General features: G+C 42.4%; 4 protein-coding genes and 1 non-coding gene across 5 annotated transcripts; all 5 read right to left on the minus strand.

The window, feature by feature from the left end:
• Positions 1 to 329: 329 nt before the first annotated feature.
• On the minus strand, positions 330 to 7717 carry mief2 (mitochondrial elongation factor 2). Its single transcript, XM_076729443.1, has 8 exons — positions 7530 to 7717; positions 5608 to 5767; positions 4775 to 4940; positions 4541 to 4638; positions 3015 to 3191; positions 2697 to 2860; positions 2227 to 2379; positions 330 to 1738 (listed from the first exon to the last, which is right to left on the minus strand). Exons 2-8 carry the CDS (start codon positions 5743 to 5745, stop codon positions 1228 to 1230), a joined length of 1407 nt encoding a protein of 468 aa, XP_076585558.1. The 5' UTR covers positions 5746 to 5767; positions 7530 to 7717; the 3' UTR covers positions 330 to 1227.
• A 494-nt stretch (positions 7718 to 8211) lies between these two features.
• alkbh5 (alkB homolog 5, RNA demethylase) lies at positions 8212 to 13057 on the minus strand. The gene is made up of 4 exons (XM_076728999.1): positions 11657 to 13057; positions 11476 to 11556; positions 11256 to 11378; positions 8212 to 9978 (listed from the first exon to the last, which is right to left on the minus strand). Exons 1-4 carry the CDS (start codon positions 12373 to 12375, stop codon positions 9819 to 9821), a joined length of 1083 nt encoding a protein of 360 aa, XP_076585114.1. The 5' UTR covers positions 12376 to 13057; the 3' UTR covers positions 8212 to 9818.
• Positions 13058 to 13797: 740 nt separating this feature from the next.
• On the minus strand, positions 13798 to 53857 carry LOC143319419 (unconventional myosin-XV-like). The gene is made up of 73 exons (XM_076728391.1): positions 52865 to 53857; positions 52623 to 52742; positions 52172 to 52489; positions 51654 to 51851; positions 51208 to 51449; positions 49739 to 50132; positions 49320 to 49402; positions 48647 to 48710; positions 48420 to 48529; positions 47728 to 47802; positions 47364 to 47454; positions 47243 to 47248; positions 47044 to 47147; positions 46044 to 46107; positions 45523 to 45636; positions 44012 to 44173; positions 43724 to 43837; positions 43545 to 43603; positions 43085 to 43208; positions 42876 to 42971; positions 42095 to 42226; positions 41435 to 41560; positions 40627 to 40704; positions 40247 to 40398; positions 39402 to 39447; positions 39144 to 39268; positions 38459 to 38576; positions 38175 to 38350; positions 37258 to 37342; positions 37097 to 37129; positions 36881 to 36962; positions 36469 to 36599; positions 35897 to 35992; positions 35674 to 35802; positions 35459 to 35565; positions 35106 to 35284; positions 34279 to 34351; positions 33955 to 34146; positions 33487 to 33560; positions 33332 to 33405; positions 31490 to 31598; positions 30992 to 31060; positions 30823 to 30887; positions 30345 to 30743; positions 29287 to 29368; positions 29070 to 29165; positions 28801 to 28861; positions 28439 to 28532; positions 28193 to 28310; positions 26582 to 26697; positions 26437 to 26496; positions 25569 to 25644; positions 25346 to 25461; positions 25127 to 25245; positions 23854 to 23995; positions 23460 to 23571; positions 23288 to 23362; positions 21161 to 21366; positions 20860 to 20978; positions 20522 to 20591; positions 20324 to 20396; positions 19959 to 20032; positions 19760 to 19842; positions 19495 to 19625; positions 19238 to 19332; positions 18637 to 18714; positions 18430 to 18526; positions 17225 to 17385; positions 17003 to 17136; positions 15878 to 16011; positions 14730 to 14863; positions 14469 to 14609; positions 13798 to 14377 (listed from the first exon to the last, which is right to left on the minus strand). Exons 1-73 carry the CDS (start codon positions 53843 to 53845, stop codon positions 14276 to 14278), a joined length of 9468 nt encoding a protein of 3155 aa, XP_076584506.1. The 5' UTR covers positions 53846 to 53857; the 3' UTR covers positions 13798 to 14275.
• On the minus strand, positions 17825 to 17897 carry trnaa-agc (transfer RNA alanine (anticodon AGC)). Its single transcript has one exon. It is a non-coding gene; the product is annotated as a tRNA-Ala (tRNA).
• Positions 53858 to 53891: 34 nt separating the features above from the next.
• On the minus strand, positions 53892 to 57422 carry LOC143319047 (uncharacterized). Its single transcript, XM_076727615.1, has 3 exons — positions 55518 to 57422; positions 53973 to 55111; positions 53892 to 53919 (listed from the first exon to the last, which is right to left on the minus strand). Exons 1-3 carry the CDS (start codon positions 57420 to 57422, stop codon positions 53892 to 53894), a joined length of 3072 nt encoding a protein of 1023 aa, XP_076583730.1.
• Between the last annotated feature and the right edge of the window lie 13760 nt (positions 57423 to 71182).

Consider the following 71182-nt stretch of genomic DNA (forward strand, 5'->3'; position numbering starts at 1 on the left):
TATTAAGACCTCAAACAACTCCATGCAGAAGTCCATATCACATGTTGTCCATCCATTTCTGCTGTTCAGGCTATCAGCAGATGGTAACTATTATCAGCTGGCTCTACCATTACACAATTTCAGCATTTTGACTCACATTTGCATGAAACCAGTGTTTAAATACGTTTACCATTGGTTCAGTAAGTTTAGTTTCTGATATGATAAGGTTGCACTGTAGCTGTTCATCAGCTGCATGAAAAAGTTTCCCATCTATCACCAGCCTGAGACTGATCTTTGTGACAAGTCATTTTACTTAAAGGTAGGGGAGAAAAAACAAGGGACAACTAAGCGAGAATCTAAACAAACCCTTAAATTCTTTATTTGCAGTTTCAACATTCAATCACAGACAATCAATTTTCTTTCACTCAGCAAGAAACAAATGAAGAAATGTCCACAACATTCATACTGTATGTAAAAGCAAGTGCATTAAAATTATTAGGAAACTTTAGCCGTAATTGAAAAGGGTTAGTTTACCCAAATAAGATTGGCAACAGACTGTTCACTACACATGACGAACAAAATACTGCACACTTTCATCCCCAGTATAATAAAATATACATGTTGAGTTAAATAAATCCAACTCAGACAGACCGAATAGTTTCATAAGTGCACAAAACCTGGTGGATATCAGCAGGTCATTATTTTTCTGCATAGTTGAAATACAGTAACGGATTTTCAGGAAAATGATGCAGAGCGCACGCCATCAATCCAAAGACAGAAAGAATGTGTGCACTGAAGCGATAAACCGCACTCCTCTGCTGCTGTTAATGGATGTAGCGAAGCGTACGTGGCCGTGCAGACCATCACTGACACCCTGTGAAAACTAATGATCACACAAACTTAAATGACTTGGCTGTGTGTGTGGGCAGTTCTGATCAGGCACATACTGAAGCCTCATTTCAGACATCCTGATAAACTCTTCCTCAGCTCCTTTCCTTGGTACGTCTCCTTTCCTTGCACTGATTTATCGGGCTTGATTATCACTTTTTCCTCTGAAGTCTCCCTGTAGCTTCTCCTCCTGCAGCGTAGATGTTCAACCATGGTGCCTGCCAGTTTGTGGAGGAGCTAAACAACGACAGTAGGCAGTGGGAAGAATACATCTTTGCTTGGAACCAAACATCTTGGATGATAACAGATTGCTCCTTAGATCTCGGTGTGTGTCAACGCTTGAGTTGTATGTGCAGACAGTTACATGAGCAGTATTTCAGGCTCTGACACGGCGCAGTAGAGCATGAATCCCATCTGATCCACCTGGTCCTCTGACAAGCCGCTGAGCAGATTGACAGCTGGCTTGAAGTAACTGTGCAACGCCCCTTGTTCTAGGTAGCCAATCAGCTCTACAATACACTGCTGGAATCTCACATCCAGGCTGATCTGGGACCAGTCGCTCTCACTGTCGCTGAGGTGCAGGATGAGATTGGCCAGCGGGGCGGCTTCGAGCGGTCGCAGGGCGGGGTTCAGTCTGCACGCCGCCTTGAGGATTTTAAGTGTCTGTCTGCGGCATCCATCGTCAGCGGTGTCGAGCTGAGCCAGGCGCTGAGTCTCCCACGGGTAGAGAGAGAGGTGCCAGGCATTGACCCAGGGACTGGTGAGCTCGGGCTGGGCGGTCAGAACCACGTCCCCCTCCCTCAGCAGAGGCAGCATGGAGATGAACAGGGGCTGATCACTGATCTGTGGCCCTTCTTGTTCGTTTCCAGGCCTGAGGGATTATATTAGGAGAGACGTCCATTAGAGAGAGCACAAGTTTCAAACACACAAACATCACATAGCTTGTAATAAATCTATGTATTGGGCCACTTGGGTTGCTTATTTACACATCTGGCAGAAAAGGAGTTACATGAACAATCAGCTAGACTTTTACATGCAAGACAGTAGGAAGGCTGTTTCACATCAGGGACTAAATTTAGCAATAGATGAAAGGATAACAGGTAGATCAACGTTATTGTCCTTTCCAAATGAATAGCAGCTTACGACTGACATTTAACCAGGTTTATAACTTTTGGGCGAATCAAATCGACACTTCACATAATTGATGCATCACCAACTGTTAAACAATGGTGTCATCACTTCTTCCTAAACTACAAACTGTAACATTTAACGGTGCAACAGCTGTGGTGTTAACTTATGAAAACCAAGCACTTCATTTATAATTGAATCTCAACATTGAAAACAAGAATAGACACGTACCGAATCTCCAGTCTCAGGTCTGGTCCTCCCAGTACAGGTCTCACGAGACAGTCCATAGTGCTGCTGATGGATGGCCAGTTTATAGTTTCCATGATCGCCTTACTAAACATGTTCACAACAGCTTCTGACGACAGGTAACCACCCACCAGGTACCTGCAGGACACAGGGACAGACTGGTGTCAGTGAATGGCTCAAGTAAGTCTATTAGTGCTGCTGATGAGGTAGTAGCATCACCCTTAACATTCACATCATATTAAAAATACTGATTTGATTCAGTGTTGATCTAAAACTGGTTAAGGTTTTTTTAAAGATTCTCCCTGTGAATGTTTCTACAAAAATGATCTGTGGATCGCTCAAGAATAAAAAGAATCGTTATTTGCAGCCTGACACTTAGTTGTTATTTACTGATTTACACACAAAGATTGTGATGAATACATTTTTATGTTTTATTTCTATCTGGGTGTGTTCACCTGTCCCAGTAGCTGCGTCCTCGAGGAAAATATTCCAGATTGACTCGTCGGACCATCCAGTGCAGCGGGTGTGTGAGCAGTGTTTCCTCTCCTGGGACGAGACGCCACAGAGAGGCCTCCAGCTGCAGAGGCACCAGCAGACATGCATGGTCTGCACTGACCACCTAAACACACACACACACACACACACACACATACAGAAATAAACCCAGGTGGCATTCATCAACATCTGACTGTGTGACATTACTGAGGGGTAGAAAAATTTTGTAGAAGTGTTTTATCAGCAACAAAAACAATACATATTGCGTGTGTGTGTACCTGCAGGTCATCCAGTAGAGAACCTCCGAGGCTCATTTCTCCCAGGGGCATGTCAGGATGACGGCTGTGCAGAAAGGCCTGGATCTCCATGCAGATGTCCAGAGCTAAAGACTGAGCTCTCTGGACCTCGTGTTCAGCCAGTGCCACCCGCGTGTGATAGTACTGCTGCAGGCGCTCCTAAACATATTGCAGACATTTTTCCAATGATGCACAGCATGTGTGGTTTCTGCATTAACTCTTTTATATGAGCAGCAAGAGTATTAAAGCCCAGCCCATGGCAAAGCATGACCCAGGAAGCATCTGAAACTAGACTTCCATGAAGACCATTAGTCCACTGTTCTATGACATGCAAATCCGCAAGAGCAGCCACAAGATATGTCTGGATAAATTTCACATTTTGATGCGAGTAAGATTATAAGCTGCACGATATATCTGCATATCTACATTTCCATAGCCACACCTGAGAAAGCATTGTTTACGAGTGTGGCAATGTTAGAATTGTAGCAGCTCTCCCATGAAACCACAGTCCATGAGTGCTCCATAACGATGCTTTCTGTATGAAGTTTGAGCAGCTACAGTCAGCTGCCCGAGAGTATTACTGGTACCCATGATGGTGGATTGTGATATGGAGTTCTGGTATTTCCACAACTGGCTGTGTTTTCACACTACAGAACTTTACTACCATCTGCTGGAGGTTAAGGTGTATGACATTTATTCTACCAAGGCCAAATATATCTCACAATGTTAAAGACAGTGAAAAATAACTCAAGCATCTGCCCCATGACTCAAATCAGCTCCAATATTTGATGGGTTCTTTCGTAGAAGTTTCAAAATCAGGTCGAATCCTACTGAAAAACAGACGAACAAACAAATCGAAGCAAAAACAGAACCTCCTTGATGCAGGTAACAATGGACACTGGTTCTACTGTCAAGATTGGGCTAATCCTATAAAATGATCCATTCTTACAGAAACAAAGTAATTTAAATGACAAGAAATACACAAGAAAAATACACGACCCAGTATTCATTGAGACAGAAACATTCCAGAGGTGCAGAATAAAAATGTACAATGTGCAGCAATTCAGAAAAGATCAAATTTGCATAAGCTTTCTTTAAATGCAAATTTTGTCGTTTCAAATCCTCTCTTATGTCCAGTCATGCGTTTGCTCCACTAACATTTACTGAACAAATGATTTCATGTAGCAAATACACAACATATTCGCAAACACTACCGCTTATGTGGATGTTCTGCACATTAACTCAAAGCTGTTTCATGCTTGTTTGACTTCTTTTACACAGTCAGTGCACGAGCACACGCAGTGTTTTGATTATGAGGGACTCTTGGGGCTCTGTGCAGCCTAACCAGTGCATAACAATGTGTATCCCCTAAGCACTGTGCTTTACAAAACACGTTACACATGCATAAATGAATGAGCCAACACTGAGCAGAGCTCTTACAGCAGCTGCTTGGACTGAAAACATAATCTAAGCTTTCAACAACTCAGAGGTGAAATGTCAGAGCGTACCTGCAAACTGAGGACGCACAGCTGGAGCCTCTTGGACTTTGGCTCAGGTTTAGTCTGCACCTCCAGAGAGGACAGCTGAGGTTGTTGGCACAGGTCAGCTGATTGAGAAAGAGATTAAAACAGCTGTCAAGTAATAAGGGCTACAATGATGATTTGAATATGATTTATCTTCTGCATATTTGTGATATTATTGTGAGTGTGAGCATTTTTTGGTTGCTGGGATGTAGTCAATACCTTTCTGCTGTTTGGCTGCCTTGGCAACATGTTTCATCACCACTCCCTCTATGCCCTTCTTGATCAGTGTGGGGGAAGCAGAGACCAAACTCAACTCCTCCCAGCTCTCAGCCATCTTCTGCTCCACCTTTTCATCATCGGCTGCACGGCCTGCACGCTCTATGAGCTAAACACAAACACCCAATGTCACAAATGCGGAGCCATGTATGCACTGCATGAATGCTAATGCACTGTCCAAATACAGAGGGCATACACTGCCACAACCTGCAGGTAACAGTGCTGGTAGTAATTGTTTGGAACGGCACAGTAGCTCAGTTACAGTGCAGAAAAAAGGAGAGGAAAAACAAGCAAACAGGCACCATAAACCATTACAATAACACACACACACACACACACACACACACACACACACACACACACAAAATGGAAAAATGCATGAATGTGAGAAGAAGTAGAGAGAATATGTATGACTGCAAAGTTCAGCTCCCCAGCATATCAGGTCTAAAGTACAATGACTGATGTGCCAGTGCAAACAAGTCCAGTCTGAGTTCAGTCCCCTGCATACAGACCATTCAGGTCAGTATACAGGATCTTGTGGCTACAAGAGTTCTGACTGCTGTAGGAAAGAAGCTATTTTTCAATTAACTGTAATTGATTACTTTGGACCTGTAGCACTTTCCACTGTGGTGGGCTGAGCGGGAGGGGTCGCTGGTTATTTTATAGCTGCCTGGTTGAAGGTGCACTTTTCATGCAGTGAGTTTACGCTTCAGATTCACAGAGAACCCACATATACGAAGCACTGGTGTATAACTAACAATCTCAAACACACTCACCCGTTTCACCGCCAACGTAGCAATTCCTAGCACGGCAGCCCCACCAACTCCAAGAACCAGCCGGGCATTAGACAGCAGGAAGTCAATCACCATCGCGATGCCATCCTCTCCTCGCCTCCGACTGCTGTGGAAGTTCATTGCTTCCTTTCTAGTGGTTAGCCTTGGGACGACAGAAGGCAAGAATTCAAGTGGGCAGAAAAGACATAAGACAAGACATGACTATCAGGTGGAGGGAAATGAACCGCACTGAACTGCAGCAGCGTTTTTCATAGCTTTGTTTTTGCTGTGGGAGCGTCATGCCCATCATGGAAACAGTGTTGATTCATTAATAAATACAAATTTGCCCTCATTCATGACTGTTGACAACTTAAGTTTTGAGAGACTGGCCACTGCTGCAGTCTCCCACTGGCCTTAAACACAGCACATCTGCAATCATATTTTAGGCCTTAAACAACCAAGATGAATCTAGTTTTTAAAAAGAGGAAGCTCAGAGAATAATCAGACAAGCATTCAACACAAAGGGAACCATGTCACTGGTTTGTTTCCCGTGGCTGTGCCTGTGTCGGAGGAGTTGTTGATAGGCTTTCTTCACAGGTGACACTCGCCACAGGAGGAAGATCACAGGTGTAATTAATTACATTAACAATGGCTCTTTTCATTGTAGTGTCTCATTAAACAGTTCCAGTGAGCCAAATGGATTGAAGCTATCAATAATGTTATTATTTACACCTGATTTTCCCTCTGTGACATATCAAAATGTCTTCTGTGAGTCGACACATGTGTTACCATGATATAAATATACTTTTAGTCTGTACAAAACTGAGGGTGTGCACTCTTAACAATTTCAACCAAGTGTGTCTCCTTGCCAAAGGCACAGGAGACCAAGAATGGAGTCAAGCTCTATTTATAGACCAAATACATGCCTGAGTCATGCCGGTCAAATGTGACAACCTTCCTGGTCAAGTTACAGCACAACATGTCTGTCGCACGTTCAGCACTGAGGCGACACGTTCAACATGAGATAAGAGTTCACTTTTCTGTGTTACGTCACTTCACCATCAGGCCAAGCAAAGGACTCCTGATGTTGACAGATATTACCCAACACTGGCTGACCTGATTACTGCTGCAAACAAATGGTGCACCTGACAAACACATGGATCACTCAGTCATAATGTTACTAACCAATGCGCTGCTTGTTGTTTCTAACCAGCGCAGTGGTGCTGCACCACACCGCCACTTCCAAAATGACGTTTTGGAGCAATTTTAGCATGAAAAAAATACTCAATATTTTAGTAATACAGTGACAAATGTATAGTATTAGCAGCATCATACATCCGTCAAGTTGTTGCTGTTAACTGAAGGGACCAGCGTCCTCTCTACATGAGACAGTGACGGAGTAATCGTATAAATTAAAGTACTTGTTTTGTTCTGTTTTCTTTTGTTTGTGAGATACTGTAGCCAAAGGTGGCAGCACTGCAATGACGACTTATTACATAATGACACCGCAGAAAAAGAGCACTGACTTCTCCCACAAAGTGACTTTTAAAACTTATCTTGTACAATAATTACATGTCAGCCTTCTGGATGGACTGCTGACATGTTCAGCTTAACACATAGCTGTTCCCTATAATTCACCAGCTGACTATTTCCCCAGTGTACGAATGTGACGTCAGAGATTAGGAACATGATCATAACATAACACGACAAATGCTTATCCTACTAGCCTTCATCACCAATCAGTCGACTACGGTTTGCTATTTTAATGTTGTCAGAATGAAGACCAGCAGCAAACGGCTGCCAATCACAGCTGGACGCTAACGTCAGTTCATAAAGCTAGGTAGCTAGGTTGGTTAGCTTAGTTAGCTAGTTTAGCAGTCGGTGACAGCTAACCTCTCCCCCTCCACTAACGTTAATATACTCACCACTCAGTGCGGAGAGAAATGTAACAGTCCGACTCCACACCATTAGCGTTTCATAAAAAACCTATTTCAACGTTCTACACAACAAAACGTAAAATTACTGTCTATCGTCGACGTACATAGAGTAATTATAGCTCAACCAACTAGCTAACAGCTGTTCGCTTCTCCTTCTTCTTCTTTTTTTTAATTGTAGTTGGTAATCAATGTGAAGGTTCACTAGCGCCCCCAGGAGAAACTCCGGAACACCGACTGACTACATATGAACTAAGAAAGTAATCTGACCACAAGGTTTATTTGGCAACTGTTTTAGTGCTTTTGATCCCATCACACGGTCTTCATCAGCAGACAGAATGTAAGCAGACTTTTGGACAAACTCAAAGAGCTTTTCCAAGATCACGATTGAACTCCGAACCTCCATCTCAGAAACTCTTTTCCAAACACGACAGCATCAATTCTTTCCTTTCTTCAAGTTATGATAGCGCCATAGCTAAAGCCAATTCTATGCGTGCATTTGTTATCAAGGCTTGACCAAATAAAAATTTCCCAAAGGACAGTGAACATGAAGCTATCCTCCTTCCCCTTTACTTATTTTAATTGTTATTAGTTTGTAGTGTTTTGATTTTGCTCCCTTGAAGGAGTCTGTGTTGCCATCGACTGTACAACTGGAAATATTTAAAGGCAGATACATTTTACATCTTTTCTTTATTGAATTATAAATAACTTTCTTGAAATACCAAGGATGCATCATTTACAAACTAAATACAAATTAAGGATTTATTAGAACACAGAAATGTAATTGCAAAGGTCCAAACTTTAATCTCAACTGAAAATCTTCACTTAACTGATGTGATCCTAGAAACTTAAATTAACATAAATCAATAAAGCAGCAGCCCCAGTGCTAGAAACTGTTAGATTTCAGGATGGCAGCCCGTCTCCACTATACCTTCCCTCCTTCTAAATGCTTAATAATGCAAGTAACTACTGCTCCAGGCAGCAGAAGACACACTCCGGCTTGTTGCTCCCTGGCCTGGTGTTTGAACAGCTTGGTTGAGGGACCTCACTTTAATGAATGGCAGACCAACTCTGTGGAGACAATTCCAGCTTTATTTCTTTCAGCCTGCACCTTTGTCGCCAGAAATGTGACCAACCCATGAAACCACCGTGTGTGCCACCACTGTGTCCACAAAGTTAGTGTCCCATTCCTTGAAGGACTCCAGTATTTGCTTCCTTTTTAACTTCAAGTTGAGGAGCTTCAGAAACCCATGAACACAACTCAGCCTGTTTTTAGAAAGTCATTTCTCCTCTGAACCAAGGTTATTTTTGCTCTTGTGTAACTCCAGACTAACCTAGCAGTCAGCTAATAAGTACCACTGCCAAATATGGCTGACTGGGAGCAAGCAATCTGTGCTTACACAGCAAACCGCAAGGACAAATACATCTGGAAATGTACTTCTTCTTGCCTGAATGTTTAGACACCAGTTAAACAGCACATAATAGGCTTGGATTTGCTCAAATTCAGTTCTGACTAACCCACATACCACCCACTTTAAATGAGGAAAAATTAGATTTAATTCAGAACACAACAGCATGGCCTGTCACCACATAAGGTAAAGCAACTCCAGACTGAAACAGGAGTGTAAAACAAGGCCTGAGTTTTTCATCACTCCATAAAGCTTCAGTTCGGTTGATGCACCATATTGTGATCTCCACCACGATGAGCCACACAGCTGAATAAAATCATGACACAGACAGCATGGCTGCACATCTGCCAGTTGTTTCAACTTACACTGCAACAGGGAGGCTGAAGTGAACAAACAGCAAAGGTCTGGCATGGCACAGTACAGGATCAGAAATATCGGTGCGAAAAAACAAAGATTTCTTTCTGCATAAAAGTTCCCCAAATCAAAGACTATACAAATGTATTATACATTTTAACAAGTTAGATTACAGCTCAGGTTTTCTTTTGTACAAGTCCATACATACATCTTTCTTGTAGCTTTTGCAGTCTGTACATCTTGGTTACAAAAAATACATGCCATTTTGAAGTATTTATGGACATAGAAACAAGAATTGGACAGTTAGCATCAAAGCCCAACTGCAGTAACTAAGTCAAGGTCTGCCAGAAACAAATATACACTCAAACTTATCCAGACTCAAATCAAAATGCAGACAATGATTTTTGTGCTCCTTGTGCCTAAAAGTGGAGCAAGAAAATGATGACTGATCAAAGAATGTTACAATATTGAAGTACATAAAAGAGCGGGTATATGTATATGTGTGACAGGGACGTGCTCAGTGGCGTCTCATTTTGACTTTGCGTCCAGAACTCTCCCGGTGTTTGTCAGAGTCTTGACCACGCTTCCAGTAGTTCTCTGAGCTGATGCTGTGACGACGGTGACGGGACACTGACGGATGTCTGTTCTCCTCTTTGTCCATCTCTAGAACTCTCGGCCTGGAGGGGGGGAAACATTGAGGTGCCAAGTCAGATCTGGATCATCATTTATCACTTCCTAACTGGCTGTAACGCTGCTTCATTATTGTGATTTACATGACACCTGCTCAAGAGGAACAGCGTTAGTCTCAGCTACTGTATCCCCTTTGCACAAGTGCGTCTTCAACCCTTTTCAGACATGCAATAAGTAACATCACTGGCTACATCAAGCTGTTAAATTGATGGCTTTTTGTCATTCAGGCTTAGATGACATTTAGATTAAGATTCCTTGCGGCTTCATTGAGTAATGGCACTCACATGATGTTTGGCATCAGAGGGAGCAGAGAATTAAAAATGTTATGATTTTGAAGAAGAAGAAATTTGTCTGTCTGTCTACAGGCAATGTGAGCCTGAGCTCTCGCTTCTTGCAGTGAATCCTGATAAATCATAAGAGTGAATTCTGCTGCCTGTTTTATGAAGTCCACCAGTGCACAGGCATTGAGCAGCAGGATATTAAGTTGGGACTGTACTTCAATTCCTATTAGCTCATATGCTATATTCAAAAAGTTTTGCCGGACAGACATTTATTCATCCATGCAGTACAAATGGAAGCTGATGATAAACAAAGTGTGCTGGTTAGATTATAATGATGGCTGTTTTTTCATTTTTTCTGACCTGGTCTCACCACAAGAGGAAAACAGCTTTTAAAATGATCTGATGTGAGCAGAGCAATTTCCTCAACAACTTAAATGGGCTTTTCCACAATGTTTCATAGTCTATTTTGTTAAATGATGACGTGCATAGGAGGTGATGATTGAAATAAATCCATTATAGGGCAGACAGGGAAACACATTTCTCTCAAAGTACATTTTTAAAAGTCAGTCTGAACACAGCTGAATACCCAAGTGGATCCGAGTCAACTCAACTTCATAATCATCTCATGAGGTGTGTGTTTTTGAGGTGAGACAGAGTGGGCTGTGAATTCCACAAGAAAAAATGAGATGTACTGGTAGCCTTTTTGATCACGACTGCCTGTTAAGCAGCTATGCATCATATTGATGACAGTGTGGGTGCATGTCTCTATTTCCAGGTTTCCCTGAAGGACAATAAGGGTAAAATTACACCTTATAAAAATGTAAAAAAAATCCTCTGACGTTAGTGAACTAGCTCTTCATATCAGGCATCAACTATTCTCAGGCTTGTTTTTCAGATTTATGTAAGCCTGGCAGGTTTTCCACAGGTCTGTTTCGACTGGACCCATGAAGACCTTCCCTGTATCTGTAAGTGTGGAGTTATACCTGTGAGCAGCATCTGGGTCTGCTTTGCGATGAGAACGTTTGGCTTTCAGAGGAGCGGGTCTCTCTGCAGGAGAAGACCTTAAAGGGCTGTCAGAGTCAAGTCGAGGAGCATCAGGTCTGGTCCTGGCAAACAGAGGAGGGTGCATGAGAGGAAACACAGGGATCAGAGCGAGAGTTCATGCGAAATAATTACTCTTTAGATGATAGCATATTGACTCACTTTCTGAGGATGATAACAGCACGCCGCTCCTTTATGTCTTGGGGTCTGATGCAATGGGTGATGTCATCTGCAGCGTAACCACTGAGAAAGAAAAATGCTTTCAGTGACAACTTCAGCCCTGGGCAGCCACACAAAGGCAGCAGTTCAATCAGTGCATGACAGCAAACACAGCCATAATCACCTGAGTACTGTGACACTCCCTCTCCTCACAGGCAAGACAAACACAGGCTCCGACACCCGGATGGGTTTGAACTGGAAGCGGCAGCCGAAGCAGAGCGCGCTGTCGCTGAAGAAGGACACTGAGACGATGGGCCGTGCAAAGATGTGCAGAGGATCTACATGCGACACAATGCAGCCACCCGGCTGGTAATCATTGATGACTGCACTGTTGACAAACCCCTCCGGGATCACTCCACTGGACACCAGACGCTTGATCACCAGCTCGTGCACCCAGCTCGGGATCTCATCCACTTCTCCTTTACGGTACAGCCTCTCCTGGCCCGGTCCACGCTTCTCCAGCTGGGATCCATACGTGTACCCCTCCCCGAAGAAGTACTTGTTGCGGAGCGGTGCTCTGTCCACGGTATGCTCACGGTAGAGTCCAGCCTCTCCTTGGGCAACCACGTCGTCTATCTTCTCCTCGATGAGGGCGCATTCCTCCGGGGTGAAGATTCTCTTCTGCAGGATGCTGCTCCTCACCCGGCGGGCCTCCTGCTCCCGGAGCTCCGCGCTGTCATCACTGTGTTCGTATTCATCGTCGTCGGACTCTCGGAACTTGCGTTTTCTACCTTTTCCGCTGCCATTACTCGTCCCGTCCACGTATTTACTTTTTTCCTCCTCTCTGTGTGGAGTCATGGATTTCAGCTTCTCCCTCAGGTCAGAGTATCCGCTGGCTGCCATGTCAGCCAAAACAGTACGACTGGTGTAGTGCGACGTGAGCTCCTAGCAAACAGATAGCTTTTATCAGCGCTGCATTTCAGCACTATTCTAACTGCATATGGTTAAAGTGAACGGAGCAGATGTCAAAAGGAGTCTCTGACGATGGATAGCGCTAGCTTACGGGACCGCTCACTCTCACTCACAGCGGTGTCCAGCGGACACAGGTAGCTAACATTAGCTAAGTTGCTGGGCCGCTCTGTCTGTGCATCGAAACGGCAGTCTGGTTTAAAACTTGGCACTCTGTAGATGATTTTACTTGGCGCTTACAAACAAGCGGAGCTGTGATAAACGCTGCGTCGACGTTACAACACGTTAGCCAACGGAGAGGCTAACGATAGCTAGCCGAGGTGCATTGCTAGTCAGCTAAGCTAGCCTGGCTTGGTCTGTCCGTTGCCGCCTGGAAATACCGACAACCCACGCAGCGACATTTCACATGTCACCGCTAAATTCCAAATTTTGGTGCTCCGGTGAAGTTCCACTCAGGTTTTAACTCAGGAGTCCAGGAAAAAACATTGTTATATCCGCACAATGCCTGACCACGGTCAGTTTACACAATCGCAACGCGTCTTCAAGAGAAAGGCTGAAAATAAACTCGTGTAACCTGCCCGAGATCCGCGCATGCTCAGTTGTCACCTCCCAGTTTGGGGAGGGACGATCACGTGGGCTGAACGGAAGACACATAAATCCATTTTGGGAGCTTTGAGGGGGCACTTAAGACCACTTCTAATTTTGGCCCACTGACCACTCATTTACTTCCAGAAAGTTCAGTCTGTTCTTTTAAAGGTCTGTGATTTGTCTTCATTATATTGTTATTGGTTGTATAATAATAACTATAATAAGCATTAAAAAAATATCTAAAGTTTTGTGGAGTGAAATAAAAATCTGTGTCTGAATATTTGTGCACAGCTAAGAAAAAAGACATTTGAGTACACAAATTAAGTACTGATGTCTCGAGGACAAAACTGGTGGATAGAAGTAACTCATGTCAATATTATCTACACTATTTTCTGTCCATAACCAACCCAGTAACTGCTGTATTCAGGATCAGGATACATTTTTTTCCATATCTGTACACATAATGTACTACATACCAGTATTCAGATTTAGATGTGACAGGACTTAATCTATTCATTTTGGAAAAAAAGCAAATTAATTTCCTTTATGAGCAAATAATCAATTTTATAGATCAAGTGATTAGTTGTTAAAGTTTGTTCATTTTAATTTTGATGCAGACATATCAAAACATTTAATTGTGCGGTTTCATGCTGATTCGTCTTCATATCAAATACTTGTTTTTATCGTTGTTTAATCATTTCAATCACTTTATTTTGATAAAAGATTCTTTTACAAAACAGGAAAGTTGATGCATTATTATTGACTGAATATAACAAATGTTTACATGAACATCAAGTTTTACAGGAAACAGTATCAATAAAAAAATAAAAAAACATGTTACATATCAGTTATAAAACGTTGCAATGACAAGGCACAGGCCTATGACGCTTCCTCAGGGTTCATTAACAGATTCTGTACAGATAAAACATCTTTCATGTTTAATCAATTAAAGCTACAGTAGTGAGTGCAATTATAAAGGTGTTGACCTGAAAGAAACATGACCTAATGTGAGCTAATTTCACTGTTTCCAAGATGCATCATGTTCAGTTAATGTAGTAAAATAATCACATAAAAGTGAGACTGACTTCAGGGTACAATTATCCATTCACATATCATTTTAATGTGTGTGTGTGACACACAAAATAAACCTGAAGGCAAGAAGAGGTAGGCTATTTATGAGGGTTTTGTCTAATGTATGGGCGTGTGTTCATACAAGAGCGTGCTTACAATGAAGCGTGAGCGTGTGTTATAGCATGGTGATTTCGCTGGGTGGCAGGGTGAGTCTCTTCTCCCGCACAGACATCATGTTTTCCACCTGCATGGCGATGACTCGACACAACTCCAGGCCCTGCGGACAAAGGGACAGCAGCATAACAACTCCACTGAGAACAAACACGTGTGGCCTCTGAAGAGTGTCCTTCTCCCTGTTTGCGTAATACCTGCTCCAGCTGCAGCTGAATGACCCGCTGTGTGTTCACGTCCCCCAGAGTGAGGTCTACGTATGGGTAACTCGTTCCAGCAGTGGGCCTCTGGGTGCGGCTGGACTGAACCTCCACCAGGGGGACCACTGCCATGAGCTCCTGCGTCACAGTGCAAACGTTATGAACCTACTTGACTCTGCTTCTGGGCTCATGTTTCAGTCACGATGAGATGAATCATATGAGTGCTCGATGACACTGAATGTGCGTGTGGTGCCTTACATGTGTATTTTTGTGCAGGAAGTGGAGACCGTGTTGACTGACAGCAACAATGCAGGGGGCGTAGAAGGTGGTGGAGCTGCTGCTGTGGATGTAGAAGAACGAGGAGCCGAACATGGGGAATGCACTGACCAGCCCTGCGCGCACAAAGACATGAAATTTAACAAGAGTGAGCACAGATGGTCACGTTTTTTATTCTTTGAGGAGGCAAACAATCTGGCTTTATCAAAGCAGCACCTCACAGATTTTATACGTCACGATCAGTTTAGTCATCATTAGGAGTCCTAGGAGGTTTGCAGGTTTTAAATATAAAACCTGCATTAAAAACTGGGGGCACAGGGTCTAAATGAACACACGGACAAGTTGCATAATGGGAAATGTAAGAGGTTTGACCTACACCAGAGACTAAAAGTCAAGAAATCTTGGCCTCTGTTGTTTCTGGTTTGGCCGTTCTGTGTTTAATCTGCCTCTTAACATGATGGTAGAGCAACAAAGAAACAGTGGATCTCCTCTTTAAGACACAAACACGTTCTGTATTATGATAACATCCTTTCAAAAGTGCAAATTTACACATTTTCAACAGCATTTCTTGTTGTTAATAGACCACATCTAAATGCATGAGGACCATGTAATGTGTTTGAGAGCTCTAGTACAAATAAATCAGTGGACTTTGAGGTGATTTTTTCTCAACTTAATATCACATCTTATATGGGAATGTGGACAAAAGGATGTGCAGCTTGTCTTGCTTTGGAGAGACGGACTTCTGTTGTTAAAGGGAACAACAAGAACTTTGGCGACAACCTCGTCAAGAACAAGAGCAGGAACAGGATTTATGTAAGTTTTAGAAAGTCACACATCAGAAGGATTTAGAAATTACACACCGCTATTTGTTTCTGTCGTCTGTTTTGGGAAAGGATTTTATTAACGTGCACGTTCTTCATCTTAAAACTCACGTTAAAAGACTATTTTACAGAATTATTGGTAAGAAATCTATGTTTTCATGAGCAGTCACCCGGGATGTCATAAGATTTCTCTTAAATATCTTCTATTAAAAAAAAAAAAAATCTAATACTGGCCAAAAACTGTCCAGTTCAGCCAAAATCACAGTTTTTCCCTGTAGTGCCTCCCTGAAGTGTGAATCTGGATCTTACCCAGAAACTGTGCTCTGGCCTGGTGTGGGTTCAGGGTTTGCACTTGCTGCATGTGCTGCGTCACCATGGTAACCCACTGCTGGGGTGGCTGCTTTTTGAACAGAGGTGTGGCGATGTACTCCGATAATTCATGTCTGGAGGAGAGAAGATGAGAAACGGAGATAAACACAAGCCTGCCTCAGTGATTCCTCAGAATGACTCTACCCAGTGAGCTGCTCTGTTCTGCTGTCGGCTCCGTGTGGGTGGAGGAGACGGCGATAACACCAGTGAGAGCCCGACAGGACGGGAGTTTTTACAGTTGAGAAAAATGAAGGGTCACGCACTTTAAACACAGAAACTATTGACAGCACTGCATTCTGGTCTCTTCAGCAAAGAGTGTCCTCCAGTACAGTTGTTGAGCATCAGTAAATAAACTGAAACTCCAGAAGAACATCCACTGTAGCTTCAGTGCTGCTGTGCATAAACTCTACATGTTGTTTGTATTAAATATATATATAAAAATATACACATTAATGATAAAATACACAACATTTAACAAAAGCCCAGACCCATACATCTGATGTGTATCTCTATCAAATGTGCTGAAACAGAGGCCCTGATGTTTCAGGTGTTACAATCAAACTGGCCTGGTGTTAATACAGAAATAGTAAAGGTCAAATGCATCCTGAAATAAGTATGAATATTTACTTAGCAAACAAAGAGTAGCTTTAAATGTTATTACAAGACTCTGGAGACTGAAGGGAGCCAAAAGAAGACAAATGTTAAAAGCACAGAGAAAATAGTGTTGACTGTATTAAAGCGTGACGGGCTTTGCTGTGTGAATGAAAATCTTTGAGGGAACGGATGAAGCTTGATGGGTGGATGTTTGAACATACATGTGTACATACACAAGCGTGTGTGTGCTTCACATACAGCACTGTACAGTATATTTGAAGCAGCCTATTTTTCTTGTTTCATGAAAATGGTCTCTGTGCTTCTTTGTATTAAGGACACTTTTTTTTCTTTACTCATTCACTACATATATCATCATTTGATCACTGAAACTAGAGGCTGTATTGTCAGACACTCCACCTTGTGGCTGATAACACAGAACATCTCGACTCTTTTTACTGATTGTTTTCTCACATGCTGGGGATGAAGATGACGTCTTTGGCTCGGTGCTGCAATGCCGCCAGTTTGGAGATCTGGTGGAACTGCTGATCGCTTACTTTTCCATGTGGGAGAACATTTAGCAGGCCTTTACGGTAGTCTGGCAGGATCTAAATATACACACAAACACAGTTACACGTTCTCATACTGTACGTAGGTCACACATGCTGAGTGTGTGTGGAACATCACCTGTCGTACCTGGTTGTAGTGCATGGCGACACAGAGCTCGTTGTCAAACTTGAGGGGCTGAGTCCAGATGACTCGTCTGAACCAGAAGCTGTAGTTGGTGTCGACTAACTCGGCCTCTGTCGCAACATCCAGGATGTACTCGTGCTTGTTCAGCGGACGCACATTCTGACCTGGATGCACCCAAACACATATACAGAACAATACAAAACTGCAAAACACACACTTGAATACTTAATATTTTCTATTATGAAGGACTCTTCATCCAGGTCTCAGTATCAGTATCTGACCTTCAAAAATCCAATACAAACTAATGACACAAATACCCCGAAACATCATACTAATATTTGCACAGCCACATATATTTAATGCCAACGAAGGAAAAAATGAGTCCTGTGTGAGTACTTCAAGGGACAAAATCAGTGTTGGAGCTTTCATCTTTGGAAACTTCAGAATCAGAATCAGAATCAGAAAAAGCTTTATTGCCAAGTACGCTTTTACACATACGAGGAATTTTTTCTGGTGAAATTGGTGCATGACACATCTACTAAAATAAGAGCATGAAATATAACAGTTTAAATATATATATACACAAGTCTGAAAAAGTCTTCTTGGAGGATGCGGGCATCGATCCCGCTACCTCTCGCATGCTAAGCGAGCGCTCTACCATTTGAGCTAATCCCCCGATAAAGTTGGAAAAGCAATAAGCACCAAAAACAAAAGCTCCCTCTACATCTTATCAGAAAAACTCAAGGCGAACAAGCAAGTTCCTGTCATGTCATGTTATGACTACCTATTTATTAACTTCTGGGATGTAACTGTTTGACAAGTGATACATCATTTTGTTATGTAAACGCATCTATATACGTTGTAGATACACTGTGCAAATGACAGGTTCATGAACATCCCAGTAGATAAAAAAGAGGAAAAATGCATACTGGATCGTTACTAGCAGAGACTCAGTGTTGTCATAGCAGTATCGGAAATGAAAAAGCGATATCGAGCCATCTCTCATTATTTCGCCCTGACAGCCGTATCAGACTCATGAACATGAGTGACTTTCTCCCACAGCTAGAAACCAGAGAGCAGTCTGATATGTGATCTGTGAGTGGATCTGCTCCACTGACAATGACAGGAAGATTGACTTCATGTGCTAAGACATCATTTAATGTGTGTTTGAGTGTGAGAGATAAAGAAGCAGACATCTGTGAGCACACCTCTATTGGTGACTAAAAATATGGCATATTCCTCTATGGCCTCCAGTCTGTGTAAACCCATCTCATAACACAGCTCCTCAATCACCTCCAGGGCGACCTGAAACACACACGCACACACACACACACGCACATAAAAGTATATAGATCACGACTGTCTCCTCATAGACATCAGAGGTGATGAACTGCCAACAGGAGCTGAACACTTACAGAGCACGTTTTGATTTTCACGTGACGTTCAATGCCTCCAGGAAAGAGAAACAGCTGACGTTTTGAACTACGTCCCGCCTGAGGAAGTGCAAACACACACTACAATGAACATGCTGGTCTATGGCTGATTTTTGTAGTGGTGGAGAGTAACTAAGTACAAATATTTAAGTACAGCTCTTATGTCTTATGCTACTTTACATACAAAATACAGTATCAGTTTAGAAAATATGATTCATTGTTAGAGATTTAACTACACAAAAAATATAAAGTAGTTAGAGGATAAGCATGGTGATATCTTTTAGTTTTCTTATTGTAAACAAGTTCTATGAAGAGGGCAAACCAACAAAGTGTTTATCTGTCATTATCATTCCCTCTTTTTCCACCTGTCTGATGCAACCTCAAGACAACTGCTGCTGAAATTTGTCTATACTTTCATTTTTCAGCTGTTTTCTAAAACTGATGTGTCACTTTGTCAAACAGGGGATATTTTATATGATACTGTTTCAGGCTTCAGTGCCCATATTCATTGTAATGAAGCCAGTGCCGCAATGTGCTTAAATACTTTTTCCACCCCTGCAGATAAATAAAATGAGGCACTGACCATTATAGCCTTCAGCTCCATGCTGTTGGGTGAGACAATGCGACCCCCATACTGAAAGGTCTTCTTCAGGTTCTGCTCACACGCCTTAGCGATGCCTGTTTAAAGAAATCATGAAATGCTGGTGGCTTTGGTAAAGCGTACAGCAGATTTACACTTGGTGTGAGTTTGTGTGTGTGTGTGTGTGTGTGTGTGTGTGTGTTTGTGTGTGTGTGTGTGTGTGTGTGTGTGTTTGTGTGTGTGTGTGTGTGTGTTTTTACCCTGATACTGTGCCCCGGCGCTGCGAGAGGCCTGCTGCAGGTATTTCAGCAGGAAGGGCTTGAGGACCTCAGAGCAGCGGTGGAAAGCAGTCAGGATGTACAGCAGCCTCCAGCCTCGCTGGCAACTATCTCTGTACAACACAAGAGTGCACACACCCACATACACACACACACACTCAGGATTACAAGTTCAGGGGAGAAAGAGGAGTGTAGTGTGTGTTGGTTTGTAGTGTGTACGTTTGTTAATGTGGTAAAGCAGACTTACGGTTTGGAGCTGGTGTTAGCAGTAAGCTGTTTTAGGAGTTGGCAGTAAGCCTCATCCCTCATCAAGGTGAACTCTCCTATGAGCTGAGGGGAGGACACACACATACACACACACACACACACACACACACACACACACACACAGAGATTAGTAAACTATCAGACCAAACGGTAGCCGAAGAAAAAAACTGTGTATTTACCTTGAGAAACATGCTGACCACTTCATGTTCTGTCGATCCTCTTGATGGAGAATCACCCATGAAACGCATCACCGCTGTGCAAATTACACAAACACACACACACACACACACACACACACACACACACACAAACACACACACACAGGTCAATTATAATATTATTGACCTGTAGTTGTTGACCAAAATCTGATATTCAAGATTTAAATTCTTGAATATCAGATTTTGCAGAGAAGTCTGGCACTCAGTTAAAATCTGAGACAAGAACGTGTCGTTTCAAAAGAGGATGAATGGGAGCCCAGATGTAATAAGAGTAATGTAATAAGATGATGTAATTAGAGGAGAGATGAGTGAAGGTGAGAACTTACACAGGAAGAGATCAGTTGCCACTCTGTTCATGGCTGGATCCGTAAACTCTATCAGAGATTCAGTCAGAGTAGTCTGCAAAGGCGAAAATCATCCCAGAAAAGTATAAGACAAACAATTCAATACGTTCAAAAGCGAAACAGAAATATGAGAAGATAAGAGTGCGAAGATGTGTTAAGTTATAACTGGAAGAAAGGCACCTTGGAGAACTTGATCATGTCGGCGGGCTCTCTGGAGTCTTTGTTCTTGCTTTTGCTCTTCAGGGAGTCTCTGAGATGAAATATTCAGCTAATTTACTTAAGTAAAAGCAGCAATACCACACTATAAAAATACTCCGTTACAAGTAAAAGTACTGTATTCAATATTGAATTCAATAAAACAACAAAATATATTTGAATATACTCATATTGGAGCAAAAAGTGCAATAGTAAATGCCCACAGTTACTTGGGCATTTACTCAATGGATTTCATGTGGTCTCTGTGTGAGTTTACTGTTTTTCTGTGTGTTTTTGAGGATTTTCTCATTTCTTTGTCTTACCCTTTCCCTTTGCTTCCCTGTCTGAAGAACTTCTTCGCAAACTCCAACATGTCATATTTACTGTCCAGCAGTGCCCTCTCATCCAGATCTCCATCCTGAAAGCCATCAAGGGAAACCCGCTGAAAATCAAAGACGGACGGTGAAAAACAATGTGACACTCTTGTGACACACTTTGACAGACAGAAAAAGGAAATACTGCATGTAGGTGTGCGTGTGTGTGTGTGTGTGTGTGTGTGTGCGTGTGTGTGTGTGTGTGTGTGTGTGTGTGTCTGTGTGTGTGTCTGTGTCTGTGTCTGTGCACCTCAATTGTTTGATCTATCTCATGTGCAGCCATGGTGGATGCCACGGCGACAGCGATGGCTGATGACACAGCAAACTGTCCCGCTCCTCCTCGAGGCTCTGACTTGCGGTCCAGTGGCAGCGACAGGAAGTCAGGAGCAGCGATTGGACGGACGCACTCGGCCGGGAATGCACCGGAGCGGCTGAACACAGCACCAAACTTCCAACCTGACACACATGCACAGGGGGATTACAGCGTCCAGTCATACAAAAGCAAACACACCTGAGTTCTTTGTGCTTTAACCAGGCCTCACCTCTGCTTTAAGTCCTGATCCCTATCTGCCTTTCCTCTAACAGCAGGTCGGCTTTTCATTGAAACAAGTCAGACCTTATCTGCAGGCTTTTCTCTCTCATTTACAAGACGTAACTCTCCCCTGCAGCTATGCTGATAACCTGGCACTTAATACAGCCTCTGGTCTAATTAGAGATACTATGCACATATTTCTGGCCTGCAGGGTTACCCTAACATTAAGCCAAACCACAGAGAGCCTTGTCCTAACCTTCACCCAATCATGTAGAGCTGCAACAGTTGATTAATTAGTGATAAAAATTCTCTGATTTCAGCTTCTTAAATTTCATTTTTTCTTGTTCTTTACTCCTCTAAGTCAGTAAGCAGAATATTATTTAAACAAAACAAGAAATTTGAAGACGTCATCTAGCGCTGTGGGAAAAACATATTCCACTATTTTCTGATATTTTACAGAAAAAAACAGCTAATCGATTAATCGAGAAAATAATGAAATGATGATTTGTAATGTGAAAGGAGTCACTCGAAGTGGTGAACCAACACAGACTTAGCACCAGACTCTACACTTCCTCTCAACTCTATGAAGGTTTTAGCATCTTTTAGCTCATTGTTTTGGTTTTCTGGACGACAACTTTACTGTTTTGGTTCACTTTCCTCACTTTTATCAACTGTTTACCAAGAAGGAGCTCCAATAAACTCAGTGCTCCCTGTGCAGCAAACAACAGACTGATTAAAGTTAGCGATTACCTGGTGAACACAGTGGAACATTGAGTAGATATTTCCCTCAGGAGTTAGTGGAGACCAAATCAGAGCTCGGGGGATTATTACCAGACACATGATTCAAAATGAATGCTAGGGTATTTGCTAACACATTAGCCATATCAACCGTAAAAGGTAATTGCACTACCGGTATGTATTTATATTTTGGATATTAGGACTACTTGCACTTCTGGTTAGATGCTAAACTGCATTTCGTTGTCTATGTGTTGCACTCTGACGATAACAATAAAGTTGAATCTAATCTAATCTAATGTAATCTAATCCAATAAGGTAATTAGTGGTATTTATAGCTGGTTCTGCTGAATCCAAGTAGGGACCAGCCCCCCCCCCCCCCCCCCCCCCCCCAGTAGGTGGTGAGTCCCCACAACATGACATAAGTATTGACACACACAAGTTGTCCTCTGCATCTTGACTTTTTGAGAAATATTTGATTGAATCACATGTGATATCATTAAAGTTCATATGTTAAGTGTTTTTTTTTTTCTTTTTTTACCCAATTACAGAAGATAACAGATCTGAGCAGCGTGTGTGGTGGAGGATGGATTTAAATTGAGAAAACCTTTGACCATGGTGTGTGTGCTATGTGAGGTTCATTCAATGACAGCTGTTCAGATGTCTGAGTTAAAAGAAAAATAGACACGTCACAGTAAATTGCTAAATTGTTTGGAAGCACACAGTGAATGTGTGGAATGACGTGACCTCTCATCTGTGATCGCGTTTCATCTTTTGTGCCTTAAAGAAATGACATGAATCAATATTTTTCAAATTGCATCGCCATCTTCCATCTGAAAAATAATTTTCTGATACAATATTGTGTTTAAAGAGTGCTGTGGGCGCTGTCAACATCACTGTACCTATTTCTCCTTGGCTTAAGATACCATCACACCTCCAGGGTATACAGACACAGTAAGGTTAGTAAACCGCTCAAAGCTTCCAGTTTGAATTGACCTTGTTCATTTTTGGGCTTCGGCCATGACGCTAACATCTGGTTACCACATGCAAAAAGGTGAACTTCATAGATTTAGTTTCAAATTCAAATGACGGGATTCAATCAACACCCACCAAAGTCAGGAGTGTCTCTTTTCAGCTCCTCCAAAAACACCACCTTCTTCCTCACCACACAGCCGTAGTTGTAACCTGGAGGACAAACACACACAAACACACACGTGCGCTTGGATCACAGTTTCACTCATAAGAAAACAGAATTTCTACTAAATGTACCACAGCGTCTCACCCTTCTCCAGCCCGTCCATGACCTGCAGCCTGATGATGTCACCTTTGTGAAAGTTGAGCATCGCGCGGTCGTCCGTCACAAAGTTTCGCTCTGCAATCACATAATCTGAGTCCTGCAAGGAAGAAACAAATAACTTACTTTCACACTGTTACATGTTGTTTGTATGTGTAGTATTTTAGTATCAACTTGACTCATCCGCTACTGCTTCAGTTATTGATTTCCCATAAAACTGACAGAAAATGTTGCTACATTCAGTATGTGCAGATGAAAGGAGTAAGAGAAACAGCCATCTAAGTAAAATAGCACAACATCAGCTACACTACAGAGATGACTACTGTCCCTGTGTGTGTGTGTGTGTGTGTGTGTGTGTGTGTGTGTGTGTGTGTGTCTGCACCTTTTTGATCTCATTGATGAAGGTGTCTATCAGGTGTTTGACTTGCTGTGCCTTGGCTGAGAACAGGATCAGTTTCTCATTGGTGAGATTGAACTCTAGCATGTTCTCAGAGGGGACGGTCACAAACAGGATGTCTGCATAGCTGGAAAAATACACAACACAAGGGAGAATGACTCTGCAAAGTGACAGATACTGTAAACAGTACAAGCTCCCAACTATCATAAAAAAAACTAAGCTACAGAATTAGTAGAAATGCATACAGTAAATACAAAATCTGAGAATACAAGTACAAATAATGTCTACATGCTAAACCTACAACCCCCATTCCACAAAAGTTGGGACACTGTGTAAAACACAAATAAAACATAATGTGATAATTAGTTAATCCTGAAAACAGCACAAAGACAATATATTTAATGTTTGGCCTCATCAGCTTCATTGATTTTTGTAAATATCTGCTAGTTGTGACAGGAGCAGCTAAAGACTGGGAAAGATGTGGAACGCTCCAAAAACACCTGTTTGGATCATTCCACAGGTAAACAGGTTGATTGGTAACAGGTGATAGTGTCATGTATGAAAGGGGCATCCTGGAAAGGCTCAGTGGATCACAAGCGAGGATGGAGAGAGGTTCATCACTTTGTGAACACATGATTGGATGAAGGAGATTACTACATGAGCTCAGGGACACTTTGTAAAACTGTTGTCAGTAAACACAGCTTTTTTTGGCAAAAGATTGCATTCTGTTTTTATTTATGTTTTACACAGCAAACTAACTTTTTTGGGTTGTCCTACATTTCTGATGAAACATATTGTCATGAAAGCAAAGACAGTGCTTTCTATAATTAATGACACTAAATTCATTTTAAGCTCATAATTGGTCTGTAAAGATATCACAGTAATGTGTGGTTTTACCATAACAGCAGTATTGTTGTCCATACTGTGTTCCTATAGGAATGGGGATTTTTTGACTGATGTTTGACTGCCTATGTTTTAATCTACAGAACAAATCGGCTGATATTACAAACAGAAACACACATCCTGAATTGGAGGTTATTAGCCCTAAAAATGTGGTCAGGCTACACAAACAAATCAATCTTCTCCTGAATAATCCAAAAAATGAGGAGAGGAAAGTCAAGACAATCAAGCACAATTTGGTACATCTGTCTGATTTACAACTCACCTGACAGCGACTTTGAATCACAAAATACACAAAATGTGGAACTCCGAACAAAATAAAAGACATCCTAAAAAAGACAGAGCAAACAGCACATACGTGTAGGGCCGCAGGACTCTGAAGTAGTCTGGAGCTGCAGCGCTGCTTTTTACGGTCTTCAACAGCTTAATACCGCTGTGGGACACTGACAACACCTGCACACCTGTTCCTACACTACCCTACACACACATGCACACACACACATAGAGACACAGACGTTTAAGAAACATGAAAATAACAGACAGTAATTAATATCTTCCGAGGATTTACCATCCTCACCGATGCAGGGAACAGACGGGAGAAGTAGATTTCCCAAGTCTCCCTGGCTGCTGTGACGACTGTCTTCTTCACGTGCTCCTCCACAGGATCCATATTCTGTTCAACCCCATGTTTAGCTGTCATTCACACAAACAGGCACAGGAACTCATGAATGTCAAAGAGATGTGTTTGCATTAGAGCATACGGTCTAAAAAAATGTCTGCAGGAAGAACAGACAGACTACCGAAAAGAGCCTTCATTTTCTGCCTTTCATCCCGGGTGATGCGAACACACGCCTCTGACAGAGTGTCGTTCACTATCTGCAGGAGAGAATCGACGAGACGACAGGAGAGAAGGAAAGAGGAGAGGTGCTGTTAGAAATAATTTAGTTTGATCTGTCTATGATTTTTCTGTCGTCAGGAAAAATATGGAGAACAATTGGTGAGAGGTAAAAAAAAGATGAGTGAGTTTCATTTTTATTATTTCTATTAAATTAATCATTTAATTTAAAAAACTGACTGCCTGGATATTAAACACAATGCATTAATCTGCTCATGTTATATCAATCCATCCTTTCATCCTACATTAATTCAACTATCTCTGAAGTCACTGGTTCCCAATCTGTGGGTCTCGACCACCACTAGGTGTTGCCGAAGCGTCACGGGGGCTCGGGAGGCCGTCAAGATTTTACAGGGTGTGAGAAAACCTTTTGAAAAAATTTACAGCAGACCTATATGTCAGCATTTCATTGACTTCTGTGAGGAAAGCTAAATCAAATTGTTATTTTTAAAGTTTTGATTATTACTTAAGACCTGAAGACAAGACAGATTCACAGAGCCGTCACTCTGTGCTCAACAGCCTCGTCCTGCTTTGGAAAAGTTAAAACAGCAAAAACAACCAAAGGAAAAAAGCTAAAAGAACAATGGCCAACCGTCATGGAGGAGGAAACACTGAAGTTGTCAAAAAAGGCACCTCTGATGCCATGTTCACGGGAAATAATCTGATTAAAATTCACCCAAATCGCTGGTATTACACAAACATCCTGTAGTTACTGCATTTGGGTTTGTGTTTGGGGTAATTGTACATCTTGGTTGAGAGCGACTGACTTATACCTGTTTGAAAATGAGGTCCAGCACCAGAGGATTGTTGAAGCTGTCTTTGGGATAAAAAACCTGTAAAAGAAATAAAAATACTCACAATAGAGTAAACGACAAACATTCTTACAGTGTGTTTTTGAGCGTTTGTGTGTGTGCACACCTCCTTCCTGAGGTACAGTCTCCAGGGAACATTGGTGTAGGTGTAGTGCTCTTCATTCGTGCTCTGATGAAGCTGCGTCTGGATGGTCTCCGTCTCCACAGGAAGCTCTCGAGAAACTGCACCAGACAGGTCACATGACATTTTGGTTTCACCTTTTTTTGATGTCCTTATTTCGTCAAAACTGCGTTCACTGAGCATGTTAATGAGCGATTGCTGCCTTGCTCCTTCACAGCTTTGCTCCACTGTTACTCCCAAGAAAGGAAGCGCATTATAGTCGTCTAATGTTGTTGTAATCTTGTTTACAGAAATGCTTTGAGGTCAAGTACCCAAAAGATGACAGGACAGATGTGCTTTCACAATCTGTATAACACTGGGTCATACGGCGCCTTCTGTGGGAGCGAACATGTCCCTGTTTAACCTTGTCCAGAACATGCTAATTGTTGGTAAAGAGGCTTGATATTTTTGTCAGTGGTGATTTCATCTGAGTGAGTAAATGAACTGAACTGTCACTCTAGTCAGTTCTTCCTCTCTGCTTGAGGGAAAGCTACTCAGTCAGTGGAGTTTTTGGTTAAAATAAAAACCTGCAGTGTTGGCTCTCCTCAGTAAATGGTTGGCAAACCCTGAGCTAGCGGATGCTCAGCCGTAGGTGCGCTGGATCTGCAATACGGAAGCAGTCAGAGATACACAGATTTGGTAGACTGTCAAAGTTTTCATAATAATGATTTGGCAGACAGGCTATTTTTGAGATTTGTGAGATTAATGTAACTAAAATCCAGTGAGTGCACACGATTCCACTGGTGACTGTGGTGGACAGCAGCATCGCCCTTTCACAAGGCGACAGAAGCACTTCCACTTTCCATTAATGGCATATTAAAATAATTTAGTCTATGCAGAACAAATAGACAGCACACTGCATAAACATCTGAGTTAGATGATCACTGGATTAATTCTGATATATTAACAGAATCCTCTCGTTGCTCAGAGCCTGTTTCTTATCTCTAATCTGCATTGGTTGCTATTTGTTTTATAGCGATGCTTGATGGTGAATTCATTAAATAGAATGTCAGCAGTGAAACTGATGTTGTCTTTCACTCAGTAGGCTATCAGTTGTTATTTATTCAGAAAATAATCATTTTCGAGTAGCATAGGGAGAAAGCAGACATGGGTGGATAAAACAGTGCAATTGAGCTTTACGGGTGAAACACAGGTCTCCCTCTATGTACACACTTACTGCTTCATTCAGCAATGGACTTCTCCTGAGTTACTGCCCCAATGATTCTGTATGAGGTGAAGATTATGTTCATAGCTGCTTTAAGAATAATCATGTTGTATTGGGTCCCTGTGCTATTGTGCAAATCACATGCAGCATCCTTCATATCAAAGCAAGGTGTCTGGTTGGCTGTTTGTCCATTAGCAAGCTAACAACAGGTCCAGGTAACAGTAGAAGGTTAGGCAGCTAGAAAGGATGATATTTTGAAATGGTCTTGTCGATATCTTCATGAAGCCAAAAAACACAATGGACAAAACACTGGCAATTTTCACTTAACTCTGCAAAGTGACTTTTGTCTGTATTAGAACATGTTGATGAGTGTATAGAGTGGGTGTGAGTACCTGGAGGAGGTAAGGGGGGAGGACGATCAGGTGCTCTCATCTTCGTGCTCTTGGTGGGTTTAAATCCTGCCTCTTTCATTGCAGACGTCGATGGTGAGGGGGCAACAGGACGTTTGGGCTACACAGACACAACAGTCCTCCACATGACTATCATCTAACATGCATGTCCGTATGTACTGCTTGCATTATGTGACTGTGTATCTTAGCATTTTGCAGGCTTGTGTGTGTGTGTGTGTGTGTGTGTACCTGTGGAGCAGGAGGATTGTCCATCTGGGGTTTGAGGATCTGTAAAGCTTCATCACGAGGGGTTTGCTTCTTCTTAAACTTCCCCTCCGGTCTCCTAAAAACATCCACACAGTTTGCAGGATTTTTCAAGGACATATGTAGTGAAGCACATAATCTGCAGGTTTGTGGCGCGACGTCTCAGTCTGTATCTGTTGATGGTTTGTTGCAGCCCAGGCTTTACAGCATGCACACTTAATTCTGAAGATAGCATCGAGTGCTGTGCTTATTTACGAGCAAAAATCCATCAATTTAAAACTATGATTTCTGTGCTCAATCCTCAGCCCTTATCAGCCAGTCTGTGTGTCTGTGTGTGTGAGACTCACCTCTTGCCAGGTGGCAGCACGTCTGGTGGTGGAGGCGGGGAGTTGTATCTTTTGATGATTTCTTTGAAAATATAAACCATGTAAGAATTATGTAGATCGCACATTGCATTTTCTTTCAGTGTTTCAAATCCGAATGCCGACTAATGTGTCAGCTAGAAATCAAGAAATAAATAACTTAATCGACGACATGATCGATCATCATTCAGTTGTGTATAAACCTGTTCAGTGAATCATAACATCAACATTTTTCAGCTTTTGATTTCAGAAACCTTGGACATCTTGACTGGGGACGATGTGATCTGAAGACCGAGATGAGTACTTCACCACCTCTCCAGCAGGGGGCGGAAGAGGCGTCGCCACTGGAGCTAAAACACACAACAAAACATAAAAATACAGCCATAAGGAATTATGCTCTCTTGTGTAAAGCTCTCTTAAATAAGAGTTTCTTTCTGTTTCTTGCTTGCTCAGTCCCTCTCTCTCTCTTACCAAACTTCCTGACTGGTGTGTCCTTGTTTACAGGGACGCCTGGAGCCTTCCTCCGGGGGAAGCTGTCCTTACCTGACTGAACCTGAAAAAGCCACACAGAGAGGACAGAGAGTTTGCACTACTGGCTTTGCAGACATTTTGTCTCTTGTGATTTGGTTGTATTCAGGACAAAGTCGGGGCAAAGGAAAGGGAAGAAAAAGGACATTGTACTGTATTTTGTGAATGCAGCACATTTCTTTTGTTACAGATTGTAGACAGTGTATTGTTACAGTGTTTTGTATGTTCCTGTGAGATTCAGGAGACAAATTCATTTCATGTTGCACTGAACTGCATTGCAACGTTTTGTCAAAACTGGAAAATCTTCAAGTGGTTCAAATAAAAAATGCTTTAAATTAAGTGTGCCTGCGTCACCGAATCAAAAAATCTTGATTGTGCATCTAAACTACAACATCACACCATGAATCATATGACTGAAAATCATGAAATTAAAAAGGGCAATTACATCACCAGACCAGATGACATCTATCACTGCAGACTGCAGACACTGACGAACCAACTCAACAAAGGAAAAGCTGAACCACACTCAGCAGTGGCTGCCACATCTGCGTCACCCCACAGTCCTGTTTTACGTCTGTCTGAGACTTTTTCTCATCCCACTGGCTGATTTGGAGCTTTTAACTTTGAAACCATTAATTGATGTCTGTGTCACTGGTGCTGAATGTGGTTTTGTTGTCTGACTGTGTTTGCTTTTCTTCATCTTTTCTCAGGTCTCTCTTGATCTTGATCTCAGTGAGACTGCCTGATTAAATAAAGGTTAAACATACACTTGCTTTCCTCAGAGTGATAGACTTTCGTGCGTTTCTTATCCTGGCTCAACCAGCTTTTGGTCATCACTCACTCTTTCCATAAAAGGAAATGGAAAGAATTTTGGAGGAGGAGGAGGAAGCGGAGAAAGGAGTTTACAACAACTAGAACATCTTTCATGAATTAAAAAGTACTAAATCATTATCTAACATGTCATTTTGGACTGTTACCTCACACGTCTCTGAGTTACTGACCTGTTCAACGGTGCCAGCTTTAGGCTGCCTAGGCTCAGTTTGGATGGAGCTCGGCTGAGGGTTGGGGTCAGGGCGGGGGGCCCGAGGCTGAGCTGCAGGCTCAGAGGGAGGCTGGGCCTGAGGGTGTGATGGAGTTTGTTCATGTTGAGCAGTAGGAGGGTAGGGGCTGGGTGGGATGTTTGCTGTAGCGTAGGGAGTGGGACTGAAGTTAGCATAGGGGCTAGGCGGGATGTTAGCGTATGGACTAGGGGGTATGACAGCATAAGGGCTAGCAGGGGCGAACGGGCTGGGAGGGTGGTGGAGCAGAGGGCTCATGGGAGGGCTTGTGATCGGGGAGGTGGGGGGACTTGTCACTGGGCTGCTGACCATGGCCATGGCCTGCATGGTCATCTGCTGGGCCTGAGAATACAAAAGATGATGTATTAATTCCCAAACAAGAGCGCAGTAATCAGTAAACAGATGTAAATCCAGACTTTACCATGATGATGGCCTGCTGGTTCACAATAGTCTGCTGCTGCTGGGCCAAAGCAGTCTGCTGGGCAGCTGGAGGAGAGATGAGGAGTAACACAGTAAACAGGATGGAGGGATCCAAATTATGTTTGAGGATTTTTTTTTCCCTCATGTTTCTCTTCACACTTGATACAAACCAGGTGTTACAGGTGCCACCGCAGCAACGGGAGGCGACATCACGCCTCCCACAGGAAGAACCCTCACAGCTGTGGACACAAACACACATCAAAATTCTGTCAGATTTGAAGTATGTTTGTTTTATTTATGTTTGTGCTAATGATGTATGGAGTTATTCAGGTTCTGGCAGTGTGTGAGTGTCTATGACTCTGTCTGAATGAGTCCATATCGACTACATAGCACTGGAATTAAGTGGAAAATGTATGGTATGTAGAAGACCCTCAAAGATTCACAGAGTGGAACAAAAAAGTAGTCCCTAGCAGGTACAGTACTGTCTGCAAACAATCCCACAGCATAGAGTGTTGGATTTTGTTGATGGAAATATCAAAGGAGTGCAACACCTGACAGCTATAAAACAAAATGATGTGATTTACTATATTCACTAAGCAGTAAACTATCGAGTGTTGATTAAACAGTAAATAGCAAAAAAGTGAACAAGGGAGGGATTTTTGACTGACCTCCAGGTGGAAGTGGGGGGCCGGTTGACTGACCCTCCCGTTTCCCCCCTCCTCCAACTCCCCCAGCCCCCTTCATCCTGCTGGACAGCCCTGCAGCTGATTCTATTTCCTGTGAGGACAGACAGACGGACTTTAGAAGAGAATATCACTTTGAACATCAACGCATATGAAAACACAAAGGCAGTTAAAGTGATTCTCAACCAAAAATCTATCTTTAGAGTATCAAATACTCACTACATGCAGGCTTGAAAGGAGATTATGATATCAATCTGATATATCAGTATCTGGCTGATCTGTCAGCTTTAGCTCATATGAGCGGTACAGCGATTCCAAAGACATGTGAAACGTGATGGTATTAGATACTTTTTAACATATAAAAGATATCCTACTCAGTACATATCCTGGCCATGTTTCAGATATTATATATCTTTACCTGAAATTTGAAATTCTGAAATATTAAAATCAGTAGCCTCAGATAAACAGTATCAGTTGCTGGCAAATGTCTGACCATATTTGCGTCCGTTTACCATCTTTTTATGGTAAATGAAAAAGGGGGTTTTGTAGGAAAAACATGCATCTTTCGTAAACTTAGCTAGCAAAAAGGGATTATTTTGGTATCAGTATTAAAACTGAGGTATCATATCAAAAGTGGTTTGAGAGGCTTCTATGGATATTTTGGTACATTTTAACATGATTCTTTTTTTTTTTTTGTGCATTGACTCTGGTTCACCATTGTAATCCATTGTAACTGATTGGAATCCAAGATGACTCCAACTGCTGCAAGAGCTGCCTTTTAAGTGAGCAGGTGAGGTATTTCATCCTAAAAGATAGATTTTTGGTGGAGTATTTCTTAAATCGCTGCATTTGTGAGTATGAGGTGTGCTAGAGGGACATACAGAGAGATGAAAAACATCCAGATATTTGAGGAATCAGGGCAAAGTTTGGCTGTTGGATCAGAAGAATCCCCCTATAATGTGTGCAGCCGTTCCATCAGAAATCAGCCACTGACCCATAAATCCGCAGGAGTGTGTGTGTTTGTGGGCCATGTCTCATTAAATAGTAAGTCCTTCATTTGCCAGAGTGTCAGTTCCTCGTAAGCAGATCCCCGCGTTGCCTGGGTGGGAAATCACCGTGGCGATCTAGTGGCTGTGACAGTTACGGTAACTGGGTAACGTAATAGGTTGCTGGGCGGGAGAGGTCTGTAGAACACATCTGATACATGCTAATTCCTGTCAGCCGCATCCGATAGCACGGCTAACATTCACCACATCGCCGTCCCAGCTGAAGACTGATAGATCCAACATGGCCAGCATTCGGTGCACCATTGCACTGACTAATACGTACAGATTTAACCGAATCAATCGCCATCAGCTTTACTACAACTGTAATTTATAACAGTGGTGAAGTATAGCGTTTGTGGTGGAGGTGTTGCATCATAAATTAGCTGACATAGCAGCAGAGGGCAGAGATCGAAGTACAACTTCCATGGCAAAAAAGTTGGGATGCTGAGTCCCACTTTTTTTGGAATTGGGGTTGTAGTATTAGCAAGTGAAGCAGAGCTCACAACAAACACCGCATCTCTGCCTTGTGCTCCATATACAGTGAGGAACCTCCTGTACTAAAGAGAAACTGTCGCATAGTTTATATTTGTATTTACATGTGGGACTAGCAAACCAGGCATATACTGCATATTCTATTGCAGAAATGTATACCGAGTGTTAGGATTACAGATAAAGCGACTCCAGAAAAAAGAGCTTTACAGTTACCAGCAGTAAATGGTTGACAGAGGAGTCCCTTCTCAGGTGGTCAAGTGTGTCAGTGTGAGTGAATTATGTAACTTACTCCAGTTCCGTCAGACAGTACAGGGTCAAACAGGCTGTCGAGATAACGATCCATCCCTCTCTGAGGCTCCAAGTCTGTGAGAGGACAGCGCTTCATTGTCTACTGTGATCCAAATCATTATGTGCGAGCGTTCGTATGTGTGCTTAAATGTGTACCTTGTCCATCAGAGCCAGGTATGGCTGAAGATATGACATCATTAGTCATGTCAAACCCGCCACCCAAAAGGCTTCTGTAAGACAGTAAGAAAAGACCAATCACTTACATTTAGCAGTGGTGGAGAAAATATTCAAAGCCTTTACTTAAGTAAAAGGACATAAGAAAATCATATCATAAGCATATCAGCAAAATATAATCAAAGTATCCAAAGTAAAAGCACTTGGCCCCCCTGACATGATCGCGTATTACAGTATTAAATTGTTAATATTAATGCACTAATGCCTCAGTAATATTTAAAATTTTGTAGCTGGTGGAAGTGGAGCTATTTTTAACTGCTTAATACAGTTAGATGGTATAGCACCCCCACTTGAACCTAGACAGACAGTCTCATCTTTCCGATTGCCGGATGGGTTCATGAAATATCAGAGACATAAGTGTGTGTGTGTGTGTGTGTGTGTGTGTCTCACATGCTGGCATTGGGCCGCACTCTGGTTGGTTCCTGTGCAGAGATGATGAAGTAGCTGGTGTGTTTGGGGAAGTCAGCAGGAAGCTCCAAGTCCGACATCAGATCCAGAACGTAGTCTGAGCCCTCCAGCTCCACCCACTGAGCCGGCTCCTTCAGCAGCACCGACCAGCCTCGACGGCCCTCCAACACACCCCTACACACATGCACAAACACACAAACCAGGGTTACTCCTTATTCTTGTCATTGTCTGTAGTTCCCCTTTTGAAAATTTCCTTGTAATCCCAACCATATATTTTAGAGTTTATGCTTCACAGTGAGATGATACCTGTGTTGTAAGATATCTTTGGCCATTTCTTCTCCTGTCGTCCAGGAGTGCAGAGGACACAGGAAGGACACACCTGAAGAGAAAAGACATACTGTAGACATGAAAATAGCTCACATACAGTATTTACTCACCAAAAACTAAGTGGTAAATGATGGCTGTGTTTTCTATAATGTGCTGAAAGTCATTTCGATGAGGTTATGAAATAGTTCCTAATGCGTATCACTAAAACAAAGGTGCTAGCAACCCGACTGTCTGTCTATGAAGATTTACGCAGACACCAGCACCAACAGACAGACACAAGCACAACCAGTGAACCGGAGAGAGTATCAGGTGTTGTGTCTAATCCTCAGTAGACTTGCCAAAAGGCCAGAGGACAGATTAGCTGGATGAGAGGAGGAAATGAGAGAGAGACAGATAACTCTTTGGTGCTGAAAAGTGCACACATTGTCTGGACTAAGGTAAAAAAAAAACAAAAACAAAATGAGAATTACCACCTCCTTTTTGTACTCCAGACTCATATAATATATACTGAAGACAGTTTCAAGGTGGACACCAAAGATTAGTGTCACCAAGTCAGTATCTGATAAATGAAATGATATTGATGATATTGATAACCTCGCCTTCTGTTCCTCAGTTAGGGCATTGAAAAATAGCCAGAAACTGTCTTTGCAAAACATTATGATGTCACAGTGTAGTTGTCATCACCTCATCATTTTATCCTAATAGACATATGTGTGAAATTCTGTTTGAATTATTGTATGAGTTCTTGAGTTATGGCCAAAAACGTTGCCGTCGTGGAGGCATAAGAACAGTGGGTGTGTTCTCACCATCGAAGCAGTGTATGTGCAGAACAGTGTGAGCTCTCTTGCGATTGGCAGTCCACTCTAGTAGACAGGGTGGGTACGTTCGGACATACTCTGGCCCGACATTCAACCTCTGCAGAGCTTGAAGCAGACGGTGCTGACACACACAGTCATAGCCCTCTGGGCCATAGTCAGACACAAACCTGCAACCAAAGCACAAAGAGTGAGCAAAACAGCTACCAAAATCATGCACACCGATCACATGCATGCACAGAGAAGGAGGGAATAAATATGCTGTATAATTAAATTAAGAGATCCTGTCATTAGTCTTTATTGATTACCCATTTCCATCAACAGTACTTTTCACTTTTTCTTACTTCAGCAAATTCTTGGCCAGCCTTTGAGAGGGCAGGAAGGTAGAAAGGCAGGAGGAAAGCAGGAGCCAACCACGCTCTGAATTCAAAATGTTGGGATTTCTCCACACCTAATGGAGGGGAAGAGAAGATGGAAGAGATTATGTGCAATAATAGAGATCGATTCTGTCTTATTTAGGCTTTTATTTCTGTCCCACCGGCTAGAAAAAGGAGCTCACCTGATTGGCTACCTGAGCCAGTATCTCGTCTCGCAGGCTGGGATTGGCAAGTCCCCTCTGGATGATGTAGTTTCCAAACAGATTCTCCTGAGCACCGTTCAAGTTAGGATCACCCATAAATCTTAGTATCTATTAAAAGCAAAGATATTTACAACACATACTGTAATCTCACAAGCCTTCCTATAGCTGGAGTTTCCCAGCAGCATGTAAATGCAACATGTACCAGAATGAATATGTTCACGGCTCCTTGTTTTAGCTCCTCATCCATTCGAATCAGAGAATTCTCCAACGGTGCTGTCAGCATCCCAAACAACGGCTCCTACAACACACACACACACACACACACACACACACACACACACACACACACACACACACACACACACACACACACACATGGTCGTGTTTCCATCATTTTTGGGAATATTCCATAGACATTAATTTCCTTGAGTCCTGCCCGAACCCTAACCACTACTTGCCCAAGGGTAACTCTAAGCCTAACCTAAGCCTAACCTAAACCTTACCTTACCCAAACAGTAAGCCCAGTCTTCACCCTAAAATTTAATGATTTACATTCTGGGGACTCACATTTTGTTCCCATAAGAAAGGCGACTCCCTACAAAGTGACTTTGTAAACAGATTTATGTCCCCACAACTGATTATTCACAGTGCCTGTTCATGTATTTGGAGCACTGCAACAACACTGTCCTGGATGCAATGAAGTTCACCAAGGATGTTTTTTTTCATGTGTCACCTGTAAACACTGTGTGTGTATGTGTGTGTGTGTGTGTTCACCCTAAGCATGGCCTGGACATAGTGTGTCATGAGGTAGTTGTTGATATCCAGGGGCAGGGTCAGCTGGGGGTCAACCTGAACCTTTGGAGCCTGGACCACAGCCAAGCAGTCAGAATGCAGCTCTTCACCACCTGTACACACACACACACACACACACACACACACACACACACACACACACACAAACATACAGCACAGCAGGCCACGTGTCATCACAGACATATGACAGTAATTATTGTTGAACCAACCTGCAAACAAGGTGGAACACATCCCATGATGGAAACATATTTATAGCACTGACTGACTGCAGATCAGTGTGTTGTACTTTATACGTCTGTGTGTGTGTGTGTGTGTGTGTGTGTGTGTGTGTGTGTGAGTGTGTGAGTGTGTGCGTGTGTCTGTGAGCACGCACCTGAAGCCGCCTGTAGCAAGGCTGCCAGCTCAGCAGGGATAGGCAGTGTTGTCACATTCACCACTTCTCTATTGATGCGATCCTACACACATTTCAAACACAGGCAAACACACATAGACACTTACATTATACACTAATGCTACATTTTCATCTCTTTCTCAAAATGAGTCTCTCCTGCCTCTCAGACACTTTGACTTTATTCCATCCATCCCTCACCTCCTCTGCCTTCCTTGCAGGCTCCACCACTGTCTGACAGAAAGACAACAGTATCACACTTCACACATTTGTTCATATTTTATTCATTTTTCCAACACAACTACTGCAGACGTCCCCCGAAGTTTCCCCCGTTTACACAGACACAAACACAGCGTGCATACCCTCATGTAGCGCTGGCGGTTGATGATGAGCAGTGTGGCGGAGCGGAACCTGATGAGGTACTTTCTCCTCAGAGCGAACTTTTTTCTGTTCAGGAAAAGCGTTCACCGTGGAAGATGGATTGTTAACGAAGATACAGTTAGAGAGCAGAGAAAAAGTAAGAAACATTCCTCATGAGAGATGCAGACACTTAAATGTCAATCCCTGCAACTAGAACAGGCAGCACAATTGGTGTAGCAAGATGTGTGTTAATCACACTTGTAGAGTTAGTTATAGTTTCAGTGCATGATGGGTCATTTCCCTAAATTCATCAAAGTGTGACCAACGATCTGTGAAATATCATTACAGATTCAAAATGTTTGACCTTGAGTTTATTGTGTCCTCATTAAACCAGTAAGTGAATTTTAACACTTTCAAATAAAATGCAAATTGGCATCACGTCTCCAGGTTCTGCGAGGCTGGCAGTGAGTGAGAAATCTTTCACCTTTGATGGATGAGCACGGCCTGAATCCTCTGGCCTTGTCTCCTCACATCAAGGACAAAAGGAGCAGACTGTCTGTGATAAGCTTTGACCCATTTGACTCCTAAATTGCCAAGATGAGGACTGAAATTTCAGACTCAAGACAGTTTCCTGCCCATTAAAGACAGTTAAAGCTCTAAAGAGTGAAAAAAATGTCTTTTTCCTACATTTTGTGACTATTTTTGCGAAAAACAGACATCAGTTCCAGTTTTTCAGTGTGCAGTGATTATCAAATTGAACAACCTGATAAGAAAAACCCTTCAGCTGAGCTGTTCACCACTCTGTATGTTGTGTAGAGGCACCCCATTATCTTATTTGGCTCTAGTCAAACAAGTCATGAGCTATTAAATTCAAGAGCCAAAAATTGAATCCAAGTCTTTGACCTCAGCTGAACATTACCTGGCCAGGTAGCCTCTGCAGCGAGCCTCAAACAGGATCACACGCCGCCTGAACTTTGTAAAGTTCTTTCGGACAAAACACACGCGGGTGTATCTCTGCAGTGTCATGGCAGCGAGGTTCAGCACACGGTCACGCTTCCCCTCCAACACCTGATACAGCTCTTCTTTCAGGAAAATCTGACACACACACAGAAACACATACATCTACGTTAAAACATACTTTTTTCTTTTGTGCGATTCATTTGACTTGACTTTGACCACGTGTGTGTTGCTGAGAGAGCCCACCTTACTGACTCCCAGCTGATACGAGCCACTCTTGACCGGACCGAGCTTGTGCAGCATGCTGACACAGTTCTCTCCGTCTGCAGGTGGAAGATCCCTCAGGCACAGCAGGGCTTTATACCTGCGCACACATACATTACATGCCCACACAAACTTAAAATGACAATCCAACATGAGTTCTGAAGTAAAAAAGGATCAGTGAAACCCAAAGCTGCAACATGTGTCTTAACTCTGTGTGAATGAAAGTCTGAGTCTTGGCTGTGAATCTGAGAGACCTTGTGCAAAGCTAATTGGAGTATTCAGTTTTGGTACTTAAGTATTTTCTTGTATTTAGTGGTTTTCGTGTGAATCTAATTGACTGAATGACTCTGAAACTGTTTTTCCTGTAATACTCTAAGTCAGACTACTTTGGCAGCCAGTGGTCAGAGGTGCTGTGAGATCAATTGGCTTCAGCTGCTCTCCAACTGCAGGAGCTGGCAAGTGCCAGATGTCTATTTCAGCACGAAGAAATTGGTGTGTGAATTGTACTCTCGCCAGAAAAGCCAATAATTCCGGAAATTCTGACAAGCTGAATGCGGTGATGACGGGTGGATTAGATACTCTGTATTATATTATAGCTCACATGGTTCAAATAGAGCTTACATTTCTCTTCAAATTTGCTTCATGTGAAGATTGCTAAGCGACCAACCTCGATAGGAAGCTGTGAAAGTGCAGTCTGATTGGATAACCCTCCTTCCTGATATGGATGGTCTCCATGATTCCAGAGTAATGTAGCTGAGTGTTGACCAGCTCCATGTCAAACACTCCTGGCTCCTTCACATACAAACAAATGAAAAAGCATAATACACATGATCAGTATATTACATATCAATCAAACAAAAAACAAAACAAAACAAAACAAAAAAACACTGCAAGCCTTCACACGTCACCCAACTTGCAAATATACCTTATGATGGTTTGGCTTGATGCATCGCACAAAATAAGGATTACACCTGTCACAGATAGATGAGAACGAATGGATGGATAAATGTATGAATTGATGAAGGCTGAGTACATTAATCCTGTTCAAGGAAGCCAACTTTCCAACTGAAAGGAAACTAAGGAGAACCAACTTTCTAAGTAGAAATCTGTAGAGCATGGCATAGTTTCACAGTTGAAGCTACACATTAACGGTTTTACACTGAAAGATCTCCAGAGGCCTCAGTCTTCATCTGTAAGAGACATGACTGAGCTAAAAATTAAGCAAATGAAATTCATCTCCCCAAGATAAATGGCTCCTCCGAACACTGACATTTTGAGGCTTATAGGGTTGTTAGAACTGATCCCTAATCACTTTAGACTAATGGTACACCAAGACAAAACCAATGGTTCAGAACTAAATGTCTATTTAGGCACAAGGCCATAATACAGTATGTGTCATTCTCTCTTTTCACTCATCGCTCAGTCCTCACATCATAGTCGCTCTCTATATCTTGCTGCATCTCACATTAAATTTCGGACACCTACACAGCAAATTACAGTGTGACTCATCATTATTATGCGTCAACGCTGACAGATTCAATGTCACATAAGTTTTATTTAGATGTCTGTCTTGTCAGGAGCAAAGCATACAGTTAGTGGGATAAGGGCACCACATAATGCATAAAATGTACACCCAAATGAGTTTCATAATACTTCATACAATTCAGTGGAAAATACAACACAACTTTGCCATTTGCCACTGATGTTATAAAGCTGTGTCAGAGGGCTCTGTGTTTTCTAAAGGTTAAATGAGTACTGTTTTACTCAGACCTTTCCATCTTCTCCAGCAGCTCCTGCAGGCTGCTCTGGAACTTTGCACTGACTGTGTTGGCCTGATAACGACGAGCCACGCTGCTGCGGCGCCCATTAGACCGCTGCTGAGATGCAGACTCTGAGTGCTTTAAGAAGAGACTGGAAACCATCTGTATACACACACACACAGAAAACACAGAGGACAAAGAGTGAAGCCAAAGCATGAAAAGACAACCCTGATATCTTCCAGGCTCAAAAGAATAATTACTAAATGGGTACTTGTATATTTCTCAACAGAAAACACAACTGTATTGTGCCACAACATCAGAAAACAAGATGATGACTAACAATCATGATATTTAAATGTAAGTGAAGATCATTGCTTATGCATATCTCACTCTGTTCTTGCTCTGGATGAAGAGGTCTAAAACATCCTGGCGGACCATGTCGAAGTTCTTATCCAAGAATTTGTGCACCTGCACCACAAATTATCAGAAAAGAGTTTGAACAAAATTAGATTCAACAAGATATCAGATTCAACATTGGACTAATGCAAGTACAACAGCTCTGAGTGCACTGATCCAAGGTGGAAAGTGTAAGAGCATTAATAAACTGAAGAGGGAATTTGATCTTTGCAACAAAGATTTATTTCAGGGGATGTTACATAGAAAAAAAACCAAAGTCTACCCAGAGAGAATCAGTCAGAATGAAATGTAGAAACATTAGATGTGGATTGGCTTTGGGAGATTAGATTCAATGTTCGTAACACAACACATGTTTACAAATGCTAGAAAAAGGAAGAACATTGTGTGATTACTGAATCACAGTGTGTGAGATTTCTAATCATTTTCACATCTTCTGGTCATGTGAGAAGAATAACGTGTTTTGGGAGAATATATTTCTAAACTTGCTACAGATGAAAAGAAATGTTTTATATACAGTGTAGCTTCTGGACAAGAAAGAAAGAACGAAAGAAGGAAACAAACTAAAACAGAAAGGAAGCAACAACAAACAAAAAAGAAAAGAAGAAACAGCAAACAAACAAAGAAGGAAGAAAGAGAGAAGGAAAGCAAAAGAAACCGACACACAAACAAATCAAAGAATGAAACAAACAAAAACAGACAGGAAGAAAACCAAATAAAAAAGAAAGGGGAAACTACAAACAAACAAAAACAAGAGAAAGAATAAAAAAAGAAAGAAATGTACCTGGTAAGTGACCTTCCCAGCGTAGTGTTTCAAGGTGAACTCGGGCAGGGGCATCTTTGGCCTGGCATACAACGGGTTGTTTCCATGGTGATAGTGGCACTTCTGAAGGAAGGTGTGGTCTGTTGCCTAGCAATGATTGGAGACGGTTAATGGATGGCGAGCCATGGAAACTAAATCTCTACAGCACAAACACATGTTGCCTCAGTCAGCTCCTCGTGTAACACCGTGTTCATACTTCACTTCGTCGGCCTCTGACGTTACGAGCCCGGGGAATAATGATAACAGCAGGTAGGCAATTAAGTGAGCATGTGGGAGAATTTTGTATTGATCAGACCTGGCAATAACACACTTCAGTATCCTGGTTCATGAAAAATCCAATAAGTGAGATGGTTTTTCTGTAACTACATTTCAAAGCTGAGTGACGAAATATTTGAATTCTCCGTTAATGTCAGCTTTTGCTTTTTTTCACCGTACACACAATAACGTCAGTCCGTCTCTCTCGATTGGATCTTTGTGCAGGTTGTCGATGGAGTGATGAACTAACACTGTTCCTTTAAAGCAGTCTGTATTCTGCAGTCTGTATCTGTGTTTATCATTAAGTATGAGTTAGTTCCCATAACTTTGGAAATAAAGAGTTTGGTTCAACAGGTGTGGACGTACCTGAGGGAAACCACACTGGTCGTCCAGGATGCGCAGTATCCCATGAGGCTTAGCGGCGATGAGATCAAGGCAGGCCTGGTTGTGGCTGAAGGGCTGCTGCTGCCACTGGATCTGCTCCCGCATGTACTCCTCCTACACACACAGCACAAAAGTTCATCAGGTTTGTGCATATAAAACGCTTCTAACTCCACTGCTGAAGTATTGCTGTGTCTGCTTTAGTTGTCTAAAATGCATGAGAGTCAGGTTAGACACAGAGCTGTTTATCTTAATGCTGTTTATCTTTAATGCCACTGAGTCCTTCTGTTGGGTTCAGACCTCTCACATATGAAGCTCCAGACCCACATGTACTAATCCAATGAGCCATAATTTGGTGTTGTGCAAGTCAAAAGATCCTGACAAATTGTTGAAATTATGCTAAATTTAGTTGAGAAGCTACATCTCACAGCTGCTTTAACCTAGATGTCACAGTTGCTTGTCACAATTTCCCAGAGCCCTAAAGTGACATCTTCAACTTGCTTCTTTTGTCCAACCAACACACCAAAAGCTAAAGACTCTTCATTTACTACCATAAATGACAAATAAAAGCAACAAATCCTTACATTTCAGAAGCTGGAACCAGCAAACGTTGGACATTTTTGCTTAAAAAAATGACTGAAACAATTATCAAAATAGTGGACAATTAATTTTCTTTTGATCGATTAATTTATTAAGTGAGTAATCGCTGTTACTTTTGATGCACAAATCCATTATCACAGGGAAAACAAAAGTATGCGTCCCTGACCTGCTCCTCCTGGAAGATGACCCTATTAAAGAAGAACTGCAAAGTTTCATTGGCGTAGTTGATGCACAGCTGCTCAAAACTGTTCACCTGTAGCTCCTGGACAGTGAAGAGAGGAGACATTGGGGAGTGAGGGAGTTAGTAGAGACGGGTCAGGTCAGACGCATCAGCGCTGTAAAATTATTAAGCATTAGCTTTAGCTTTAGCTTGACCTCAAATCCATATATGTCCAGTATGGAGATGGAAAGGGCTTCGTTGCGAGGGTAGACCCGTCCGTTGATGCGCTCTGTCAGCCAACTAAACAGCAGCGAGTACAGGATCTTGGCAACGGCATCTCTATGAAAAACACACAATAAGGTTTCTATGGAAACAGAAAACCCGGTTCCTATGGAAACAGAGGACATCTGAAAAATCTCTCCCCCAGCCCTGACATCCTTTGTCCTCACATGCCTCTACCAAAGACTGGAAGAGAATATCAAAGAGTCTTCACTCCGTCTCAGTAGTCTTCTGGTATGATTTTAGAAAGAGGAGGTAAAAAAATGAGGACATTAAAAAAAAATCCTCAAACAAGACTGTCAGAAAGGTTTTTATTTCAGGTTATTCCAAGCAAAAGTAGGTGCAGAGTATTTAATTTAACAGACACTACAGTCAGACTTTTATTCACTCACTCACCTGGCATCCACAGCACTCTCCACTGTGAGCGGAGTGAAGATCTTTTCCCTTCCCGTATCCTGGAGGGCAAACCACATCTGTTATCTAACATCATCACTTTAGCTGCTCTGATATAAGTCCTTAGATCTGTGCTATGTGTGTGAGGCCGTGGTTGTTCATGCAGAGTGCGTTCTGCTCACTGTCATTTTGAAGGTGACAGACTTCTGCAGGCCGTCAGGTGAGACCTGCAGCAGCTCGGCGACCACCCTGATCTCCTGTGTGCTCACCACCGACGCAACCTCCTGACCCTCAGCCTGCAGGGAGGCGCGCCCACACATACAGAGGCAAACACATTCATTACTACCATCATCTATCAACATCATCATTACCATTCAGCCGTGAAACTAAATGCATTTTTATAGCCTATTTGTATTTGTGTGTGTGTGTGTGTGTGTGTGTGTGTGTGTGTGTGTGTAAGACAGAGAGACCTGGTGTGGCTGGAAGTAGACGTTCCCCAAATGAAGGACAGAGGACAGCAGTCTGTAGATGCCATTTTGCTCCTCTGGAGTGAAACACAGAGTGTCCATGGCATTCAGCAAACGCCTGAAGTCCTCCCCATCATCCTTCCCCTCTATGGTACAATCCCCTCCCTGCACTCGCATACACACACACACACACACACACACACACACACACACACACACACACACACACAGACACTGTTATCAACAACAACATACTTACCCTCAGCCTGTTTAATCACAGCTGTAATTAAAGAGCAAATTATCAGCGGAAGTCTGAAAGTCTCGTTTTTGATGACCTCCAGGGGTTCAGCTTCTCACCTTGATGCAGTGATGTGCATGCATGCGTCAGGGCATGTCAGTACACTGTGACATCACCACTGGGTGTGGTTACTGGTACAACAGAGCACACGTCTGACCTCACTTGAGGGCAATGAAACACTACTTTCAAGCCAGGTGTTACATTACTATTAAAAAGGTTAGCCACAAGTGCTTGTAATAGTAACCATAAACTCACACACCAATAACAACATAGTCAAAGATCTGAAGCAATGCTGCTAATGCTGTCATTACATTTCCTGAATCGGTACAAAGAAACGAACAGACCTGGAGGTTCTCAATGCAAGTGGATGTGGTGGTACTGCACCTTAAATGGTAACATCAGCATAATAACGTGCTCACAATGAGCATTTTCATGGGAATCCATTAGTACAATAGCTGTACAGACATTTCTGTGAAAAGCAAAAAAAAAAAAAAGTCTACCTCACAGTGGAACTAGAGGTAAAGTCAGGGAATTACCAAATTTGGTAGAATTCATCGTCTGCTGGCTATAAACATCTGTACGAAATTTCATGGTAGTTAAATAGCTGTGGAGACATTTCAGTCTGGCCCCACCAACCAAACAGGCTAAAAAACTTTGCCATCGTTGGAGTCACCCTGCAACATAAAACAGACTGTTTCTTCCTGACTATTTTCCATTCTTTTGTTATTTGTGAAATGTTGTTTCAGCTCTTCAGCCCTCAGAGAATTACTCAAATGAAACAATGACAAAATCTCTCTCTGGCTAAACGACACACACCTCAGAGACAAATACAGCATATAACAATGGCCAAAATGGTTTACATGCACTGCTGAAGGGCGATTCAAAAATCAATCATCAATTCATATTCATGAATTAATCAATATCAGTCTTGGAAAGACATCAGGAAATCACATTAATCACTCAATATCACCCAGATACAAAGGCTCCAGGCTGCAAAGGCCCTTTACTCTGTATTTGGGCACCACAATGAGTTTTGTGTTTGTGCCATTAATCACTTTGGTGAATAAATATCACATTTTCAAAAAATTGACATCTCATTTGTTAATGTGACTATGAAATTGATTACAGTGACCACTCCTTATCCCTGCTCTGTCTCTGTGCGTGTGTGTGTGTGTGTGTGTGTGGAGGGGAGTGTATTTCATATTCCTCTGAGCACCTGATTCAGATAGTAGTAAGTCTCAGCTTCCTGCAGATAGAGAGAGTGCTTCTCATTAGGAGGGAGACCTGCCAACATCTCGTAGAAGATGTGATAGTTCCTCTCCGATTTGGCCTGTGGATGAAAAACGCACACGCATGCCCTCATGACATACATAAATCAACTATCACATGCATACATATTTGGATAGATAAATAAAAATGCTCTATGATTTAGATCTGTGGTGGTGGGTTTACTGAAATGGAAATAGTAGTGTAGAGAAGACAGCGTAATGGATAAACAGGATAACTGGATGGATGGATGAATGACTGATGAACAGAACAGGCTGGGCTGTGTAAAGACAGAGTGCAGCATGTTTGACACCTCTCATGCTGTCTGCCTCTACACTCTCCTCTTTCTCACCATGACTCAGTGGTAAGAAGACTCCAACCTGACCTGCTGCATGTGTGTGTGTCTGTGTGTGTGTGTGTGTGTGTGTGTGTGTGTGTGTGTGTGTGTGTGTGTGTGTTTGAGTTTTTCACCTGAAAGACAATGCGGGACTTCTCCAACAGGTACTGAGACGTTATGGCACCGCTGATTACACCCCTTGTAATGGACACATGGGCAGGTACACACACACATGCATGCACAGGCACACAAACACACACACACACACACACACACACACACACACACACACACACACACACACACACAATAAGTCTGAGTTAAGTAACAGGTCATGCATGTGTAATGTGCTCAGCTCGTCTGTGTCACAGTTCTAGCAGAAGATCAGCTACTCATCTAACTGTGTTACTGGGACATGTTGGCATGTTCTCCACTAATGCCACTATGTGTGTACATGTGTGTGTGTACGTGTGTGTGTGAATTGTTACGATAACGTGTAGCGTAGTTACGATAACGGACAGGCTGCTTGTTAGCTTTATAAGGGCTTTATCCCACAGAAACTACAGCCAGTCTGTACTTGTAGACAAATGTCTGATCTGAATGGAAATACAGTTTAATTCTAAGCCATGGTATACAGAAACTATGGTAACACATTACGATAGCAACAATCAATTGTAGTCTCGGATCGTGATTAAGAAAAGGTGAAAATACAATTACATTTTCTTTGCAGTTACATTACACATTTCCTGAATAAAAAAACAAAATAAAGGTTTTGAGGTCTATGCTGATTTTTTTTTTATATTATGAAAGCTGTAATGAGCTCCAAAAGTTTTAAAATACTGCCCTGAGGAGGAAAATCCTCAATTGTCCCAACACACAGACTAATGTCTGTGTTGCAATAAACCCCTTCAGGCAGCAAGATCAAGGTCAGTGAGACTTTCTTCGGGCTCCATTTGGTTTTAAAACTAGTACAATATGTGATCTGATTCTAATTATGTAGAAATTAGGGAAATTTCTTATTTCTGGATAATCTGGTTTCTTTGGCTTTCTGGATTTAGAAATGCTGAAAACTGAACACTGCTGCTGATGTTTACTGAGTGCTTGACTCTATTGGTAGACGCTGTCATTACTCACTCCTCCATGTAGATCTGCGTGTATTTGCCAAAGCGTGAAGAGTTGTCATTGCGCACTGTTTTGGCATTCCCAAAAGACTCCAGCAGGGGTGTGGCCTCTAGGATCTGACCAATCACCACAGACAGAAATGTTACTATGGCCACCTTCAACTGGGATGGCGGTTGTCAAGAGAGCAAAAACAAGGCAAAGAAGACTTTACCTCTATCTGATGGGAGATGGTACAGAAGAGATCAGAGAAGAAAGCGATAGCAGTGTTAGTTTTAATGACCACAGTATGGATGCTGTGTTTGTGTGCATGTATATAATATAAGTATGTCTACCTGTTGTGTGACGTTGCACTTGTGATGTATGGCTGTCAGGTAACGCAGGATCAGTTTAGTAGCTTCAGTCTTTCCTGATCCACTTTCTCCACTGTAATAACAAAAACAGTTAATAGGATAATTTTACAGCACTTTTTTCTTTGTTTCTTTATTATTATTATGAAGAGGACGTTACATATTGTGGACATAGTGATGAAAACAAATAAAAAATGGGTTTAAAAAAAAATCAACCTGAGCAAAAGCAAAATTACTGCTTTACTTTGAAATTCTCAAATAGTCGTGTAGTGTTTAAAAGCTTTAGGTTTACGAGTTTTGTTGTAGTTCAAGGCAAATTCAAGGCTTTACTCAAAGCACAATTTCATACCTGATCACAATACACTGGTCCTTTTTGGCATCCATCATGGTGGTATATGAGATATTAGCAATGGCAAAAAGATGACTGCAACACAACAAAGCAACAACAAAACACAACTGTATGTTCATTAGTTGTGTTAGTGTGTGTGTGTGTGTGTGTGTGTGTGTGTGTGTGTGTTTGTTGATGTGAAGTGGTAGTGAAATCCATAACCAAACTCTCCCTTGGCAACCAACCAACAGCAGTGTAACAGGAGCCTCCTATCAACACCTGAGAGTGCTGGCATTTACACCTCTATTTACCACCAAACTGTATCTGAGAGCACAGCTTACGACGCATGTAGACAGATGTCACACACACCAGACACGAGGAAAACACTGACTCAAAGGTTCCAGTTAAAGGTGGGGAAGTTTTGTTTCTGTATTCTGTTCAAAACTGGACAGGACTTGCCATCAAACCTCCATCCAGGCTGCACAATCACCTGAAGCAATATATTGCGATATATATTGCGATGGCGATGTTCAAATCGTTTGAAATGTACTCTCTCTTAATCAAAAATTAATAACTTACTCTTTGGACAATGGCCTACCTTTCCATCAGATCTTATAGATATGAGCAGACAAGTTTTAAGGCTAATTGCACAGCTCTAACACACACACACACACACACACACACACGCACACACATCCACTCCCAGGTCTTACGGAGGGTTGTCACTCAGGCTGCAGCCCCCGTACTGAAGCACCATGTCTGTTCCATAAATGTTAAGCAACTTGTAGGGATTTACAGACACAAGGATGCTGCCTATGTAGGTCTGTGTGGAAGACAAAGAGAGAGCGACAGGACAAGTGGATGAGTGGATGTAGTAGGCAGTGTCCGTGACATTTGATGATATTAGTTATTTAATTTGCATATCAGACATTAAGCATACATATACAAGTTCCTGGTCGAAGCGCTTCTTCAGGTTCATCAGAACTGTGGTCTCATTCAGCTCACTGAAATTAAACAGAGGAAAATAAACACACATATGCAGAGCACATATTGTCACAGTGGAGCAGGATTCCCACACTCACTCTGACATCCAGCATTAATTACATTTCAAAGACACTCAAGACCTTTCTCTGTGAAAACTGGAAGAATTATGTGATTTCAAAATCAGACATCAGAGAGAGTTGTCACATGGGAGCATGTCAGAAAATGATTGCGGATTAATTTCTTTCAAACTGCTGTTGAATTAAAGCAGGAGATTCCTCAGGATGTGAAGTGATGATCGTTTGACAGAGATCTACTTGGTTGTTGCATTTTAATAAATACTTATATACTTAACATACTTAATACTAGGGATTTCTTTCTGAACTGTACACGTTTTCAAGGATTTTTAAAGCCTACAGGCACACTGGGAAACACACATGCACACACACACACACACACACACACACACACACACACACACACACACACTGTAAATTGATGCTTAAAGAAACTGAAAGGATATGCATAGAAATGAGCTGTCCTGCTCTACACTGGAGCAACAAAATGCTTGTAAGTGTGTGACGAGAATGAATGAGTTGTGAGTCTGTTTGTTAACACTGGAATCTGCTTACGGCAGCTGTGTCATGTCCTCCATTCCCTCCGCCCAGCGTTTGACCCGGCTACTTGTTGTGGGCATGCTTAGGATACAGTAGATCTGGACACACACACATAGTGGTCTGCAATCAGTATCATTTTGTCACACAACACTGACAAATCTTGAGGGACATTGGCATCACTTCATGCAGAGCTGATATAAAACATGCACAAATTTAAATATTCTTGTCGGTAAACTCTTCAAAATGTTTTTGTGGGCCATCCAGCTGTGTCACATGTTGTGAGATTTACTGTTATTGCCTGAATAATGTGTTTATCTTGTACATCAATACTATTCGAGATCATAAGAAACTAAAAACGAATCCTCCTAAAAATGATTAAATGTTGCCTTGACAGATACAGATGAATAAAGACATGAATCCATAAATTTAACTACCTTGTCATACCAGCTTTGACCAGGTACTCTGTCTCTGTCAGGAGTCCAGTCTATGTCCTGAGGCTGTCCATTCACAAATCGAGGCGTGGGTGAATATCCTCCTAACACCCCATCTTCTCTGTACATGGACCACTTTGACAGATTCTGGACTGTCCCATGTGGTAAAACCCTCTCAGCTGCCCAGACATCTTCCCCTCCTTCCCCTCCTCCTTTCGCATTCCTGGCCCAGTGTCCTGAGTGTGGCCCATAGGGAGGAACCACAGCATAGCGATTATCCTCACCCTGCAGGCCTACTGGCACCCTGTATGAGGCATAGCGAAGATGCTGGTTTTGGACGGCATCAGACAGGCTTGGGTTGTGGAACCGACGTGTGAGAAGAGAGTTATCTGGCAGCCTGTGGAACAAGGAATGGTTCTTGAATTCAGAACATGCAACACTGACAAATGTTGAAATTGTTTTTGTGGAATACTGTCATTATGATACACTTTGCAATTCATGCTGCTTTCTACATATAGGGTGTTTCCACCACAGGAACTTTACCTGGGGGCTAAGGACTTTTTAAGGAACTCAGGGACGAAACCTGTGTTTCAACCAGAGGAATTATTGACCAAATATTGCTGATTGACAAACTCCTCAGCAGCTTGTGTGCCATTTCATTGACAGAACAAGGCCTGTTAAACATCTAGTATCAATATTAGGATGAACATCAGACATCTGCAGTGTTTACTAATGCTAAAAACAATATTACGCTTTGCTGTTGCCTTTTCAATAAGTTTTAAAAAAGAGCGAGATAAACAGAGAAAGAATTAAAGACTGAAAAACTGAATGAGAGACAGAGCTGCGGTAGAGAGAGGTACAGAATTAATGAGAGAGTGAGAGAGAGAGAGAGAGAGAGAGAGAGAGAGAGAGAGAGAGAGAGAGAGAGAGAGAGAGCAGTGATGAGAGTACAAAGTGAGTGAACAAGAAATAAATCTATTTGCACTGCAGACAGTTCAATGGTGGTTCTGATCAATGACAGAAATAATCATCAATAATCATCATATTCTACTATGATGATCTGAGAGATTTGGTCTAATTTTCCTCTTCTGCATGTCTACATCAGTAAATAACAACAGGACAACTCTATGTTGTTGTTTCTTTATGTGTGAAAATTACATTGCATTTTAATCCATCATTGATGTTATTTGCCTTAGTATTCATGGTTCTTCAGAAGCAATGGAAACACCAACACAAATATAGGGGACTAAAAGGGACTTCTAATTCAAAGATTAGTTTCTGATTTTAGTTCCTCTGGTTCCATAGTTCCTGGAACCCTTTGGGCAATCAATGCTAATGTTTCATTCTCCATTAGTAAAAAGTTAATGCCTAGCTTGCAGATTGATTTCTCAACAGGCAATTCTGTGCAACACCTGGATAAGCCTATCAGGTCATTCTCTGTCCTAGTTTCCATTTATAGTCTAGATCTCTACCTGTAACGGACACCATGGAGTTCCTCATTCTGCAGCACAGAGGCAAGGTTGGGAATGGTGGGTTTGGGTGCGCCTGACAGTACAGAGTTCTCTGACAGATGATAGAGACCTGTGGACCGCATTGCCTGGTTTTGCCTCAGAGCAGCTGCAAGGTTGGGAGTGGAGGGCTTCTGGCCAGGGATAATCAGGGAACCATCAGGGAGCTGGTATGACGCATTACGAAGGCTCTCATTCGTAAGAGACTGAGAACAAGACACCAGGTCATTAATCAAGGCTTTACTCGCAATTTACAAAATTGTGCAAATTCATGTTATCAAACCATGTCATTCAAAACTCTCTTATGGCTAAAATACTATGTTTGACTTTCAAACAAGCACAGGGAGAAAAAAGAGCCAATAAAACAAACAGGTAGTGCAGCAAAGTTATATCAAGGTAAATTTACATACTTTTAACAGGTCAGGGGCAACTGGTTTCCGTGGATCAATGATGATAGTTCCATCAGGCAAGGTGTAGGACACACCCTTTAGATAGGGATTCTGCAGGGCGGCTGCCAGGTTGGGGCTCTTTGGTTTTCTTGGGTCAACAATAATAGTTCCATCTGGGAGGGTGTATGATGCTCCTTTCAAAGCTGGGTTACTGAGGGCCTAAGTATTACAACAGCTGTTTTCAGTTAAGGTAAATCTGAGAGGTTAAATGAGCACAAATCAATTAAGTGTCAGCAGAGTAAAAGCAGCAGCTTATCATATTTGATTACCCATACTAATCATTATTAGCAAAATAAGAGCTAGGTCAATTTGAGGAAACAATTTCAAATCCATATGCTTGTGCCCTTCTACACAAGTCAAAATACGGTATAGATGATACAGATGAGAAGGGAAGAAAGAGATGAACACACACACAGAGTTACAGGTGGTGTGAAAGCAAGGGGATACATAAAAACTAAGAATTTTAATCCATAGCTAACCTTAGCCAGGTTTGGCGAAATGGGTGTATTGGGGTCATGAACCCCTTCTGGTAGTGTGAAGGATGCATTCCGCAGAGCAGATTTTTGAAGGGCGGTGGAGAGGTTTGGAGAGACAGGTTTCCGTGGATCAATGATGATAGTGCCATCAGGCAGGGTGTAAGATGCACTTTTCAGGTAAGGGTTCTGAAGTGCTGCCGTAAGGTTTGGGGACTTTTCCTTCTTGCCATCAATCACAATGGTACCATCGGGCAGAGAATAGGAGGCTTCACGCAGAGCTGGGTTATTGAGGGCCATAGCCAGGTTTGGGGAAATTGGTTGCTGAATGAACAGAGAAAACAGAGCAAAATATTTATTAACTTTAAGTAAATGGTTAACAATACAAGGGAGAGAGAAAAAAATACATAACAATAAGGAGAAAAATTCAAATAAAGACTCATGAGTCACGGGTTACTTGCTGTCTAGGGTCTATAATGGTGCCATCAGGGAGAGTATATGAGGCAGTCTTGACACTCTGGTTCTGAAGAGCTCTGGAAAGGTTGGGAGACATTGGCTTCTGGGGCACACGTGGGTCCTGTATTGTGGTGGTGGTGAGTGAAATAGGAGAGTGGAAATACAACGATAGTTGTGGCATATGTATACAAACAACACATTTCAGGTTGTACAGTTATTTTGACATGTTCCTTTTATACTTACCTTGATTACTGAGCCATCAGGCAAGGTGTAAGAGGCTCCACGGAGCTGTTGATTTTGCAAGGCATGGCCTAGCAATGGGGAGGAACGTGAATCTGCATATGGTGACACCAAGGTTCCATGTGGCAGCTGGTATGATGCCTGCATTAGCTGTGGGTTTTGTAAGGCACTTCCCAACATTGGTGAGGATGCTGGTGTGGGTCCATATGGGGACCGTCTGAGTTGCATAGGTGTCTGATAAGTTGCTTGACGGAGGTTTGGGTTCTGGTGAAGTGCGCTGTGGAGCTGAGGACCGGCTGGTGCATAAGGATTACGGCGTTGCATCATGGGGGATCTCAAAGATGAGACATTCTGCAAACCAGACCGGTTCTGTAGAGCATCATGAAGCAGTGGTGCTGGGCCAGGGTCAGAGATATAATCATATGGAGTGACAACAGTTGGTCCGTATGGGGAATGGAGCTGTGGAATCTGATAAGAAGCCACACCTCTTAGTGCCTGACCATGTCTCATGGCTCCAGAGAGCATTGGAGATGAGGGTACAGATGGGGCATATGGGGACTGAGGCCTTTGAAGAGGAGATGAATAGGAGGCTTGTCTCACTGCCTGGTTTTGCAGAGCTCCGGACAGCAATGGGGAAGAAGGGGGCATAGGCTGTTCATAAGGGGACACTGGCCTTTGTAAAGGAGAATCATAAGATGCATCACGTATAGCTTGATTCTGCAGAGCGCCAGACAGCATGGGAGATGAAGGGGGCATAGGCTGTTCATATGGGGATGTTGGTCTCTGCAGGGGGGAAGCATAGGACGCACTCCGAATGGCCTGGTTTTGTATTGCACCAGAAAGCGAAGGGGATAAGGGGGCATAAGGCCCTATATATTCTGTTGCCATCTCACCCGTGCCTACCATCTGGGCTGGCTGTGGGCCAAGGGGGGAGGCAAAAGAGGCCTGTCGAATAGCTTGGTTCTGCAGAGCACCAGATAACATGGGAGAAGAGGGAGCAACAAACTGATGTGACTGCTCAGTATAAGGATCAGCATAGGTGCCAGACACATACGTTTCTGGTGCATAAGTGGATGAACGGGCAGCTTGAGCGGGCAGGAGTGGGGAAGACTGATGAGAAAGTCGAGGAGGGAAATGTGGGGATGCAGGATGTGACATGTGTTTAAGGGAGGGCTGTGGAGAGGCAGGAGGAATCCTTCTTATAGACTGTTGGGCCATGAGGGGACGTCCTCGAGCCACAGGGCGAGGAGGAAATCGGCCAGATTGTCTCTTCCCTAAGGGAGCACGGTGGACCATGTGAGGGGAATGAAAAGGGGAGGAGTGGAGGGAGTCTACTGTGAGAACAGAAGATCTATTGCTTCTTATGGAGGAGGCACGGAATGGACGTACATTCTGGGTGGGTGGGGGAACTGGACGCCCTCTGAGACCCATAGGCGAGGGTCTGACAGCACCTAATGGAACATTTCCCCCCATCCTAGGCCGGGCCAATGGTGTGGGGTCCCTGAGCAGCCGAGTTGAGCGGCGAGAGAGGGTAGGAGAAGATGGGGCAGGCCGGTGCCCTACAGGGGATATGCTGCGACGAGATGGGGAGGGAGAAGGTGATGGTCTTCTACTGAGCTGTGGAGAGAGAAGGGGAGATGCATGACCAGGGGAGAGGGGAGGGGAGGCTGGGCCACGTATTTTCCTTGATCCAAACAAGCTATGGGCTGGAGTGGCAGAGGGTGGGGGACTTCGCCTCCTCATTGAAGTACGAGGTGAGGAAGGTGGGGAACCTCTTCTCATTGATGCTCTTGGTGAGGGTGAAGGACTTCGCTGGATCATGGAGGCACGGGGAGAGTGAGGGGGTGAGGGTCTTCGAGCCAGGGGAGATGGTGATCTTTGAGGTTGCATCCTGTGACGGGCAAGGGGAGATGCCATAGGGGAGGAAGGAGGTGAGATTCGTCTTGACATAACAGAGGGGGGTCTTTGAGCACTAATGAACCCACTCCTCATGGATGGCTGTGGGGATGGGCTGCGTCTCTGTGGAAGCATAGGAGAAGGTATTGGGGAAGCCATGGCAGAGGGATGGCGTTGCATCTGTGGGGAGGGCATGATGACAGAGCGGCGGGATGGAGTCGGAGAGGGCTGCATGTGCCGTGCTGGAAGAGGGGACATGCTTGCTTGCTTAATAATCATGGCAGTTGGAGTGGGGATTGAAACTTGGCCATAACCCTGTTGCTGTGACATTATCATCGGGTCTGTCATCATCTGCTGAGGGAAAAACACAACAAAAAATTTGTGTAGAATAAAGTGAGGATGAGAAACAGAAAGGAGAAAATTGCATAGTGAAGTTCTGTTTAACAGAAATTATCTTGAGCAAAATTTTCAGCTTTTACAACTTGAAAGCTAACAATATGGTGGAACATTTTCTCGGTTGTTTAAGATGCTTTGTCTCTCCCACTAGGGTGGGATTAGTAATATGAAGGAATTACAGGCTGTGTTGCTCAAGATGTTTGCTTGGAGGGGCAATCTAGGGGTGCTCTCTAGAATACAGTTGGATTGTTTTCACATGTTCACTCCAAATTATAGTCGGAATCACGTTGAAAGTCAGAAAAATCTGTGACCCTCAAGCAATATTAATTATACAAAATCAGTCACACAACAGAGCTAGAAATACCTGAGGTGAAATCACTTGTGGAGACATTATCTGTTGCTGTGGCAACATCATCTGCTCTTGTGGTGACATCATTTGTTGTGACATCATCTGCTGCTGTGGTGACATAATTTGCTGTGGCAACATCATCTGCTCTTGTGGTGACATCATTTGCTGGGGCATCATTGGCTGCTGTGGTGACATCATTTGCTGGGGCATCATTGGCTGCTGTGGTAATATCATTTGTTGCTGTGGTGACAGAATCTGTGATGTCATCATTTGGGCAGACATACTCTGTTCTTGTTGTAACATCATCTGCTGCTGTGGTGACATCATCTGTTGCTGTGGTGACATTACCTGTGGGGGCATCATCGTTTGTTCTTGTGGGGGAAACACAGTTTGTTGTTGAGGAAACACTTGTTCTTGAGGCAACATCATCATTTGTTGTTGTAATGACGTGTCACCAAGTGAACCTGGTGCGAGAGGAATCTGGTCTTCATACTGGATGTCTGACATGTCTTCAAATTCTGGATCAGGTGGCAAAGTAGGTGGAGGGGGCAGGGGCACATCTAGACGCTCTTTCCCAAATAGGCGCACTTGAGGTCTAGGAACTCTAAATGTCATCTCCCCTCCCTGAACTCCACCAGTATCATCCCTATATTGATCCAACTGGTCTGTATACTGGTCCCCATACAGGCCTTGTACCTGATGCATCCCTTGCCCTCCAAAGCCAAAGGCCTGCCCACCTCCTGGTGCAAATCCAATGGCTTGCTGAGAGCTGTAGTCTTGGTAGGGCATACCAGCATCACTATAACTAAGTTGATATTCTGGTGGAAACCCCCCTGGCATTTCCATAGTTGCTGCATAAGGGTTCCCAAAATAACCTGCCTGTCCATTATCATAGTAACTCCCTTGTCCATCACTGTAGTAAACTCCTTGACCATTTTCATCATAATAACCCTGAGACTGAGGGTCAAGGAATCCATCTATATCACCTCCATACATATAGCCCTCACCCATTAGTGCATAGTGGTCCAGATCCTCATCATTATATATTGCTTGTTGTTCCTGGTACCCATAGTAATCAGCTTCCTGGTTGTGATAGTAGCCTTGGGCAGAGGAATAAGGGTTATAGTAGTCCCCCATGCCCTCATCATAAAGACCACCGTCATAATATTCTGCACTTGGGTCATAGAGTCCTTCTTCCTCATAGTAACCGAGGTCTTGATAGTCTGCTGCCCCTGCTCCATTGTCATAGTAACCAAACTGACCCTGGTTTCTATATGCTGCAGTTACCTCGTCTTCATAACCCTCATAACCATCATCATAGCCTCCATAACCTTTGTGGCGGACTGAATGTCGCTGGTTGTATCCATAAGCTTCCTCCTCATGCTCATAACCATCATTATGGTAACCACGGAGATAACCTCTGGAGCTGGCTTGTCTGCTATGCCCTCTCTGTTTGCCCCAGCCATATTTTCCTGCATTTCCGCGCATTTTAGTGGACAGGAAGCGTTTGGTCAGCCAGTTAGTTGCTGCTGCAACCTTACCCAGCAACATACTTCTGTTCTTGAAGTCGTCACCAGGCTCGTCACCATCCTTTTTTCTAAATAAACCTTTGAAGAAGCCCCCCTTCTTTTCGATTGATTCTTTCCCTCCTCCCAGACGAAGCAGCATATAGGTTGGCTTCTTCCCACCATTTGCTGCCGCCTTCTCTTTAGCCTCTTTCTCCTTTTTCCTCTTTTTGCTGGCCTTAAACCTCATCATGAAACGAGAGGTGTTCTTGAGCATGGACTTGCGGCGTTTCTTCTTAGCAAGGCGGTTCTTTCTCTTCCCCAACCCCAGGAACAAACGTGATGTACTTTTCAGCTTCTTCCTGCTGTTCCTGCGCCTCTTGAAGCCAGAAAACTTCATGAACATTCTGGACATGTTCTTCAGACCTTTCTTTGGGATTTCCTTTATTGGAAGCTGCGGCGCCTCCTCTTTCTTTTTGCCTTTCTTCTTCTTTGCATCAGCATCAGATTTCCCACCTTTGTGGTGGCGGTCATCTTTAGATTTCTTTTTGGATTTGCCATAATCCTCGTCATACTCCTCATCGTCCTCTTCTTGGTCTTCATCCTCCTCGTCATCTTCTTCTGAGTATTCTCCATGTCTAGACTTCCCCCCTTTCTTTCCCTTAGCCCCTTTACCTCCTCGTCCCTTACCTCTCCTGTCATCCTCTGAATCTTCCTCCTCATCATACTCCTCTTCACTTAACTCTTCATCCTCTTCCTCCTCACTAAGGAGCTCCTCCTCTTCCTCTTCGGACTCAACTTTCTTACCTTTCCCTTTGTCTTTTCCTTTCTTTCCGTCATCTTTCCCCTTAGGTTGCACCTCCTTTCCCTTCTTCCCCCCTTTCTTGTCATCCTTGCCTGCTTTCTTATCATCCTTTCCACCTTTCTTATCATCCTTGCTCTGTTTCTTATCATCTTTTCCTCCCTTTTTGTCATCCTTCCCTTTCTTTTCCTCTTCTTTCTTTTTCTCTGGTTCAGGTTTTCCACCCTTCTTCGTGTCCTTCTTGGGGTCTTTCTTGCCAGGCATTTTGACAAGTAGCTAGGTCCACACCATGCCCTCTCTTCACGAAGCAATGCTGTAAACTTTCAAAGAACACACATATGCACATGTACAATGTAGGAACGTTAGTATTGTATTTTAAGCTCAACATGAAAAAATATGAAGCAATAACTTGAGAAAACATAACCTGGAGTCTGACCTTTAAAAGATTCCTTGGTTTAGATATGTCTAGTTAACTTTGTGCCAGCACTATATGCAGGTTCAGTATCTGTGTGAGGACAGGTCCATCTGGCCAAAGCAGTTGTACACTGCCCAAATCTGGTCCCCATGAAGGCTCCTGTCCAAACATACATACCTAAATTACAGCCCCTCTCTCTCTCTCCACACCCACACACACACACACATATAAATAGACAAACACTAGCATACACACAATGAAACAAAGTAATTAAGAAAACTATGATCTTCATATCACTGCCCAATTCAGGAACTGTGTTAAAATTCACTTACCAAGATAATTAAGTCAGTACTAATTTCTTAGCATCACAAACTGTTTTATACACTTGAGTGATGTTGCAAACTCCTTATCATCTTGCTACCAAACGATCTCCATGGCCTATCCAGGAATCTCCAACCCTGACCAAACCCCACTCTGGATTGTGATTTGGAGTTCCTCAACTGTAAATCCTTAAAGCTCTGTCTTCCATTTGTGTACAATATGTCCAATTTCAACACAGAAATCTTTAATCTGAGAGAGCTCAGACCCCAACATAGAGGTATACAATTTCTATCAATCTCTACTCATCAACTTCCAGCTCTAATGTAGGCCTTAAGGTCAAAGGGTTCAATGTGTCAGAGCCTTTGTTTCCCTTAAATACCTGCTTTAAATCTAATTCTGCTTTAGTATGTAGAGCATTGACTGCTTAACCTCACTGCAAACTCTTACAAAAGAGATTTTTACTGTGTTGGTTTTACTAATTTCCACACAGTGTGATCCCTGCGGCATTTGCATCCTGTCAAACCCCATACAAACATTAAAAACACACAAACAAAGCATGCAGCTGTTACTCTGGCTCAAACTCTACCCTCGTAGAGTCATAGTAAAAAACAAACTCTTGTGGCAGTGTCACCACACTAATTCATCAAGACAGCTCTTCATCATAGTCACCTCAACATTCAATGACAAACAGTACAAAGGAAGCGTGGTGGTCGCCAGAATCTTGGCAGTCTTCAATTTTGCTATGTCCTTGCAGGGAGGCTCTTCTTTAGCACTTAAAAAGAGAAAAAGCCAAAAACTCCAGGACAATGTCTTTAGGTCACACTCAGCTTCTTCCTTTGACCTACTCCGTCCTCTGTTGCTCACTACAACACATTCCCTCACTCAACACAGCACACTGCTCACATTGCCCTCCTCAGAGTGTGTGACAGCCAGTGTGTGTGTGTGTGTGAGTGAGTGTGTGTGTGAGGGAGAAAGAGAGAAGGGCAGATGGGTTGCCCGTTTGTGTGTATGTGTGTGCGTTTGCATGTGCGTATAGTGAATGTGTATGTGTTTGCGTGCATTTGAGGAGTTCCTTGTGGCGGGTCGTAGAAGGAGTCTTAATTTGTCATCTGGCTCTACAGGTGAAACTCGAGAGCTCCAGGCGACTGAGGGGGCGGGGCATAAATAATACAAAAGGTCGAGAGAGAGAGAAAGAGAGAGAGAGAGAAAGAGAGACAGACATGGGATGCAGAAGATAAGCCTGATTGGCAGTAAGATGTCATCAAATCCACAAATATCCAATAATTAACAACCTCTAATTTCTGTATCAGTAATGTGTTGTATGTACACTTATGAGTCACATAGACAAACCTTTATGATAACTCACCTTAAACATACCCCTCATCTTTTTCCGGAGTATCATATACTGTCAGGTGTGTGTCTATGTGTGTGTGCGAGTGAAGGTAAGTGATGGATCATGTAAGAAACATTAAATTTAAACAGCATCAGTATGAGAAATGCAGGCAGCCACCAACCTACTTCCACATACGTAACAGCAGGAGAAGGAGCAGAGGCAAGAGAAACACCCACTTGCTAGATATGTGACGTCTTCACTCTAAGGTATCAATAACAAGAGGAATGACTCTCTCAAACACACACACACACACACACACACACACACACACACACACACACACACAGAGTCAGTAAAGGATCGGTAACAGGGCTGTGATTATTAGTGCCATCAACCAAATTATTCCTCTTGCAGAGGGAAGGGGTCGGATTGCCAGATCTGTCCTTTTACAGAGTATAGGTGTTGGGTTGCCAGATCCTGATCTTTGGGTCTTGGTGTGTAAGTCTATCTGATCATTACCAACCAGCAACGAGAACATGCAGTGTGTGTGTGAGTACATGTGCGCACAGTGTGTTTATTCAGAGTTACGTCTTCGAGTGGGTGCACATGTGCATTAAAAAGACGGAAAGCGTGATGAAAGAGTATTTTTTCCTGGATTTCCCACGGTTTGTCTCTAACCGTACATCTGCCTTTGATGCAGAATGAAAAGACCCTATCAAACGTGAAAAGCTCTGAGTTGCAGCCAGTCTCCCTCTTCCCAAAGCAATCGCTGCTGGCAGGTGGTCCTCCATCTTTTGATAGAATTTGTAGAGAAGAGACAAAACACAGAAACTGGGATGCATGCCCGGGAGAGAAAAGCAGACAGAGGTGGACTTGATGAGGCTCATCAAAAGCATTCAGGTCCTGAGGGGAGCAGCAGATCATCTTTGTCACACACACACACACACACACACACACACACACACACACACACACACACACAGTAATCTGCTGCTATCTAGTGGACCAGTATTACACCTGCAGCACTTGTACTAGTGTGAAGTTGGTTGGATCACGTAAGTATACAGGCCTTCAGCAAGTGTAAGGTTTGCCCAATACAGAGCAAACACCTCATGATTATGCATTGTTTTCCATGATTTAAATAGTCTTATCATGAGTGGTAACGGAGATACATGAAGAAGTCTAACTCCAGGATGAGAGGGAATTAAATCAAGCAAAGTGTGCAGGTAAACGAATAGACTGCACAGTCCACGTATGCAGGACTAAAGAGGATGGAGGAGGTGTAGGTGCACCCAAAAACCTACCTTTCCTCCGACACACCTTGCACTGGGGCTGCTCACGTCACTGGAGCTCCGTAGCCACGTTTCCCCATCCTCTTACAGGTCAAAAAACTAAAGAAAAAAATGTAAAAAAAAAAATCACCAAAAACTACAACAAATCCCATTTACATTTTCTTAAACTTAACCACTCACACACTTCCTCGCATCAACTGGTCCTCTGGCGGAGAACCAGGGGTCAGTCAGTGGAGAGGAAGTGTGCCACCGGGACCGGAGGATTAAATTTTAACGACCGCTATTCTTCGGTGACCTGCCGAGGCTTGAGTTCCACACAGTCCGGCGAGAACTGATGAGCACCGCGAGTCGATACACACTCGCAGTGGTAAATAAACAAGGTGGGTAAACTTAAGTCAAATTAATTTAATTAAATTATTATTAAAATGTAAATATTACCGTCTTATTTTGCCTTATAAAGTGCCATTTTTGCCCTAACGGTTACGTGATATAGCCTAGCTTAATTTGTTAGCTAGCAAAGTTAGAGAGCATAGTATTATTTAGCGTGAAGTGGGGAAAAAAGTTGGTTTTCCCTCCATTACCTGGCTGTTATCCGGAGGTTTGGCCTACAGGGCTTTGAGTGTTTAACATTTCCTCTCACCCGGACTGAACACGGTGGGAAAGTGTGTCATGAGATGGCTCACGGGGTAAATGGAGCATAACAGATGAAGGTGAGAGCTCCAGCAAGAAAATGTACAGTTGACGTCTCCACATGAGCAATCCTTCTGTTGCCCGCCAGATGGACCCGCCTGACAGCAAACAAACAGCAGAGAGCCGCAAACTGCTGCATCTCCACTGGATTCACTCCATAACCCAGACGACCTTGCCGTCTCCCCCACATGACCGGCTGGCCGCCCGTATCAAAACAGGTTTTGGCTTTGATATTGAACCAACTGTGGAGAGACACGATGCAAGACCTCGCTATTTTTCTTCTTTTTTATTTCAGAAATGCAAGCCTTTGGGCACATTGGAGCTATTTTTAGAGCTGCTCCTGAAACTGACAACTGATTTACACAAACTGAAACCAATAGGAAAATTTGCAGCGTTTTGAGGTAAAACATTTAATACACTGTTGATGTTCTGCAGCTGGCAGCCAACATCTCGGTCATTGCGGGCAGCTCTCCAGCCTGCCCGCTGCTTTTCTGACCAAAACCAGGGCACCGCTTTTATTTTTTGTCCACTAGCGGCAATGTAATCAATTACTGGTCTACTTAAACCAATGTTTGGGAAATGCAATTACTGATGTGCAAGTAAGTAATCCAGAACTTTAGGTCAATATCTGTTTTAGTCAATAAGTTAGAGCTGCAACAATTAATCAATTAGTAGTGTAAAATTAAATCTCCAATGATTCTGATAATCAATCCATATTTTTTAAAGAGAAGACAGTCAAAATTCTCTTAATCAAGTGTTTTAAATGTGAATATTTTCTGTTTTATTCTTTATGAGCGTAAACTGAATGCCTTTCAGTTGTGGACAAAAGGACACATTTGAGGATGTCACCTTGGGCTTTGGCAAACACTAATCGACATTATTCACCACTGACATTTTATAGATTTTATATATAAACAACTAATTGATTATTCGACAATGAAACTAATTATAGCCCTGCTATAAGTGAAGGAGTAAGTGGTTCCCAATCTGGGAGTCAAGACTCCCAGCAAAGCAGAAAGAACACGTTTCCGCTCAGACACCTATTTTCATCTAATTTTTTTTTTTCTCTTGTAAATAAAAGATTTTACTTTGAATAATTTTTATTTCTAACTAATAATCACTTTGCTGCTTCCCTCTAAAAATATGTAATCAAAACAATGAAAAAAATTTCTCTTTAATGGTTGAACTGGTCACAGCTGGTAGACAAGCAACCTTTGATCAGTAGCAAAGCGTTATTTTAAGAGGTGACACATTAAAAGGGTTGAGAATCACTTGATCAGATGAGTGATAGCAGAGGGAATCGCACTCTTTCTTTCTGTGTGGTTCTGCTGTGTGTTTTACGCAGCTTGTGGGTAGTAGCTATTTTATTCTTTGTGGAAGCAAATCTTACCTTAATTATTTGCATTATTTTGAAGGCAGCCACCAAGAGCAACCAAGAGTTGCTGCTAGAACTTGCTACTCCCTCAAAAACAGCTCGCTTAGGGCTCTGAAACAGGAAATATCTATAATCCTTGGCATGTTCCAGGGCCCCTGTCTAGCTCTGAGCTCTGTGAATCATTCAACGAAAGTAATGGCTCCATCCTGCAGGCACAAGGCACAAGCTACTTTTTCTTGAATAACACAGTGAAACCTTGTTTCAGGGTTGTGATGACGTTTCTGCAGGAAAAATGTTGCTAAAAAAAAAAAGTCAAGCTAGAGAAAACAAATATCAGAGAGCGGATATAATGTAATGTATATACTGTATATATATACTGTGTGTGTGTGTGTGTGTGTGTGTGTGTGTGTATTAGAAGGAAGAGTTCAAATGTAAGAATGTAAGTATCCTAAAATTTTAAATTAGTAGATGAAAAGCAAAAATGCAAATAGTAATGAGGTGAAAACAGACAAGAAGTATCTCCATCTTGTTTCTTCTGATTTTGAAATGATGCAGCCGTGAGCTTTCCCGCTACCAGGCTCTGCTGGTTGGACCACAGGCAACAGATCAGTGAGCGGATCAACAACATTAGTTTTTCTCCTGAAGGAGTCAGCTGAGTCTGGAGCTGGAGCAGCTGCTCTGAGACACACGGTCTCTGCGGCGAGTCAGAGGGTGACTGTAGAAAGCTCCCACTGGGACACAGAGACCTGTGCATGCGTGACTTTGTCTCAGTGTTTAAGAGAGCAAGAGAGAAAACATACAAATCATGCAAGATAGAGAGATAGGTAGATAGATATTTAGGGAGAGACAAAAAGCAGCAGGGTCCATCCATCCACATCCCCTTCATAGAGGCTCCACCTACATAGGCCGATATAGCGAAGGAGTGAAGCTGCTAGAGTAGCGAGGATCCTGCTGTGTGTCCATCAGTTTCAAATAATCCCTGCTGCTGCTGAAGTGTCCTTGAGTCACATGTTGAACCCCTGCCTGTACAGAGACACACCTGACTGCTGTTGCACTCCAAACTACAGTCAATTTGTTCCCGTTTCTCACAAAAATGCTCATTTGGTGCATATGTCTTTTATCCACAGTCCAGATTACGTCAACCAGACAGTTCAGCAACAAGCAAGGCCCCAACCTGCAGAATCCGCAACCACCATTCCCACACCCACACCAGGATGGATATAGTAAGAGTGTGTGTTCCTGTATGTTTCTTTGTTTGTGTGTACGTGTGTGAGGAGGTAAGGTTGAGCTGACAATGACAAATAGTCTTAAATAGGATAAGAAGCTGCATTTGAGGAGAGGAATGTATAGCAGCAGATTGTGTTTATGGGCTTGCATGATCAATTGTAGGAGCCTTACAGGATAGAAAAATATTTGCATCATGGAGAGTTGTACAAAACCTCAAAGTGCTGTCAAGAGCAACGCGGTACATTAATCCAAATACTAAGAAAGCAAAGCCAACTTTTGTCACACGACTAATTAAAAAAAGAAACACTATCACCACATGTGGATCAATGGAAAATATTTGCATACTCCTCTGTGCCAGTCTAGTATTAAACACCTGTGCTGTGAATTGAGTAAATAATAATAATAATACCCATCTTCTACTGTGCAATACGCAGAATCAGATTGTTTAAAACAAAGCAAGATGCAATCATCACCATTATCAGCTCATGCAAAATGTAGTTTTTAAAAATCTATGCACACTCTATCAGGCTTTTAGTTCACACCAGTAGCTTGTTAAAGTGCTGTAGGCTCCGGGGAACAAATGAAATTATGAGTCATTTTGTTTTGACATTGAGCATCAGGGACTCTCAGATGCAAGGAGAGAATACAGTAGACGTAGGAAAGGTCCAGTAGCTTTACAGTGACATTAATTTAGATTTCTGTAACAGCTTGGCCTTGTTTTTTTATGGAATGGCAACCTCCTATTACTGGATGATATTTGATTGATAGATCATAGTATATAAGTATAAACATACAGAAATGCAAGTAATGCTAAGTGGCAACATTTGCCTTCTCTCCAGGTTCCAGAAATGGGATTTCATGTAAAACAAATCTGTGGTATTTACCCACATTCAAAACATTCATCAGACCAGATCTACCAAGATGTGAAAGCATTTCTCTAAATGGCTGTTAAACATAATGACACAGCTTAAAGACTGTCTCTCTTCCTCCTGGGTGTTTTGAAAACATAACAGACCGAGGATTTCATTTAGTGCTGCTTTAGATCTACTCCACTCTCAAGTATGTGAGAGCAAAGGTGCAACAGAGATGAAATTATCATGTTGTTTTCTGCACAGCAGGTGATTATTTGATCATCAGGAACCACTTGGTTCCGAGATCATGCTTTCATGTGGCGATGGTGCTGTGGAATGGAGATAACACCTGTCTTGGCACTCAAAACCACAGAAATGGAAAATATATGAAAGCTAATGCATTTCATAACCGTATTAGATTAAGCCAAATTATAATTTAAGATCTTTTTAAATAGAGGAAAGTGGGCATTCTACCCATAGTTGATATTTTCATATTTAGACACAAAGCAGAGACACGTGGCAGAGGGGACACCTGTGGCCTCAGACTTGGCAGACTTGGTTGTTTGACTAATTGTGCTGCAATTTGAGACATTTATTCACAATATACATAATATGTGGTAGATGTACACCTGTAATGTATCTAATTGCTGTCTTGCTCTCTGCATACTGATGCATTGTGAGCAGGAAAGTTCTACAAATTTATATTCAGAGGGGCTGACTTCAGCAGACCTGCAGTAACTCCACACGCTGCCACTCACGCTGTGGAAACTTAAGTATTCATGTGGTCCACAAAGACATTGTATAATCTATGTTTAAATAGAATGTTTGAAATAAACTTGGCAATTTAATACCCCTAATGGGTGGTGAATTTTAATGTGAAATGTAACATTTGGGCGAGTTTGGATTATTTTGTCTTTAACCTTAACAGCCTGCAGTAAAACAGCAAGAAGATAATATTATCCTCCAGTGCTCTTTATAAGATTCTTCAGTGTGTAGAAGCTGCAAATACCACACGTAGCTGAAAAACTTGGGGTGGAAGAATACCTCAAACAAAATCCTTTGCTGTTGTTTGCTTTATGGTGTCATGCATGACATACTACACTAAATAATGTCTTAGCCCAAAGATATTGTAGTCCATATGAGGAGTATGACAACAAAAGGTTGAATTGTGTTTCAATCAATCAATTCCCCGGAGGAACTGGACATCGGGGGAGACAGATGGCTGGGTTACCTTAACCTGCTGTCACCATGACTTGGACCCGGATAAGCAGTGAATGGATAGATGGAAATCAGTATAATGTTGGCATGGTTTCCATGCTCTCTGCCCCCACATTTTGGAATTTTGGAGGCTGAAAATGTAGGTTATCACTGTAACAATTCTGGAGTGAGACCAAGAATCAGTAGGTAGGAGTTGTAGTACAAAAGCAGGTTTGAATAGTCAAAAGGCAGGATACAGGTCAACAACAGGTAGGCAGTCAACAGAGGCAAACAACACCAGAGGGGATCAGGCAGGAAGCCAAAAGTCCAAAAACCTAGCTGGGTTCAAAGTCACTAACACAGGCAGCCGTCAGATTCAGGAAACAAGGCTGCAGGAGGAAACCTGGAAAATGGTGAGAGTTACTGGGCAGGCGAAATTTGTCTTGTGTGGGTCTGATGTTATAATGAGGCACAAGGGTATGCAGACAGGTAGAGGGTCAGGTGGCTGGAAAAGGCTGGAGCACACTGGGGGCCACTGCTGGACAGGGTGGAGGAGGAATGACAGTGCCTAAGATCAGAGATGAAAATCAATATGCAGTTCATTCTTAGACTAAACCACATTACTCTCGCTATTTTGACAAGTATTGCAGCCCTAACAATCAGGCATCACTGTAACAACTGAAACCCAGAAGCAGAATCAGTTGGTAGAAGTGGTAACAGAAAAGAAGGCAGGATGTAGGTCGAAAACAGGTAGGCAGTCAGCTGAGGCAAACAAAACCAAGGGACCAGGCAGGCAGCCAAAAGTCCAAAAAACTAGCTGGGGTTGAAGTCACTGAAGTCTGAAGTTCCACACAAATTGGGTTAGGTTTGGTAGCAACTGAAGAAAAGTAATTTTATCGAATTATGAATGTGATGACAGTGAGGTTAGTGCATTTGGAAGACATTTTGACATCACAACAGGAAAAAGTGCAGGTGTGGAAATTAATAAAATAAAATTAATGAGCTGCTTTAGTTTCACTGTCCTGATATTGTGCTTGCTGGCTTCAAAGGGAGGGGTGGGGTCACGGCTAGATGCCACCAAATTCTACACACTGGACTTTTAATATGGGGCTGCTATAGGTCAGCGAAAATGACACCTGCTGATTTGATCCATCGCTTAGTGGCAGTTGTTCTTACTTCTGTTTGAAATGGCCTTTTCCTCTTATCTGTACACACTGCCTTTGAAAGTCTTAACTGTTTCATATTCATTAGTCATATACAGTATTCTTTTCTATTTACAGCAACTCAACAATAGTTGGCAGGGGAGAAGCCACGAATCTCTCTCTCTCTATGGGCAAAGCCTGGGTCTCTCTCAGCACACTGCTGGCCTGCAGATCCCAGTTGGCCACTCATGATGGTCAGTCCACCTACGCCTCTGAGTGTTGTTGCCACTGGCAGAAATATACAGGCAACAACAATCACAATCAGTGTACAGAGGAGAGGGAGCCATTTCTTCAGCAAATTTTGCAGACTCTCCACTCACACCCAACCCTGACTTTTGCACATGATTAATTAGCATAAACATTTTGTGAAAGCTGTTTACACTTTCACTTCTTTCTCCCTCCCTCTTGCAGCCCCCTCCCCCCTCCCTTTTGTGGGATGAGTAAATGATTAGGTGTTGCCGGGAGCAGCTGGAGAAAGTCAGAGATAAAGTCAAGACACAGCTGGAGTGAGTTCACCTCATTTATGCATGACACTTGTTCACTCACTCACAAACACACATTGCTGCATATGTGCTGCTTTTTCAGCCCAGCTAATTACTTAATTGCTGTGTATATTCTGTGTGTGTACATCAGCATGTTTACCAGCAGTGACAGCAGGACTTCAGTGACAGATGTAGCATTTTCACACTGAAAACCACTGTTATACACACGTGTTTATATATATATATATATATATATGTACACGCTCATGTACTGTATATACATTTATATACACAAGGAATAACATTACAGCTGTTGCAGCTCTCTCCAATTTGGGGGGATGCCTATTTTAAACCTGGCACTTTAATGCCCGGATTTAAAAGAATGTGCTGAAAGGGCACTTACTAAGATTACTCATCTATACAGTAAGGACAGACTGCACATTTGAGGAATTAAAACAAAATTTTTTAATTCCCGGTGCCTACTTTTGAATGTCTACAGATATATTACTGTTAGATTTAACAAGGACCACTGCTCCATTGACTGTTGCCCTAATCTTAATAAAACAGACATCAAGGCTGTGTCTAAAATCACTCTTTATTTACTATATAGTTCTCTACATTTCCACTAGTCTCTTAAAGCTCAATTTAATGCTCACTATTGAGTAAGTATCCATTATATACATAGGAAGTTGTCAATGAGTAAACAAGGGAGTGATTTCGGACACAGATCTAGTTTATTCATCCACAGATATTGCTTATGATCTAAATATACAGACACATGCTTTCCAAAACAAACAATCTGCACACACATTTTTTCATGTAATTTAGTTTTCGTTCTCTACTGTTATCAATCATAACCAGTGAAATCCCCACACTGACATTATTGTCTGAGATATTGCAGCCATAATGACACTAACACTGTGACAGTCTATAACAGCCTGTTTGTGCTGTTCTCATGGGTCTGGTGTAACGAGGATAATATTGGCTAGTGGGTATCAGAGTACAAAGTGTCACAGAAGATTACACAGCATGTGGAAACACGCTGCTTTCCATGAGAGACAAATAGTCCCACTGCAACCATGTAAATGTGGCCTTCACTGATCACATTGACCAGACCATATGTGCCAAGAAAATGCCACAGCGACACCTTAAAAAGGTGTGTTTGTGTCTGTGTGTATGTTTGTGTCTGTGTGTAAGACAGCATTATGTAGCCACCCAACTAGCTCCCTCGATGGTCCTTTAGGAGATGCAGCAGATGGACAAGTTTCCCATTCAGGGGAAAAATGTCCCAAAAACCAGACTGCATGAGATTACAAAATGACCAAACAGACATTTGGGATAAAACATACTAGTACAGAAGCAGATGCACACCAGTACATTCAGTATGGGCGAATCAATACAAAGAAATTCATTGACAAATCAATAATTACTTAATTTAAGAAGTAAGAAATGTGCAAATCAATGGATAAAATAACTAACCAAAATATATCAATCAAAATGTTATGGTTGTGAATAATAATTATAATTTTATAAACCACACTGACTTCATAAATACTGAACATTTATTTAAAAAATTAATTATCATCAATTCCTGCAATATAACATTTTATTTTATTTTATTTTATTTTTAATGATCAAATACTTATTTTTTTGGAGTCATTTCTTTATTCGGTTTTACCTTGATTGTATTTACAGTTAGATGCATAAATGTTAACTTGAATATACCATAAGCATATTTTGAATGAATGTATCACATGCTGTAAATGCAACTGCAAATAATTTCTCCCACTCTTCCCCATCCTAAGCTCCAAAACATTCCCGCTTACACCACCCTCCAGCTGATGAGCGAAAAAGTAACACGCAGACATATTATCTTGTTATCACGTATCAAACTTACAATATCTGTATTCATGCATGCATACGGATGCACATGCACCAATGCAGCCATATTTACAGTATCTGTGTGTGTACATGCAAACATCAACTTATTAACTGGTTCATGAATTGATCATCAAGCAGTAAATCAGCTACAGTGTATCAACTAAGGTGATTTTTTTAATGATGTCTTAACGAATGGAAAACTATACTGACAATTTTTCAGAGTCAACTGAATGAACAATCCATCCCTCTATCCTTGCCTCAAGTTCAATCCAGTAGACTACTCAATTCTCAATTAATTCTTCTCTCTTCCAATAATTACTCCCTCTAAGATTCTCAAAATGCAAGAGGCTAGTCCCTCAGGCTCCCATCATCCAAACAAATAAGCAACAACCTTTTCTTACCCACGGAGGAGCCAGAAAGTGATCATTGTGCTGTTTATCAACCCAGTATGCTGATGCCTGCATCCACCACAGCATACCCCACCACCATTAGGATAAAGACCCGATCAGCAGTTGGCTGATGGCCAAACTGGGAGTTTACACTATTGTCTGATTATTGGATTCATCCCCATAATCAGGCATTATCCCCAGACAAAGTCTGTGCAAATCTAATCTATGTTTAATCAACAGCACTACATTTTTTAACTAGTCTGCTGATTGAAATCATTACATGTGTTTCTTTTTCTAGTTGTTACTGTTTATCGAAAAACAAGTAAAACAAGTGTACTTATGGCTTTTAAGAGCTCAAAAAGGACCTAAAATACATTGTTGGAGTGACAGATTTCAGTGGCAGGTTTACGTGTTCATCCATCTTAGCATCTGATGATGTTGATTCTTTGTGCTAACTGACAAGCTGCTTCACCAACACTTAACCAAGATCTTGTATTTAGAGGTCATACTGTCCGTCCCTTTATCAAGAGATCTCAGTTAATATGAAAAGGAACAATACTTCAATTGCACAGTCAGGCATTTGTTATTGCCAGCAAGAAAATGAATGCACTCTCTAGTGATGCTGATAATGGAATGGCCTGAAGTAAATAAAAAGTTACAGCTTCAAGATGAGCTATTTTCAATTGTTCTGTGGACTGGACCAATTAGTTTTATTTGC

Source organism: Chaetodon auriga, chromosome 4 (genome assembly GCF_051107435.1).
Source record: "Chaetodon auriga isolate fChaAug3 chromosome 4, fChaAug3.hap1, whole genome shotgun sequence".
NCBI lineage: Eukaryota > Metazoa > Chordata > Actinopteri > Chaetodontiformes > Chaetodontidae > Chaetodon > Chaetodon auriga.

Excerpts from the sequence above, each read along its gene's own strand:
- mief2 (XM_076729443.1), bottom strand. The coding sequence starts at position 5,745 with ATGAACTTCCACAGCAGTCGGAGGCGAGGAGAGGATGGCATCGCGATG. Across the intron at positions 4,941-5,607 it reads CTACGTTGGCGGTGAAACGG|CTCATAGAGCGTGCAGGCCG; the intron begins GTGAGTGTGTTT and ends GTTTGTGTTTAG. Across the intron at positions 3,192-4,540 it reads TGTGCGTCCTCAGTTTGCAG|GAGCGCCTGCAGCAGTACTA; the intron begins GTACGCTCTGAC and ends CAATATGTTTAG.
- alkbh5 (XM_076728999.1), bottom strand. The coding sequence starts at position 12,375 with ATGGCAGCCAGCGGATACTCTGACCTGAGGGAGAAGCTGAAATCCATG. Across the intron at positions 11,379-11,475 it reads GCTGTTATCATCCTCAGAAA|GACCAGACCTGATGCTCCTC; the intron begins GTGAGTCAATAT and ends TCTGTTTGCCAG. Across the intron at positions 9,979-11,255 it reads GACCCAGATGCTGCTCACAG|GCCGAGAGTTCTAGAGATGG; the intron begins GTATAACTCCAC and ends CCCCCCCTCCAG.
- LOC143319419 (XM_076728391.1), bottom strand. The coding sequence starts at position 53,845 with ATGTTATCTGGTGCTCTGCAGAACCAAGCTATTCGACAGGCCTCTTTT. Across the intron at positions 28,311-28,438 it reads ACAATCCTCCTGCTCCACAG|CCCAAACGTCCTGTTGCCCC; the intron begins GTACACACACAC and ends GTGTCTGTGTAG. Across the intron at positions 17,386-18,429 it reads ATTTTTAGTCACCAATAGAG|GTCAGAATGTGCGTCCGCTG; the intron begins GTGTGCTCACAG and ends GGGTGCATCCAG.
- LOC143319047 (XM_076727615.1), bottom strand. The coding sequence starts at position 57,422 with ATGTCCAGAATGTTCATGAAGTTTTCTGGCTTCAAGAGGCGCAGGAAC. Across the intron at positions 55,112-55,517 it reads CACAAGTGATTTCACCTCAG|CAGATGATGACAGACCCGAT; the intron begins GTATTTCTAGCT and ends TTTTTCCCTCAG. Across the intron at positions 53,920-53,972 it reads CCTCCTCGACTTTCTCATCA|AAACGTATGTGTCTGGCACC; the intron begins GTCTTCCCCACT and ends CTTATGCACCAG.